This window comes from Barbus barbus, assembly GCF_936440315.1.
Source record: "Barbus barbus genome assembly, chromosome: 9".
NCBI classification, from domain to species: Eukaryota; Metazoa; Chordata; class Actinopteri; order Cypriniformes; family Cyprinidae; genus Barbus; species Barbus barbus.
This window is the reverse complement of record NC_136737.1, coordinates 25,906,283-25,978,371: the sequence shown is the minus strand read 5'-3', so window position 1 is coordinate 25,978,371 and position 72,089 is coordinate 25,906,283. Positions and strand designations below refer to the sequence as shown.

The 72,089-nt window shown below is 39.3% G+C and overlaps 2 protein-coding genes across 2 annotated transcripts in view; one reads left to right on the top strand and one right to left on the bottom strand.

The window, feature by feature from the left end:
- The first annotated feature begins 46,129 nt into the window (after positions 1-46,129).
- LOC306875552 (uncharacterized protein) lies at positions 46,130-56,423 on the top strand. The gene is made up of 12 exons (XM_079426206.1): positions 46,130-46,171; positions 46,722-46,757; positions 47,241-47,372; positions 47,556-47,723; positions 48,314-48,595; positions 49,933-50,175; positions 50,260-50,379; positions 50,666-50,767; positions 51,101-51,157; positions 51,326-51,412; positions 55,402-55,461; positions 55,618-56,423. Exons 1-12 carry the CDS (start codon positions 46,141-46,143, stop codon positions 55,656-55,658), a joined length of 1,359 nt encoding a protein of 452 aa, XP_079282332.1. The 5' UTR covers positions 46,130-46,140; the 3' UTR covers positions 55,659-56,423.
- Positions 56,424-68,991: 12,568 nt separating this feature from the next.
- The window catches only part of LOC306875279 (zona pellucida sperm-binding protein 4-like), a gene marked incomplete at both ends in the record, with an annotated part of 3,953 nt that continues 855 nt past the window's right edge, over positions 68,992-72,089 (bottom strand). Inside the window, 8 exons of the mRNA XM_079425750.1 lie at positions 68,992-69,068; positions 69,144-69,216; positions 69,294-69,441; positions 69,512-69,704; positions 69,768-69,925; positions 69,997-70,094; positions 70,165-70,352; positions 70,430-70,583. Coding sequence (XP_079281876.1) covers positions 68,992-69,068; positions 69,144-69,216; positions 69,294-69,441; positions 69,512-69,704; positions 69,768-69,925; positions 69,997-70,094; positions 70,165-70,352; positions 70,430-70,583 — 1,089 coding nt within the window. The remainder of the gene's footprint in view (positions 69,069-69,143; positions 69,217-69,293; positions 69,442-69,511; positions 69,705-69,767; positions 69,926-69,996; positions 70,095-70,164; positions 70,353-70,429; positions 70,584-72,089) is intronic.

The window sequence follows — 72,089 nt, the reverse complement described above, 5'->3', positions numbered from 1 at the left end:
AGGAACGGCCTGTGTCGAGGGAGAATCGAGACATGAAAGTAAGCGTCCTTCAGGTCGATCGCTGCAAACCAATCCGCGGACTGCACGCATTTGACGATGCGCTTCTGTGTCAACATCTTGAACGGGAGCTTGTGTAGGGCCCGATTCAAGACTCGCAGGTCCAGGATTGGCCGGAGGCCACCGCCTTTCTTGGGCACGATGAAGTAGGGGCTGTAAAACCCCTGCCTCATCTCGGCTGGAGGGACCGGCTCGATTGCACCCTTTGCCAGAAGGACAGCAATCTCCTAGCGCAGGACAGGTGCATCTCGGACTGCCACCGAAGTCTCGAGGATGCCACTGAACCTGGGAGGCCGCCTGGCGAACTGAATCGCATAGCCGAGTCGAACTGTGCGAATGAGCCAGCGAGACGGGCTGGGTAGCGCAAGCCACGCCCCCAGATACCGTGCAAGTGGCACCAAAGGCACAATCGACGTGCCCGCAGTGGTGCAGCGAGGGGGAGTAAGGTTGGATGGAACAGAAGGCGGTGCGTTCTGACTCATCCCCACAAAACTCCCTGAGTCCCCGGGGGGACTGGCTAGAGGTGCGCGGGGAGGCATCGCGTCCCCAGACCGCACTCTCTTGGCCACTGGCAATATGGGTCTCGGGTGAGAGTGAGGAGGCAGTGCGTCGCACACTGTCAGCCCGCAGACCTGGGAACCCGGAGGAAAGGGAAATTGCTCTTTCTTTGACAATGTGGGTACCACTGGCCCTTGAGCCAGTGGCGGAACAGAAAGAAAAGAAAACACAGGATTCTCCACCCGGCCCTCCTCCGGGGGAAGGAGCGACGCTAGCCTCGTCGTCTCCTGGGAAAGAGCAAATTCCTCCATCTCCGGGTTGTGCGCGTCAGGGCTGCTTTGTCGTCTTCCTGGAGGACTTGGCGGCCGGCTGAGGCGCAGGGGGCGCCGCACTCCTGCGAGAGGCTCGACGCACCGGCCTAGGTGACGACTCAGCACGGGGGCGGAGCAGCTCTGGAGGACGCAGGAGGGCGCCCACGGCGACCAGCAGACTGGGGCCTGGCCCTTGGGCCAGCGGTGGCAGCTGGAGCATCCCGCCGTTTAGGGAGGATGTGCTGGATTGCCTCCGTCTGCTTTTGTACTGCCGAGAATTGCTGGGAAAAACCCTCGACAGTGTCGCCAAATAGCCCCGTCTGGGAGATGGAGGCGTCGAGAAAGCGTACTTTGTCGACGTCCTTCATCTCGGCCAGATTGAGCCAGAGATGGCGCTCTTGGACCACTAACGTGGACATCGCCTTCCCGAGGGACCGCGCCGTGACTTTCGTCGCCCGGAGAGCGAAGTCAGTCGCCGTGCGCAGCTCCTGCATCAACCCCGGGTCGGGACTACCCTCGTGCATTTGTTTTAGTGCCTTGGCCTGGTGAACTTGCAGGATGGCCATGGCATGCAGGGCAGAGGCAGCCTGGCCCGCAGCGCTGTAGGCCTTGGCGGCGAGTGCGGCCATCAGCTTACAGGCTTTGGACGGGAGACGCGGACGATTCCTCCAGGTGGCGGCGTTTTGCGGGCACAGGTGCACCGCAACCGCTCTCTCCACCTGGGGAATATCCACGTACCCCCTGGCCGCCCCGCCATCGAGGGTAGTGAGGACGGAGGAGGGAGACGAGCGGCTTCTGGCCGAAAAAGGGGCCGTCCACGACTTCGTCAGCTCCTCATGCACCTCCGGGAAGAAAGGCACCGGGGCAAAGTGTGGCCGCTGGTCGCGTTTTGCGCCGATGAACCAATCATCCAGCCGCGAGGGCTCGGGACTGGGCGGTCTGTTGACCTCCAGCCCGATACTCACGGCTGCCCGGGCAAGCATGGCCGTCAGCTCTGGGTCCGGATCGGCAGTGGCGACAACACCCGAGGGGGGCAGCCCCGCCGATCGTTCATCCTCAGAGGACGAAAGCCCATCCCCCGATGCCGCGATCGACATCTGATCCTCGGGCGGCGCACCGAATGAAATGCTGGCGGCCCCGTGAGGCGAACCAGCGAAATCACTCGGGAACCGGACGGAACAAGCGCTGCGGGAGGAGTAAGAGGTCCGTGGGGGCGTGCCCGGTGGAGAAGCTCTTACCGTCACCCTCAGATCTCCCAGAGCGCCAGCCGGCGGTCCTCTGCTCGAGCCAGAGAGACCGGGACGGGTGGCGGCAGAGGGTGCCAATCCTTTCAGAAAGGAAAGGCGAGAACGCAGCGTTGCCATGTTCATACGCCCACAACAGGCGCATGACTCATCCACAAACGCATCTTCAGCGTGCTGGATGCCCAGACACTGAAGACAACGCTCGTGACCGTCATCCGAGGACAGGAAGCGACCGCAACCAAGAGAACACGGACGGAACGGCATCTTTAAAAAGACGCGAACCGCCCAGTGTTTTAGAAATTTGCTCTTTCAGGTGAAGTGCCCAGGGGAATCGCTGCTGCAGGGACACCGCTGTCTGCACCGTGACGCCACCCAGGAACAAACTCTTTTTTGAGGCAGAAGGCTTTGTGGAGATCGCAAGACTTCTCATCCACTCGGCTCCGAAGCAAAAATCTGATGAGTGGATGCACCTGTCGCCCTTTTATACCCGTATGCACGGGGAGTGGCTCAGGTATGCAAAATCCACTAGCCAAATTTCATTGGCGTTTTCTCTTATCAGAGGCAGTCGGGGCTCTCAAGTAAATCCCCTAATGTCGTCACGACATAACTCGTAGTGACCGACAGATAGGGAACCATGGTTCCCTGAAGGGAACGAGAGCTGCGTCCGAAGACGCTATGGGGAACGCCATCAGCGTGACCATCCTCTGAATCACCTGTGCAATCAGTCCGAAGGAGGGCGAGGCGTCACGGGCGGGGTGACGCCAAGACCAGGAAGTATATAAGCACGTGTGGCTATGGGGAACGATATACCAACGCCAGGACGATGTCAGGACGAAAGGACGGAGGAGCCTGGAGAGGCTCGGATGTCAAGGTTATAGAACCTGGCGAATGTCAGGGGTGTGGACCACCCAGCAGCGTTGCAGATGTCCTGAACCGGGACACCTGCCAAGAAGGCCTTGGAGGCCGCCACACCTCGGATCGAGTGTGCTCTGATTCCCGACAGCGGGGGAAGCTCAGAGACCTCGTATGCCAGATGGATGGCATCCACTATCCACCTACTAAGAGTGGGCTTCGTAGCAGGAATACCCCTCTTAGGCGGACCAAAGCACTCGAGCAGTTGGTCCGACTTTCTCCACAGGGATGTCCTGTGGATGCACATGCCCAGTGCTCGCACTAGACAGACACAGTTGTGCTTCTCCTGGTCTGGCTCCCCGAAGGGAGGAGGACAGAAGGCCTGGAGTACGACTGGCTGTGGTACGACCGATGGGACCTTAGGTACATACCCCACGCTGGGGTAGAGAAATACTTTCGCCATGCTGGGCGCAAAGTCAATAGAGGCCGTAGACAGGGCCTGAAGGTCACTCACCCTCCTCAGAGAGGTGACAGCCAGCAGAGCGTACCGGCGGCCTCAGCCTCAACGCACTGTGGAGGAAACGTGTAATCTAAAACGTGTATCTACCCACTGACTGGCCACCGATAAGGGCGTGGTATGACAAAATAGCTGCCACGTAGACCTTGATCGTGGAGCGGGTTAACCCTGCGGGGAAACGGGCCTGCAGGAACTCCAGAACTGCGCGAATCGGGCAGTTGACTGGGTCGAGCTGGCGGTCTCCGCACCAAGAAGTGAAGAGCCTCCACTTCAAGGAGTACAGTTTCTTCGTGGAGGGAGCTCTGGGTTGGAGAATGGTCTCAATAACCTCGGTTGACAGACCGGAAGCTATGAGTTGTGCCCCCTCAGAGGCCACACCCACAGTTTCCACAACTCCGGGCGAGGGTGCACAATGGTGCCCCCGGCCTGTGAGAACGAGCCGTATAACAAACTCTGCACTGCATATTATAATCCAAAATATAGTGAAAACACTATTTAATAGCACAGTAACTAAATCGGCAGATTAAGACATTAACTTGTGAGCAGAAAACACAAGATACTTCTCTTTTCAATATAAATAAGATTTTATTTATATAAACCTAAGACATAAACTAATCTAACACATGAACACAAGCATTCACATGTTGCAGAAAGAGAGAAAGTGAGGAAAGGATGAGTTTAAGAGAATGGAAATGTGACATCCCAAGTTTACAGCAATATGTTCAATTGCATAGACCTGAACAACCATCAATCACTTATTTAACCCTCGCTTTGAGTTTCTCAATGAGGCTAAAATTTATATTAACTGCACCTGATTCAGTTAGAACTTGGGGGCATTACTTGCTTGCATTGAAAGGGGTTTCCTTTGTGTCTTCGTCGTTGCAGATGGGGTTCCCCGAAGTTGCTGATTGGCTGGAAGTTCAATAGTCTTTGAAGTGAGGTCTTGGGCGTTGACTGAGGATGCGGAGTTGGTCTGGCCGAAGTTTGAAGCGAGTGCAGTCGGAGCTGGACTTTGTAGCAAACTTACATTAGAACACGAAACTCCACGGAAAGAAAATAAACTAAAGTAAAAGAATAAAGGCCAGAGCACGCTCAAAGAGCAGCATGCGGTGGCAAAAGAGAAGAAGAGGAGAGAGAGTGACTAAGAGAGCATTTTTACGAAGAAGAGTAAGAGTGACAAGAGGGAGTTTGATGGTGTCCTGAGTTTTTAAACTCGGCTTCTGGACACATCCCCTCTGGACGTCTTGACCAATTAGATACTGTCCTTGCTCGGGGTATTGCTTTGTTTCTCCACCCCACTAATAAATCGTTGTTATCTATTCAGTCAGAGGTCCGAACTTTACAGGCTCTTACAAAGTATACTTTTGAACATGATTTCTATTACAAGACTATGATGCCTTTGAAAATTCATGCTTTAAATGTTTCTTCCAATAAATTTTTTGTCAAACTCATACATACCACACATGCATATTACCCTTTAAGGCTTAAGCTATTCAATACTTATTAAAAGCAGACATACACAATGAGTGATTAAAACATGGATAGTCTATCATATGTGGGTACAAACTTAATATGGGGTTCTGCATAGAAATTATTAGTTTCATTAAAAATTTAAAATGAAAGTCTTTTATGTAGTTCTATGGAGAACGAAGGCATATTCTTTTAGACAAAGGAATTTTGGTTTGGTCTGTCTTCTATGTGTGGAGACCCACCCAAGAGAGTCTGTAGCTCGTGATTTTCTATCCCAGGTTTACATGTGACCATCAGTCTTGATTACTTGCAACAAATTTGACAGTCTCCTTCTTAAATTGGAATTATCAATAAGTGTTCTTTTGTCTCAAGGTTGTAAGCTATTCTGTGAAAGAGGCTTGCTGGTTAGTTTGCTTGTTAGGAGCCAGGAATCCGATTTATGACGTTGTCTTGTTACAGCTTTGAGGCCTCTCTGCATTCCCGCTCCTCAGGTTTCAATGTTCTGATGCGTCTTAAATTCGTCTGATTCGGTCTCTGATATCTTACACAGTCACTCTCAGATGTGACATATATGCTGAAGGAGTCACTAGCTGGCAGTACAGCTGGAATAAAGATGGTTTAGTTTTCAGTGAACTACAGGAACACACATTCAGTTCTGTTACTGAGTCTGACGCAGGTAAATACTCCTGTTCTGGAGCATGAGGATCACGAACATCACACCGCAGTGATGAAGTTATACTGACAGTATCAGGTGAGTTTGATCATCTCTTCACATTCACACACACGTTTAACATGTTATTAATGAGAGATTTCTCTATTTCAGATAAAGCTCAGGCAGTTTTAAGTGTTTCTCCACAGACGTGGTTGACTGAAGGAGATCCAGTGACTCTGATCTGTGAGGTTAACAGCTCCTCTACAGGCTGGACATTCAGCTGGTTCACTGAAACTGTCTCATCAGGTAAGATATAATGTGCTTCATGCAACAACATCTGAATGAACTGGATTCATAAAAGATATTATAGAGATTAAAAATATTTAGTCAATCTAAATATTGTGATTATACAAAGGACAATCATTATGAGCTGCTCTCAGACAGCAGCAGAGGAGCTGGAGGAAACTACACTGTCAGTTCTGCTGCTCTAAATCACACAGGAGTTTATGTGTGCAGAGCAAAGAGAGGAAAACCAGCCAATTACACAACCATCAGGAACAAACAGCCACTATGGGTCATTGGTGAGTTCAGACTGAACCACAGAGAAAAAAGTGTTGCAACTAGACGGATGCACTGTTACGTCCTCTAAAGTCAAAAATGTGGGTGTTATTTTAGACAGAAACTTGTCCTTTGAAAATCATATTTCCCATGTTACAAAAAAACAGCATTCTTCCATCTCAGGAACATTGCTAAGCTTCGAAGCATGCTACCTGTTTCTGATGCAGAAAAGCTAGTTCATGCATTCGTGACCTCTAGACTGGACTATTGTAATGCACTGCTAGCTGGTTGTCCTGCATCTTCAATAAACAAGCTACAGATAGTCCAAAATGCAGTGGCTAGAGTTCTAACCAGATCAAGAAAATATGATCATATTACTCCAATTTTACAGTCTCTGCACTGGCTACCTATTAAGTTCCGTATCATTTACAAATGATTATTACTTGCCTATAAGGCCCTAAATGGTTTAGCACCTGCGTATCTAACTTGTCTTCTACCATGCTATAATCCAACCCGCTCTCTAAGGTCGCAAAACTCTGGACTTTTGGTAGTACCTAGGATAGCAAAGTCCACTAAAGGAGGTAGAGCTTTTTCACATTTGGCTCCCAAACTCTGGAATAGCCTTCCTGATAACATTCGGGGTTCAGACACACTCTCTCTGTTTAAATCTAGATTAAAGACACATCTCTTTAGCCAAGCATTCACATAATGCATTTTATAATCTTGTACTGCAGTTATATCTGATCAGACGTACATTATTATTATTCTTTAGCTTGGGTTGAACAATTAATTTTTGCTTAGATGGAACAGCAGCTACGCTAATCATGTCTCTGCTTGTCTCTCCGTTTCTGCCGTGGTAGCCAGGAATTACAGAACTTCAGTCTGGATCTAACCATTACATGATCTGAGATGACCGAACACCTGAGATGGAGGATCAGCGCCGGGAGATGACGTATGTGTCCCTGATCGTAGGCAGAGGCCAGACACCTGGATGAACGCCAGAGACAGATCCCCATTGAGGACCCCGCCACTTAGACAGCCATCGGAAAAGACCACTGGAACCAGCTGAGCCCATTCAATCTGACTTACTGCAGTTTGGAACTGAACTGCTGGTTTGTTTGGCCAGAGGAGAATTGGCCCCCCGACTGAGCTTGGTTTCTCCCAAGGTTTTTTCTCCATTCTATCACCGATGGAGTTTTGGTTCCTTGCCGCTGTCGCCTCTGGCTTGCTTAGTTGGGGACGCTTCATTTCCAGCGATATCGTCGACCTGATTGCAAAGACACTATTTAAACTTATTGACACATTATTTTCCTTTTTTGATATTGTGCAGTGCTTTGATACAATTTGGATTGTAAAAAGCGCTATATAAATAAAAGTGACTTGACTTGACTTGACTTGAACAACAACTTCAACTTCTACTGGGCAGTCAGTGAACAGGCAATAGCCAGAGCATTTTAAAACAGGTGAGTTTCTGGTTGATCCTTGTTTTTTAACCCTGTGGCCTGTAAAAGCAAAACTACAATGTGGATGGATTGTGCGGATGCCTGAAGAGATAATGTTAGTCCACTGCAATCCCTTGAAGGATTCCTTTTTTTGTTTTTTCCTTAGTTTTTTCCAGGCATCACGAGGAATAAAAAAAAAGGAAGGTGGTGCAGGAACCTTTTCTGTGAAGAATTTATCTTCTTTGTCAAGACTGACTTCATCGTCAGTATCACTCCAACTGTCCATGTCTTCCCCCTTGAGATTTTTCTTCTGGACCTACAAGAGAATAAATATTAATAATAGAAAGCCAAATAATTTCTAATTTTAAATAATTCAGTTTGTGTTTCGACACCTGTGCTAGTTTATAAAACAGCATACTGGTGGTATAGATAGAAGTAAATGTGTAGAAGTTTAGATGTAAGTAATATCATCTCATCCCTTACATCTTTCTCCTGCTTGTCAATTTTCATTTCTTGTGCAGTGTCTACTGTTACAACTGTCTTCTGTTTTATTAAGTCCTTCGCCCTCATATGTTCTTTTCGTCATCCTTTTTAAATGATGTCAGGTCTTGTGTAACTTCTTCCTCCTTTGCACCTTCAATCTCTGGTGCATCTTCCTCTCCATCTTCCTCTTGAAACGCTGTCTTCACCTCCGTTGAGTCCTCTTTCTTTACATCCATCTGCCCAAACTCTTTCTGTTTTTCAGATTCTTTCTTTCCCTCTTCTGCTTTTAAATCATTCTCATCTTGTATGATTTTTTCTTAGTATGTTCTTTTTCGTTTTCATTTTGAAAATCATTCATGTCTTGTGTAACTTCTTTCACTTGTGCACCTTCACTCTCTGGTGCATCCTCCTTTCCATGTTGTTCGGTTTGGACCTTTTTCACATTTTCATCTTTGTATGCCCTTTTCAGTTGATATCTATTTGGAGATGTATTTGGTACACCCAAAACTGTCCAGAACTTGTGGTCTTGCAGAAGGCATTCCCCTGTTTTCTGCACAGATAATGAGTTCTGAAGCTCTTGGATGTGTTTGAAAATGTCATCAAAGGATACATATGTTTTTCTGGCCTGTAAAAGTAAAAATATATTTTTATTTATTTATTTATTTTTTGTTTGTTTTGTTTTTGTTTGAGAAGTGTGTTTTACATACATATGTTCTACTATACAAGAGTAATGGAAATACAAGCTTTCAATTTAATGTAATGTAAAATTAATACCAAAAAAAAAAAAAAAATGTATACTACAGTCCTTACCTTTCCAAATGTTTTGAAGGCAATTCTGTATATTAACAAAGGATAAAGTAAAACAACATGAAAATCATCACAGTGGTACTTGGGGAGATGCAGAACGAGAATCTGGTGGAGTTTGCAGAAAACAATTTGATTTTATATTTTTATGAATTTTTAAAATATGTCTATACAGCAATGTAAATAGCATTTGTCATGACTTTGGTATGCAATTATTAAAACATGATACGGCAAAACAACATGAAAATCATCACAGTGGTACTTGGAGAGATGCAGAACAAGAATCATGACTTTGCAAGAATCATGACTATGCAATTATTAAAAAAATATTTAAAAATGACCACTGTGGTACTGGGAGATGCATAACAAGAATTTGCAGAAACTATTTATTTTATTTTTTATTTATTAATTTTTTCAAAACAAAAACATTTTACAAACACATTTGAAATGTTTTATTGAAAATGTAATACATTACAGTGTTAATTTTGGCAGGCATTTTTGATTTAGTCTTAGTCTTTATCTTGAGACGAAAATGGTTAATAGTCTTAGTCACATTTTAGTCATTTGAGTCTTTCATAGTTTTAGTCTAGTTTTAGTCATTTGAGTCTTTCATAGTTTTAGTCTAGTTTTAGTCGACGAAAAGTCATTGCATTTTTGTCAACTTTTAGTCATTACTTTTAGTCAAACTGCAGTTACCAACATTTATTTTGGTAGCTATTTTATATGTAGTATTCAAACAAAAATAGTCATTAATTATTCTCTCTTTAGACCAAATCAATTAAGCTTAGTTATGAGAAATTTGAATCAAGTATTGAATTTGGAAAAACTGGAATAAATTTTCATTTTTTGGTAGAGATATAAATTAAACAAATTTTTCAGATACAGTAGGTTTACTTAACAAGTATACATTTATTTAACATCTTTTGTTGGTTAACATTTATGACAGATAATTAGGAATGCTGTCCATTTACGGAAGGTATGTAATAGCCTACTGACATACATTCAGTTTTCACCCACCTGTTTAAGCTCACTTAAACCATAACGGACTGTATTTCCGTGAGATACTCTACATGAGAGACATTTGGACTGCTGTGTGTGTATTTGAGCACTGAGGACTGATCGCGCGCTGTATGAGAACTGAAGAAGTGGAGCGCGCGCGAGAGAGAGCACTTCTATCAGCGCGTTTCCGCCTATAGCACCTTCACTGACTTTAAGTTAATCGACAATGAATTGTGACTCCCAGGAAAAATGGGACGTCTGGTCACCCACTCCCTAACCCTTCGGGTGCTGAGGCCATTGTTTCAGATCGCTAGTTCGCGTTTTGGTAGCCTATCCGTCCACTGCGGCTGCCATGCAAACGCCCCTTTTCCAATGACAGAGACGCACATTTTGAAAGACAAGACAGTTAACTTAGACTATAGGATGTATTTTGAATGTCCGGTAGTCCTCAAATAACATTTTAGTCCCGTCTCGTCTTGTTAACGAAGACGCGCATAAATTTCGTCATAGTTTTTATCATCAGATATTAGTTTTAGCACGTCTCGTCTTAAGCCCGGCTCACACTGTGCGATTTTGGCCACGATTTGGTCGTCTGAGACAAATTTTGAAAATCCTAAAATCTTAAAAGATTCCTATAATCCTAGGCTAAAATCGGTTGTCTAGATCGCTGGTTTGACATGTTCACCGACAGCCGATTAATGGCCGTTGCGATCAATTTTTTCCTCCGATTAAATTCTGGCAGTGTCAGAAGATTTCAGACACTTTCCTGCAGTGTGACATCTCCTACGATGACCGCCAAACCAAGAACCAATAGGAGCACTGAACTTGATGACGCAATTAGCGCGACAACTTCAAACTTCAACTTCGTTTATTTGTAAAAACAATATATGTACAAAGTAAAGTTTACTTAAAGTTTATTTATTAAGGGGCAGGATGTTTAAACTCGAATAACAAAATTACCTCAAGTTCGCTCTGTAGAACTGGAAGTCCATAAAGTCCTCTTTTGCCCAGCCATGACTTGCTCTACACACGTCGTCTTTTTCGTTTTTAATTTTTTTTTAACATCATGGCATGTAATTAATAAAACTAATGCTACACGTTGCTGTTGTTTGCTAGCTACCATTATAGCGAGAGAACGCGGGTCACGTATTGATGACGTAAAAGTCCAGACAAGTCTTCTTGAGTACGTCCGTTTTTGTCGCGTCTTGACTGTCATACAGTCTGACATTAAGACAACTGAGATCCTACAGTCTGACATGGGGATCATGTTCGTACAGTGTGACAAGCAACAATCGCAAAAGACTATTAAAAATCGCACAGTGTGAGCCCGGCTTTAGTCACAGAAAAAAGGTTCGTTGACGAATATTTTTCGTCGTCGTCTTCGTGACAAAATTAACACTGATTAGAGGTCCAATTATATACTTTATTATCAATTTTAATGTCTAGTTACTTTTCACACACCCTGTAAATATACTATCTAATTATATATAGGGTTCTTTATACATGCTTATAAGGCCCCGGGCATACATGATTATTGCGTACAAAAAAAATGCTTTTATAGCAAAAAAAAAAAAATAGGATTTAGTTTGGCCATCAAACAATTAAATTAAAACTAGAGCAATATTTTTCTCTGTAATTACTTTGCAAATATACACTTGTTCTGTGTTTAAGCCCAACTTGTTCCTCCTGTTACGTGTACTGAGCAGGACACAGAGGTAAGTATTAAACTATGAGTAGTTTATTGAACAGGGGAGCTCAGGAGTGAAGATGGGGAACTTCGGGTGAGTAATCCAACACAGAGTTGTCCTAGGAGATGAATACACACCTCAGCATGGAGGATGGAGCTGCAGATGGAATGCACAAGTGGAGGAAGAGAATTCAGGTAAGTACCACAGGTAAGTCACTTCGATTGTACAAGGTGATAGAACCAACGGTAGAGTCCACCATGTAAACGAGATCGGACAAAGACTGCTGCTGAGGTGTGTGCTTTTGTGGCGTGGCTGATGAGTGGAACTGATGACGTGCAGGTGTGCTCAATGATTGGTTAGGTGGAACCAGGTGCGTGAGTACTCCATACTTATACAGCTTATACAGTTAAACCAAATTCTTTTGAAAAGTTTAAGAACAAAATTAAGATTTTGTTGAATTTGTTCATGTTTTTCACCCACTGGTGAAGTAAAACTATTATGGCCAAACCATCACGTCAATAAACACACAGTAATAAACACTGAAAGTCTATATTAAACTATGTATTATAGTGAACTGACAGGATTTTACAGTCTTTGATTTTTACTGTTGTGATTCACGTCCTCAAGCACCATTTTGACTACTTCAGTTCCCGGCTTTACTGTTCAGTGTTGTGAGAACATACTCGGACAAAACTCTCCAGTTTTAAAAGAACACATTCCAGTCAGTTTCAAAAATCTCTCTCCTCTTCGCTTCGATTAGTTTTATTGTATTTTCGACACATATTCCTATCATGAGCACCGCAAACACGGATAGATCGTCTCAAGCACCATTCAAGCTGTTTCCTGTTCCCGATCAGCACATTCACTGCTCCAGTTTTAAACGAACACAGTTTCAAAGTTGTCCCTCGTCTGCATTTCTATTATTTTTTTCCTATTTTCCACACGTTTGCACCTTCAGCACTGCAGACACGGATTTCGTCGCACACAGAACCGTTCGCATTTGAAGCTCCACATTCCTAACCAGGATTGCCAGATTTTCAATTGCGTTTCGAGGGGAGTTCCCCGGTAAAAATTCCCAGAGAAAACCGCGGTCTTGGCAACACTGTTCCTAACCCAGGACCGTCGGGTTACTTTTATTACTGATAAACCCAAATTTGGTCAAATCAAGTCAGCTTCCTAATGCAAGTCTCAACCGAGCGTTTGGATTGAAACAATAACCTAACGTGTTAAAAAGTAGACCTACACAGTGTACGTTTTTGCTAAATCGCTTGCAAATATAAGATTGTTGTATAGCCTACATGCCACGTAATATTAGAACAGGTATCACTTAGTTTCAAAATACTTACAATAGAAATAATTAGTAATTTTACAGGTTTTATTCCCCAAACTTCACATATTATTCCCTTATACCTACACAGAGGTACTGAATAGGTACACTATAATTACAAAAAAGTTACACTGTAAATTCTGTTTACTTACCCAGTACATTGCGGGTTGTAATCTTAAGTGTTACCAATGCAACAAATGCCTGGTTTATAGTGGGTTTTATTGTTTTAGTCGCGCCGGGACCATAGACTGTAAAAAGGCCGGGACACAGCATCACAACATGGGAAGGGGCGTAACATTTCCATCACACGCTTGAGGTATTTTGACTCCTTTAATTATTCACCCTTCATGTCGTTCCAAACCTGTAAGACCTTCATCTTCGGTACACAAATTAAGATTTTTTTTGATGAAATCCAAGAGCTTTATGATCCTCAATAGAGAGCAACACAACAGACGTGTTCCCAGACCCAGAAACGTAGTAAGGACATCCGTAACATAGTCCATGTGACATTAGGGGTTCAACCGTAGTTTTATGATGCTACAAGAATACATTTTGTGTGCAAAGAAAACAAAAATAACAACTTAATTCAACAATTCTTCTCCCCCGAGTTACCTTCTGCCTATGAAGGAAATTAAAAATATCTTAATTTGTTTTTTGAAGATGAACGAAGGTCTTACGGGTTTGGAACGACATGAGGGTGAGTAATTACTGACAGAATTTTCATTTTTGGATGAACTAACCCTTTAATACCTTTAAGTACAACAACAACATCCTCTGGTTCATCTGAAGCATGTTGCTTGAGAACATAAATCCCAACAGTGGTATCTTCAGTGGCCTCATTGATGCAGGCTTCATTCATGCCCTGCATAAAAAAAACAAATGCAAGTAAATGTATCCTATTGACAAAGGCCTACTGAGAAAAATCTAACACACACACACACAAAAAAAAATCTAACAACTGTTTTGAATTATTTCTGATGTTGAAGATTTATTTGGAATGACAAAAAATATATAATGCAGATGTATATTTTTTAATTTTTATACATTATGTAAAACTTTGTCCTTCTGGGACGATGGCCATGCAAATCGACTTGTTGCAGTGTGTGGCGTATGGTCTGATCACTGACAAGTTGACTTTCCACTTCTGCAACCTCAAAAGCAATGCCGGCAGCACTCATGCGTCTGATTTTTGAAGCCAGCTTCTGCACCTGAAGCAAAGCTCAAGGACTCAACTTCTTTGATCGACCCTTGTGAGGCCTGTTCCGAGTGAAACCCGTCTTGGAAAACCTCTGTATGACCCTGGCCACTGTACTGTAACTCAGTTCCAGGCTGTTACCGAACTTCTTATAGCCTTGGACATCTTTGTAGAGAGCAACAACTCTAATTCTCAAATCCTCAGAGAGTTCTTTGCCATGAGGTGCCATGTTGAACATCCAGTGGTCAGTATGAGAGAATTGTAGTCAAAGCACCAAATTTGAACTGCTCTAAAACAAGATACACACATTTGTATAGTCCTGTCAAGCAGACAAAAACATGAACATGATGAATAGGACATGTGGCATTGCATGGTTAAACTACGTATAGCTGTTATCACTTAGGGTGTACTCTCTTTTGTTGCCAGCTTTTTTGACAATACTGGCTGTATGTCGAGTTATTTTCAGAGGACAGTAAATCTTTACTGCTATACAAATGTACATTGACTACTCTAAAATATATCCAAGTTTCATTTCTAGAGTATTGTCCCTTGAAAAGATATACTAAAATGATTCTTGAGGGGTGTGCTCACTTTTGTGAGATACTGTAGTTATTTCCCTTTGAGGTAGAGGTATTTTGGGGTTTTCTTTTGGTTCGGGCCCTCCTCCTGAGGTAATATTTTTCTTTGTTCATATTTTCAGTTTTCATATTATTGATATTATTCTCTTTTGAACTCTTGATTGATTTAAAATAAAAGGCACTTCAGCCATTTAAAAATGAAACCTGTGTTTGATTGTGATTTTCTGGGCCGGGGGAGCTGGAGATCCTCAAAGTCTCTCTGTTGTTTATTGTTCGTCGTTCCTGATTTACCCCCAGATTGAAAGGGGAGGACGTAACAATTGGGGGCTTGTCCATATGGCATAGTTGAAAGCCTTTCTAGTGAAAAGAAGAAAAAAGAGTCACAAAGTGGTGTCAAATATATATATATATATATATATATATATATATATATATATATATATATATATATCAGGAGGAATCCACACTGTAATTTATAAGCATGTATATTCCTCATTTCTTAATGTAAGTCTTCTGACTTGTATCACTGCTTTGTAGCAAATGCTTTGTAGGTTTTTATTATTTTGAACTGTTCATGTTTCCTTTTTTTAAATGAAGACAGTGCCTAATTCTGGAGCTGATGCTTTGTCTTGATGATGATTCTTGCCGTGTCACAGTAAAAGCAAATGAACCATGACCTCTTACTGCAGCCAATCAGGTTTGACGTCAATTATTTTGCACTTTGGAACAAAATGCTTTCTTTTTATTTTTTTACAATTAGTATGCAGTTAAAAATAAAACTATCAAATTTTAAACCATTTTTGAGCTTGCATTTTTGTATCCACAGCCAATGAATTCACACGTGATTATTTTTACACATCCTGTGGTTCTGACTGGAGGGTGAAAATGCTGCATACTAGTGTTCACATGGTGAGAACTGCTGCTTTTGGTGGCACTGATGGTTTGTGAACGCTACTGAACAGGAACACATGGAGTCAAATGATGAATAGAGCTGTGAAACACCAGAATAGTGTTAATAGTTCTGAGAAATATTAAAAAGTTATGTTAAATGTATGTGTTTTATGTATGCATTTAATTGTATTTTGTTTTTATTTTTGTGATATTTGGCTTTTATAATAATTTTAGTGTCGAGCAATCGAGAAAAATTGTAATAAGAATAGACATTTACAAAAAAACAAAAAACAATTTATATAAATATTGATGCTTCTCAACTGATTCAAATTCTTATGCGTTTAGTTTTACCAACATTTCTCATTCTGCAAGAAGCACTAACAAAACAAGATCTGATATGAGCTTCTCTTCACACTGAATGTGGTTTATTTGGCATCACAGCATTAATTAGAAATTCTTAGTAATGTGTCCAAATTAATGCAAGCTGTTTATTCTTTCTCTTGTACTTCCTCTTTCACATCATTCTCTCAGTTATATATTGATGCATGGCTGATGCAGGCTAAATTTCTAAACAAATTTATAAGAAAAAAAATCTAATTATGGTTTCTTCAGATTTGCTACAGTTTTTATCAGCGGTGTCACTACTCAGTAACAGTGTGAAACATACCAGTGTAGTCTGAATTGTTGTAACTGGAATCATAATCATTAAATGTTTCAATGTCCAGCCCTTGCCTTGGTGTATGAATATTAAACTGTGTTCACATGAATAAATATATGAGTGTCAGAGGCCTGATAGAATAGAAATAGATATGAGCTCATAGTTGTGGTTTGTTCTGTTTCAGCTGCACAACACGAACCAATGAAGGAGGAACAGCATTGGTCAATCTATTACCATATAAATACATCATTATAAATACAGATAATACCATAATTACAATAAAGAACCAAAATATTGCTCAATTTCCATTGTTCATTAAACACACCAGAATACAACTTTTCATAATAGTAAATAAATCCTGTTCAATTTAATACTGAATGGGTCACGACAACATTTCAGTAGAAAGCTTGCATGTTATTCAGTCTGACATTCTGTGAAAACATGTTACAAGATTATCAACATTATCAAAAGATCTTCTGTAACACATGAGGTACATTTGTATGTCTTTAATCTGTTAAAGATCTGACCGCAGGTTTCAGGAAGTCTTGAGTCTTTAACACAGTCTGTGTCTTTAACCGTCTGTCATCATTCAGTCAGTATGGAGCTCAGTCAGCTTCCTCTTGTGCTCTGTGAGTATTATTTTCTCTAAATGTATTTCAGTGGAATTATTATATTATGTAGATGATCAAGTGTTTTAGTGTTCCTAGATTTGTGTCTTTTCTTGCTGCTCTCAGAGTTTCAGATCCAGCTCTAGTCCATGATATATGAGTGAAGGATGAGTTTGAGAGAGGAAGTGTGCAGTTAGTGCTGTTTGTGAAAGAGAAATGCACTCTGTTGTGTTGTAGATCAGTGTTTGTTCAGTCAGTCAGTTTTGTGATGTGTAATGCTGTTGAATCAATTCTGTTGGTTTGTTTGTTCAGTTATTGTCGCTGTTATCGTAATATTCACTAGTACACAGTTAGTAAGAGTTTGTCTTTATTCTTCTGCTCGTGATCAGACTGTTTCCTTCAAGTTCTCTAAACAGTTCTCTGCTGTGACCAAATCTATAAAATACCAGTCAAATATTTCATGTTCATCTAGACACATATACAGTCCCCACACAATATCTTAATATTTGTTCATCTTTATAATTATCAGCTCTATTTTCACATTGTAATGAGTTTCTCTCTTTGTGTTTTAGTGCTGATTTCAAACATCTACTCTGGACATACTGAAGGTGAGTCTCAATTTAATTAATTTACTTTCATCACATATGAGTGATTCTACATTAACTGTTACAAACCAACTGAGAGTTGAGAAATTACTAACATTTTATCATGATTATAAATGCACCCTTTTAACAAGGGGAATGATTTGTGACAATTCTGAGGTGTGACAAGAAATACAGCATACAGTGGCGGCGCTAGAGCGGGGTTAGAGGGGGCTATAGCTCCATCAGAAACTTGCTTAGGCCCGGCTCAGCCCCCCCACTCCCCCCCCCCCCCACCCCAAGGATTTCCAAATCATTTTCCTGTTTTTTAACTCTCGGTGTCACTCTCATTAACGCTGAAAAATAAACTTTAAAAACCTTAAAAAAAAAGTGCCTAATATGTGGCCTATAAACAATTGATATTATGGGGAAGGGGTCAAGCAACTCAAATCCCAAAAAATCCCAACTTTCTCTTTTCTATATTCGTTCATATATTATATTACTTTAAGTGTCTTAATTGGCCGTTGGCATTAGTATATTACTAATATATGAATATGAGAAGTTTAATACCACAGAAAAAAAGTAAAATATGCCTTTTTTTCGAAGCTGCTCTATATATATATATATAAAACTGATAGCTAAAGTTTAGGTGTTCATTACTTTCTCTCAATTTAATTAGTTTTTTTAGCACCCCCTCGGAACTGTTAAGCACCCCCAACAAAAAAATCCTGGAGCCGCCACTGACAACATATTGTACATCAAAAACAGCAGATATATTTCTTACATTCTTTGTGAAATCAAAATCAGAACACTGACAGTATCAGGTGAGTTTGATCATCTCTTCACATTCACACACAAGTTTAACATGTTATTAATGAGTGATTTCTCTATTTCAGATAAAGCTCAGGCAGTTTTAAGTGTTTCTCCACAGACGTGGTTGACTGAAGGAGATCCAGTGACTCTGATCTGTGAGGTTAACAGCTCCTCTACAGGCTGGACATTCAGCTGGTTCACTCAAACTGTCTCATCAAGTAAGATATAATGTGCTTCATGTAGCAACATCTGAATGAACTGGATTCATAAAAATATTATAGAGATTAATAATATTTAATCAATTTGAATACTCTGATTATACCAACAAAGGTCATTTATAAGACTCATATATAAATGTCTGCTCATTTCTTGAGGTAACTGCACTTTTTCACTTTATACAGACAACAGCAATCGTTATGATCTGCTCTCAGACAGCAGCAGAGGAGCTGGAGGAAACTACACTGTCAGTTCTGCTGCTCTAAAACACACAGGAGTTTATATGTGCAGAGCAGAGAGAGGAGAACCAGCCTTTAACACATACAGCAACACACAGCCACTATGGGTCACTGGTGAGTTCAGACTGAATATCAGAATGAACGAGACACTCTGGAAATTTTCCTTGATCTTTTCAGAGCTTGATGTCTTGACATTTCATCCTGTCATAATATACAGCTACTTATTAATGGTGTGAATGGAGAAAGATGCTTCTGCTGTCATGTGTAGTTACTGCATCTACTAGCAGCTCCTAAATAAACCAAACTAACCAGAAACACCTTGATTCCTGAGTTAGCTGCAAAAATGTTCAATTCTAATGGATGAAAATTGTCATGAAAAACTAAAATCTAACTTAACATAAGTGGATTTCAGGGAGAATAATCAAATAGGTGTAATAAAAATGTATAATCTGACCTATTTAATAAATATGGAGTTTTTTGTTGGTTCTCACAGTTGTCTTTGGTTTGCTTGCTGATGTCATGATGACAAATATATTAAGGTATAATTTAGTTTATGAAGTTTTAAATAGAAATATTCAGTGATGACTTATAGATTTTCAGATATTAGAACTTGAATATTTTTTTCTGAAAAGCTGCTTTGAAACATTGTAAGTTGTGTAAAGTGTTTTATCAATAAAACTGTCTTGACTTGATTTCTAAACTGTAGCTGTAATTGTCTTCTCAGGTGTTTCTCCTCCAGTCTCTCTGATCGTCAGACCCAACAGAACTCAACACTTCACATCTGACTCTCTCTCTCTGAGCTGTGAGGAGAGTAACTCTACTGGATGGAGAGTGAGAAGATACAGAGACAAATATGGGCTGAAAGATTGTTTATCATCAGTGTGGGGATCACAAACAGGATCTACATGTACAATCAGATCCACCAGTATATCAGACACTGCAGTGTACTGGTGTGAGTCTGAATCTGGAGAGAAATATCATCCTGTTAATATCACTGTACACTGTGAGTCTGTGTTTCTGTATTTATTCATTTCACAAAGCCCTCATTTTATGTTTCAGATATAAATGTTCAGATTGTGATCTCAATTCAATCACCCACATAATATTATTCCTTATTCTGAATGACAATGAGTCCTGTAACGTCCCTTTTCTTCTATTTCTCTTTGTTATCTTTTGTTTGGGAGGTGTTTGTGTGTGTTTCTGTGGTTAAGGCGAAGGGATACGTACACTACTGGGCATGCGCACATCAATACAGCATAATTTTGGTCACACTGTACAACAATAGTTATTATTTTTTCATTCCTGTAAGGGGTAGGTGTAGATGTTAATAACACACAATATAATAGATATACAATTAATTTCATTGTTCATTTCCGGTCGGAGCTGTATCCCTTCTAGCCACAGGTTGTGTTGGATACTGCTGGATACAGGAGGAAGTCTGATTGGTTCCTGTAGTCCCATTGGTGCCACACCTTGCCTGGTCAGCTGACTCCTGGCTGCCTATAAGAGACTTTGTCATCACTTCCTGCTTCAGCTTTGTGCTCGCTCACTGTGTTTGCTCTGTTTTACTTTGCAGTTAGTTACATGTGTTAGTAAGCCTGAGAATATCTGTGTGTGTTTGCCCGTGAGAGAGATCGATTGTTGTTTGTTAGTTAGTTTGCTTTGCCCATTTGTTTGTATTACTGACCACCGCCTGTTCTCTGACCTAGATTCTGGATTGTCCCTGTTCGGACTTGTTTGCTAACAACTGAAAATAATTGTATATAATAACTTTTTGGGGCAGTAGGGAGACTGACGCCATTTTTGTTGGAATTTCTTTGTTGATTATTTTTGCATAGGGAGTCAGGGAAGTACTTTTATTTTATTTTGTGAATTAGGGAATTTAGAGGGATACAATTAGTTGGCTTTTGTTTGTTATTTTGGCCTTGTCGGCTTCTGAAGCTAAAATACCCAAATTGTACAGCTGAAATCATTATTCTCATTAAAATACTGTTCATTTTTCAAAACTTCTGTGTCCACGTACTCTTTCATGTTGCACCTTTACCCCTAGACGGGGCGTAACAGTCCACTAGACTAATAAACCTTTGACTATTAAGCCAATTCTTAACCTTCAACTTCTGTCATACAAAAAATAAATAAATAAATAAAAAATAATTGTGATTCTCAATTTATCCAGAATCGTGCCGCTCTAGTTGTTCATTAGAACAGAGTCCCCCCCCCCCCCTTAATATATGATGTTTGCTCTGTTTCTGTAGCTGGTGTGATTCTGGAGAGTCCTGTTCATCCTGTGACTGAAGGAGAAACTCTGACTCTACGCTGTTTATATAAATATTCAACCTCACCAAACCTCAGAGCTGATTTCTATAAAGATGGGTCACTCATCCAGAATCAAACTACAGAGATGATCATCTCTACTGTCTCAAAGTCACACGAGGGTTTCTACTCCTGCAAACACCCAGAGAGAGGAGAGTCACCCAAGAGCTGGATCTCAGTCACAGGTGAGAGTCAATGAAACTGAGCTGATTTATTTCTTCTTATGTTCTCGTTCAGATATGGTGCTTGATAAAGTGTTTGTGTGTCTCTTCTTCAGCGTCTCATTCAGGATCTCAGATCTCTGTCCTCCACACACTCAGTTCTGTTCTGGCAGTTTCTCCATATCTGCTAGTGACAGTCGTGCTGATTTTCAAATGCTGCAGGATGAGAGGTAAATGTCGGATTTATTACATTATATTCAGTTAAATTACAAATTTATCATCATTATCATTAATACTGTGTAGCTTGTCATGCTTTGGGTTTGTAAGGTGCTCACTAGCTGCTTTGAAACAGCATTTATTGTGAAAATTGTTGTAATCCAAATCAGTTAAACTGAATCTGTTTCACTCCTCCTGTTTATATTTTACTGTACAAATACACATCTTTCCTCTCTGATAAAAGACATGATTTTTTTTGTTTTGTCTTTTCTAGTCAAATTTGTTTAAATGTAGTTAAAAGATGATGGTAGCTAGTTCATAAAAAAAAACAATAAACCAAAGACAAAAAACACACAGCTGTTCAAGTAAATGCTTGATTGTTTTGTGTGTATTTAACAGCTGCATCTGTTGAAGAGCAAGAAACTGCAATCTGATCTTAATCTGTTGTGATGGTGAGAGAACTTCAGCTTCATCCTGGAATCTCTCAGTCTCTCAGTTCAGACTGAACATGATTATTTACTGTAAAAGTCATGTTTTGGGAGTGACTCCTTTTAGCATCTCAGTTGTTAAAATCATCATGAACCAGCATCACAACTCTTTTGACTTCTGAGTGAAACAGGATATTCAACGAGAAAACATTGATTTACATTGAGAGAAGAACCTGGTTTGATCCATCAGGAATTAATTGGAAGGTGTCGTATTGGACAAACTAGATTAACTCATGAACATTTATTGATTGGGGAAGAAGCACCAAAATGTCAATATTGCGGGACTCTCTTGACGGTGAAACATGTGCTTTTGGTCTGTGCACAATATTTAATGTCATGAGACGAAGGTTATTATCAGGACAAACTCTTAAAGGAACACTCCACTTTTTTGGAAATAGGCTCATTTTACAACTCCCCTAGAGTTAAACAGTTAAGTTTTACCGTTTTTGAATCCATTCAGCCGATCTCCGTGGCTGGCGGTAGCACTTTTAGCTTAGCTTAGCATAGATCATTGAATCAGATTAGACCATTAGCATCTCGCTCAAAAATGACAAAAGAGTTTTGATAATTTTCCTATTTAAAACTTGACTCTTCTGTAGTTACATCGTGCACTAAGACCGACGGAAAATAAAAAGTGAAGCCTCCAAACCTTTGCGAATCTTTTGTCTTTTTTTTTTTTTTTTTTTTTTTTTTAAAGAGTGGGTCGGATCACGTATTAAACTGAAGCCCAGTCTGGATAACAATAAGCTGATTAAAAAACACATTATACAAGCACTTCTTATTTAATGGTATTTTATTATTTAAGAATATTCATAATGTATTACATTTTCAATAAAACATTTCAAATGTGTTTGTAAAATGTTATTTTGAAAAAAATCATAAAGAAAAAATTAAATAAATAGTTTCTGCAAATTCTTGTTGTGCATCTCCCAAGTACTACAGTGGTAATTTTTTTAATTATTTTTTTAATAATTGCATACCAAAGTCATGGCAAATTATATGTACATTGCTGTATAGTCATTTCAAAAATTCATAAAATAAAATCTAATTGTTTTCTGCAAACTCCACCAGATTCTTGTTCTGCATCTCCCCAAATACCACTGTGATGATTTTCATGTTGTTTTACTTTATCATTTGTTAATAATTGCATACCAAAGTCATGACAAATGCTATTTATTACCTCACTGTATCACATTTTAAAAAAATCATAAAAATATAAAATCAAATAGTTTTCTGCAAACTCCACCAGGTTCTTTTTCTGCATCTCTCCAAGTACCACTGAGGTGATTTTCATGTTTTACTGTATACTTTTTAAATAATTGCATACCAAAATCATGACAAATGCTATTTATTACCTCACTGTATCATATTTTAAAAATTCACAAAAATATAAAAGCAAATAGTTTTTATATACTTTTGGCTGACTTTGGGATAAGCATTGGGTTTGTATATTGACTGTGTATTTGTCATTGGTAAGTTTGGCTTAGTGAAGACTTTGGTCATTCTCATCCTGCTTCTTCCTTGTGTGCGGTTTCTCTGTCTTGACACACAACATGAACATGACCGGAGAAAGAGACAAAAAATAGAGAGTCTGCAATTTATTCAAAGCTGCATTTAAACTCAAACAGTTTATCACACTGTCATGACTGTCATGTGGAAATATATATAAGAGCGTATAGAAGTACCAGTACAAAAAAATAAGCTTCATTTCAAGATCATATATATATATATATATATATATATATATATATATATATATACCTATTCATGTGTGTGTGTGTAAAGATTACAAGAATCTAAGGAACTCTGTTGACTTTGAATAGGTTAAACTGTGCACAACCACTACCAAAAAAAAAAAAAAAAACGTTTTAGTGCAGTTTTTACAGTTCCACTCTTCTGCGGTGGTGTCCAGCGCTTTATGTGGGACAGACACACAATTGGGGTGGTACCATTTGTTGCAGTTACTGCACCGTGACCTCTTGGTTGTGTGAGGTCCTGCAGATGCAGTGAACCTCCACCTGAAGTTTGGCCCTGTCGGGCTTTGCTTGCACATGTTTGTAAGTGAACACTGGCGCCTTTCTATTCTTTAAAGCTGTATAAAGTGTTCGCCTCATGGTTTTTTCCTGAAACTGGCACTCTTCCGGTTTTACTCCATCACACAAAACAGCTGCAAAGGCCAATGCAAATAATCCGCAACTGCTGGATGACTGCTGCATTTGTATGGAGGGCCTTCTGATTTCAAAATGAGGTGCTTGTGGACGAATCAGCCAGGATATGTTTTGCTCTGTTTGCTTGGTGATCTTTGCGTTCAGGCTGTCATAAATGCAGACCTCATTAGATCCACAGAAAACGTTGATCCAGTGGTTGTCATTTATGTTCATGACTTGCTCAAATGGTGTCTGTGGTGTGCCAACAACTCCCCCTTGGTGAACAGGCAGGACTGAAACCCTTCTATGTAAGGGAACTTCTGAGCTATGTAAAATGAAGCTGCATCCACTTCATCGCTGCTGAGCCAGGTTTGAGTGTGCAGGATACTTAACATTTCTTCTTGCTTGATTACTGCTTCTTTCACCAATTTAGTGGCTTGGATCACTTCCATTGTAGAGTGATGTCTCCAAAGTGGTCCATGGGACTTTTGCCTTTGGCCTCTTTGGGTTTTATTCCCTTTCTATGAGATAAACACCATAAAAAATATATATATATTTAAAAAATATATATATATTTTAATGTGAATTACTTGACCTGAATAGGCATATCCAACTCCCCCTCCCCTTTGAATATTCAGACCTCTGGCACAACATGATATCAGTTAAGTTATATTTGGATAAATCTGTGTTTAGAATATTATTAATAATTACAAAAAAGAGGACATCACAATATTTAATTTGACATGCTTAGGTAACACTTTACAATACGTTAACATCGTTAATGAATAACTACACAGGAACAAATGACTTATGCACTATTAACATTGTACTAACTACTATTAACTAACGACAAACTCTGATTAACAATTTAGTAAGTAACAGAGCTCCGCTGAATCTGATTCACTATTAGCTAATCGGTAAGTACTATTTTTTTCATATATCCCGACAACTACTAAGAAGTACTGTATACATCGTCATAATTAATATGAATTATGCGTAATGTATAATTAATTATAAAGGTCAAGGTACCCCACAAGTAATGACTGAAGTATTACCAAATCATTCTAGGAACTACTAACTGCTTGGATCAGTATTCTAAAGTTAAAATCTTGGGAACTCCTTAATGTTGACTGACGTCATTGTAAGCTTTTGAGATTTATGTAAGGTTTTGGATAGTAATGACTCAAGTGTTACTGCATCTTTCTAAAGAAATCCCTAATTATTTGGATCAATATTCTAAAGTGAAGATCATGGTAACCCACTAGATGATTTAAGTGTTACCAAAGTGTTACCAAAAGTGTTACTAACCAGAGTCTTACAAAAACCTCAAAAGTTTACAATGACTTCCGTAATTACTAGTGTGTTATCTTTATCTTCACTTTATAATACAGATTCAAATAATTAGTAATTCCTTTAGAAGGATGTAGCACTACCACCTGAATAATTTCCATCCAATACTTTACAAAACCCTCAAAGCTTACAATGATTTCAGTCATTACTACAGTATCCTCGTGTTATTCACTTCAGAATGTCCATCCAAATAAGTAGTAATCTCTTATGAAGAACTATTACTTACTAATTCATCAGAGTTTATTGTTAGTTACTATAGTTTTTAGGGTGCTAATATCGCATTATTCACGTGTTCTTGTGTAGTTACTCATTATTGCAATGGTAAGAGCACATAAAAAGACAGCAGAGTCAAGTTCACCTCTGAAGCATCTTTGTTTTGGCTGTCTGTCTTTGGGTCTTCTGCTGCTACTAATGGTATCTGTCTGTGAGTAGAAGGTGTGCTTGTTGACCGTGGGGCTGCAGACATCTGCTTTATTTCAGGAAAGACATTAGAATCTATAAATGTCTTAGAAAAATATGGTATTGGTAAAGCAATGTATTCAAATGTGCTTCATGTTACCGATGTTTTTTTAAAATGGAATGGCGTTTTGATGGAGGTAACATAGACTCCTCTCCTATTTTGCTTTCGCTGCCTCCACTTCTCCTTCAGGATACGGTGTTCCTATGAAATGAAATATATAGTAGGACTTCTTATTTAAATTTGTACAAGTTCATTTGTGTGGTAGAGACATTGTTTAACATTAGAACATTTTCACAATTTCAGTGTTTACTTTGATGTAATTTGACTAGCCAAATGTCATGGTAATGAGCTAATAAGATTGTTGTTGTTTTTATTTTTTGCATTACAGCAAGGTGGTGAACAGATAGTTGGACAGATGCAGGGACGGAAAATGCATCCTTAGGCCTGTCTTACCAGATGAGTCATTTCTTGTATGTCTGTACTTTGTGATATATTAACGTGTGTGTGAAGCATAACACTTACCAAGACACATTGAAATAATAATGTTGACTCTTTTACCTTTCTTTTAGTGATACGTTCCGCATCATTATATTCCCTTAGAAGTGCAGTGTGCGTGTCTCTTTAGGTCCTTATGAAGTCATCAAGTCTGGTCAGTCGTCTTCCTCTAAAACTAATTTTCTTCAAGTCCCACTGACTCTTTTCCATAATCGCTTGTGTCTCGTTGTCCTTTGTGAAATTCTAATAAGAAAAAAAAGGACTATAATATCTTATCTAAGGACATAGTACAGAATTAAATAATAGGTTCAAACCATTAGATTGCATATATTCATTAAAATTATTCAACACCTGGGTTTTTTCTTTGAAATCTTTGAAAATTTGATTTCAAAGATTTCAAAGATGGTTTAAGGACACATTTCTGCATCCATCATACATCATATCTGTACAATACTTAGAACAACACAAGCGCTGTACAAAGCTGAAAATTTGCCCTGATGGTGAAAGCAGAGGAAAGGTTATAAGACCAAAACTGACAAAATCAACGGCCCTTGAATAATTAATTTGCATAACAAATTTCATTTGTAACTGATTAATAGATTTTGATATTTGCTATGGAGCAAGCATTTTATGAGCTGACTGACCCACATGGACATTATTTGTCCATGCCTAGCAATGGTCCAAAAGTACTAAAGACATCTGACAAACATACTATTCGGTCAATTACAACTGTACACCTAAATTATTGTGAATAACAAAAGATGTGTTTAAGTTTTTATCTAAGTGACTCTTTCAATCACAAAAAGTGTAACTGACCCAGCATCATGCTTGTCCAAAGAGCTGCATGAGGCAAGAAGTAGGCAGCCACTGAGGAGATGAATGTCTCGCTGTAGTATACATTAGGATCCCCTTTTTGGTCGAGGGGGGCAGAGCATATGACCTCCATGAAATGTTTGTCAAAAGGCGTTTGACTGAAGGTGTCCTAAAATGTGAAATTTTACATGATGTTTGCATGAGTGATTCTAACCAATTTAGCAAAAGACATTACTTCAAGACCTATGTAAAGTTTTTACTGTGTACCTCAAGGTCCTCAGAAACAATGTTGCTGTCATCAACAGCTGATTCCCCAATGGAGGTTAATAAAGTCTGGATGTTGTTGAAGTGCTTCTCAACGTTTTCAGAGCTGCATCGGCTTGAGAAGACGACAGTGCAACTGGTGAGCATTTCATCAAACTCAACAAGGGAACTCGCTGTGGTCAAAAGTCCAAAAACATGCATGGCCAGCTTGTAGTTCTTGGGTGCACTGAGACAGAAATAACAATAAGAATATTGTCATAAAACCTTATGAATACGTTGTTGCCATTAATACAGTTATCTGCTTGATGGAAAAAAAAAATACTTTGAAAAAACTGCTTTTTGCACAGGGATTTAGCATTTTTCATTATATGGCTTAGACAACGGTGGAGAATAGGTCGACTGAAGTCTTCATCAGTGCCTTTCCCTGTCAGTATTCGATAACTTTGGAGCAAGGCATTGAGGTTGGTTTGGCAGAAGACGAGTGAGATGGCATTCATGAGGACCATCGATCCATCACATATAATCATGAGTGGGGTGATGTTTTTGTGTCCATATTGCTTGGCATGATCTGTCTGGAAAGCACTGAGAAAACACATAATAGATGAGGTAGTGTGGTCACAGGTCACATACGAAGCTGCTGGAAAAGGGAAAGAACCCTTATTTGTGTTTCTGACCACCAGTTCGTATATGTAAAATGGACCTGTGCTGTGTTTACTTTTCTTCACAATGCTTCCTGTTGCATTGAGATATGCTATGTCGTCTTTACATCTTTGGTGGAATATGTCAATGCTTTTCTTTGACCAAAGCATCACACCCTTTGGATGAAGAATCACTTTCTGGATAACCTCATTCGGTTCATCTTTTTTTTCTTCTACCATCATCTGGAGACTGAGAGTTTCATTCTTATGTTTCCTGTCTTTCATTCTTTGTCTCCAGGAAATGGATTTCAGAACACCTGTTGATGGTGCCTCATCTCGACAGCCAGACTCAAACACAGATTCCTTCAGGTTTTCCATTTCCGTAAGATAGAGTGCCCTTGGTAGTGTTGTTTGCAATTGCTGACTTATTTCCTTTTGGGCATCAGCTCTTACAGGTCGCCTTTGCAGCTCTATTTTACTGTGCACTACCATGTCCCCTCTGAAGGACACCTGTGCTTTAAGCGAGTTCTCACTGTGAACAACAACTTCTACTGGGTGTTACACCCCGTCTAGGGAAAAAGGGATAACATGAACGAGTCAACGATGTGCGAGGAATTAGAACACAAGTTATTTATTTCCTCAATTTGGGACATATGATTCAGGAGCTGACAAAGCCAAAATAACAAACAAAACAACCTTAATATTTAAACCTCTTTCCTAAACCTTAACCCAAAAGAAAAGAAAAATACAATCGATAAACCTATCTCCCTAACCAAAAACAGAGATTAAACAGTTTACAACAAAGAAAAGACTGGCGTCAAACTCCCTACTTTCCCAAAAATAAACCAGTATTTACAATACAACCAGGCAAACAAACTGTAAGGGCAGTCCAAATCAGTGTCAATAAAACAGGCAAAGGGGTCAAATGTGCCAACAGGGCCAATGAGATATTTAGGTACAAAACACCTTCAAATCAAACAAACAAACAAACAAACGGTACTCACAGTCTCAAAACTCTTAACCCTCAAAATACTCTTTTCACACACAAATACTCTTTACACTCGAACAACAAGCTCTCTCTTTCTCTCTGCTCAAACACAAAACCCACTCCTTGCTTCTCTCCCGAGGAAGTGATGACGTGTCTTTTTTTTTTATAAACACGCTGCACCAATCAGGATCGAGCAGCAATCATCGTGCAGGAACCAATCAGATGACGTTCCAATCATCCTGCAGGAATCCAACAGATGACGTTCCTAGACAGACGCAGTGAGAGACTGACAAAACAACAGAGAGATAGCAAAATACAAACCAAAGGGTCGTAACACTGGGCAGTCAGTGAACAGGCAATAGCCAGAGCATTTAAAAACAGGTGAGTTTCTGGTTGATCCTTGTTTTTTAACCCTGTGGCCTGTAAAAGCAAAACTACAATGTGGATGGATTGTGCGGATGCCTGAAGAGATAATGTTAGTCCACTGCAATCCCTTGAAGTGATCCTTTTTTAGTTTTTTCCTTAGTTTTTTCCAGGCATCACGAGGAATAAAAAAAAAGGAAGGTGGTGCAGGAACCTTTTCTGTGAAGAATTTATCTTCTTTGTCAAGACTGACTTCATCGTCAGTATCACTCCAACTGTCCATGTCTTCCCCCTTGAGATTTTTCTTCTGGACCTACAAGAGAATAAATATTAATAATAGAAAGCCAAATAATTTCTAATTTTAAATAATTCAGTTTGTGTTTCGACACCTGTGCTAGTTTCTAAAACAGCATACTGGTGGTATAGATAGAAGTAAATGTGTAGAAGTTTAGATGTAAGTAATATCATCTCATCCCTTACATCTTTCTCCTGCTTGTCAATTTTCATTTCTTGTGCAGTGTCTACTGTTACAACTGTCTTCTGTTTTATTAAGTCCTTCTCCCTCATATGTTCTTTTCGTCTTGTGTAAATGTAAATGATGTCAGGTCTTGTGTAACTTCTTCCTCATTTGCACCTTCACTCTCTGGTGCATCCTCCTTTCCATGTTGTTCGGTTTGGACCTTTTTCACATTTTCATCTTTGTATGCCCTTTTCCGTTGATATCTATTTGGAGATGTGTTTGGTACACCCAAAACTGTGCAGAGTTCTGTCCAGAGCTTGTGGTCTTGCAGAAGGCATTCCCCTGTTTTCTGCACAGATAATGAGTTCTGAAGCTCTTGGATGTGTTTGAAAATGTCATCAAAGGATATATATGTTTTTTTCTGGACTGTAAAAGTAAAAATATATTTTTATTTATTTATTGTTTGTTTTGTTTTGTTTTTGTTTGAGAAGTGTGTTTTACATACATATGTTCTACTATACAAGAGTAATGGAAATCCAAGCTTTCAATTTAATGTAATGTAAAATTAATAAAAAAACAAAAAACAAATTTATACTACAGTCCTTACCTTTCCAAATGCAATTGAAATAAAACATGCAATTAATGTTTTTCTTCACTTGAGTACTTATCTTGTGCTGAGTGCTGACTGTCCTGTTTAATATTGCTCTGTACATACTGTATACATAACAAACTGTACATATGTTGCTATACTCTGCAAAGTACACGTAGCATACTTTGCATAATGACAATACACTTGAATGTAATCTATTAGTCCATAATCTGTAGTTATCATATTCTCATGAAACAAATAATACTAATCATATTAATTATTAAAGAAGCATTAAACGTTACTCAAAAGCAAGCACAACACAGTCGCATATATTTGAAATAAGCAAAAACAAACTCACCGTTTTTGTCGTCCCTTAGACATTTTTAGTGTATGATCAAGCCAGTTTCATTCAATAACAATTAGGCCAAACTGGCCTTATGTTTTAACACTTATATTTTTTATCAAATTTAAATGTGAAAAGACACATTTCAAAATGAATAGTATTCGTATCTCCAAACACAAAGTGAAAAATTAGGCGGAGTTGTCGTGTAAATAACACTGTTTGTCAATTAAGCAAAGCTACAGTAAGATAGGCTAATTGCTCTGTGCAAGCGAAAATACACGTGCTTAAGTCATGTATTGCACAAGATGGCATGTGTCACGAATCTGGTCCATGCTCTCCCGGTTAACCACCACCAGAGGTCACCCGTTCACCACATTGACTTTCACTCACAACACACTAGACTCAATTTCCCACAATGCATTGCACAGATCACAGCTGTCACCATTCACACATCACACTCACCTGATCATCATTTCACAATCACCACCATTCACTATTTAAGCCTGGGACTTGCTCTTGCTCAGGGCCGAGTATTGACCTGTGTTTAGTGCTCACCTAGCGCTAGCTGCTTTACTGTGCCTTTCCGTGTTTCTGTTTTGTTCCTGTAATTGTTGCATTTATCACTCACCTAGCGATAGCACTTTACAGAGCCATTTTCTTAGCCTTAGTCTTGCCTTGTTTTCCTGCCGTGTCTGACCCTGCCCGTGTTTCCTGGATTTACCCTTAGCCTCTGCCGTTTGGACTCTGTTCGCTCCCCGTTTGGACTATTCCTCTCGTCTCTGGATTATCTCTCTGCCTTGCCCCTTTGGATACTGTTCACTGATCGTCGACCCACGCTTGCTCCACGGATTGCTGTGTCTTGCCCTTGCCACACCTGTTTGCCCCTGTCTGACCCTGCCTGTTTTCTGACCATGTTTAGTAATAAAGCTTTGCATATGGATCCGCACGTCTCACGTCTCGTCAGCCCCGTAACAGCATGAATGATCACTGTGTGTTTGTCAAAAACACCTTAATAAGTGAATGTTTTGTACATGCTATTGGATGGGTGATAATTATGTTTGCCTATAGTTTAATTCCACATTTATTTATTAATTAGTAAAATAGTCTAATAAACGCTTTAAGGTTTATGGATAGGCTTTATTCCAACATAAAACAAGGATATATATATATATATATATATATATATATATATATATATATATATATATATATATATGTACCTGATAAGACTGCTGCATTTTCTGAAATCTTGATATGGGAAATAAAAAAAAAAAATCAACAATTACTCATTAATCAATGTATTAATGAGTAATTGTTGAATTCTTTTTTTATTTCCCATATCAAGATTTCAGAAAATGCAGCAGTTAACCAACAATAAAGTAACGACAAGAATGCAAGGATGCCTGTTGTTGCTTTGGTAGTTGTCACATCCACTGATACTCTGAGCTCTGGATCAGCTGCTGTCCATGGTTCTGAAGCTCCACAGCTTCACATCATCATTCCAACTCAAAGAATGACATCAGACCTGCTGCTTCCTTGTAAGTTAGATTCCTTAACCTGATCACTCTCTGGTGATTTTCGATGTAGTTGAGATCCTGTTTTGCATAAATATGCACTGTTATCTCTGTGTTTTTGTGCAGCAAAGTCACAAGTCAAAAGTCAAGACTAAAGACACTAAACACTCTTAACAGGGACTAAAAAAAACAATCTTCTATTTTTTTTTTTTTTTTGCTCTTTATCTACATTGTTACAATAGAAACAGTAAGAATGTCGCACACCATGCATAGGCAATACATAAGATAAGAGTAAAGGAGAAATACCAAAGTGTTAAGCCAAACATAAAACATAAAAACAGTCACGATCTAAACTTGTTTGCCATCTCAAAGCCAGCCAAACATATAAAATCTGAGATCAGTAAAAATTAACAACAACAAAATGTATAAATTTCTGAGAGAGACAGGTACAGATACACAGATAATAATAACACATACTCAACAAACTGGGAAACAATGATTCATAACATATATCGTGGGTAGCTGGAAACAGAGAAACCTGAAGAATGGTATGTGCCTTTTTCCTTGAGAAACAGGCCTCTCCATATGTTGAACTTCTGTTTTCTCCTCTCTGGTTCAATGTGACTGTCTAGGTCACAGAGGTTATTGAGGCCTTTCGACTATGTGACCTACGTCTACTCAGAACATTTAGGTGGTTTTCTAGGGCTGTACATAAACAAAATAGCTGAATATGGTCTTAATTTCTCTCCGTTCTCTCTCTGAGAAACTCATTGTCTGTGTGTTTTGGGAAGAGTACCTGATAAGAGTAATGTAATGCCAAGCCAGCAGAGGGAGCCCTCACCCGAGTACTGACTGCACGCTCCCTCTGCTGCTTCTACAGTCACTTCCTGTTTGGGATTATTTAAGATGAAACCATGTGCTTCCTCTTCGCGAAGTATTGCCAGTTACCTGTCTTACTGAGCGTTATTCTGATTTTTCTGATTGTTTTCACGTGTATGATTCTGCCTCGTTTTCTGACCATCGATTTCACGGATTACCCTATTTGGATTGTTTGCTTGTGTGGACTGAATTCACGGTTTGACATTATTGCCTGGCTTCTCACTTTCTATTTACGGATTATCCCCTGGACTGTTGAACGATTGGACTGCTCTTTTGGTTTTGACCCACTGCCTGATTACACGTGTATGTTTGTTGCTGTTTGTAATAAACTTCCGCACATGGATTCTAACGCCGCCTCAGCGTCTATGTTACAGAATACTTCGCCTACCATGGATCCAGCGGAGGTTTCCAACTTGCAAGCAGCATTCGCTTACCAAAGTGAACTATTGAAGAGTTATCAAGAGCAGCTCACTAAACTACAATCAGTCAACGAACACCTGACGCACTACGTACGATCCCTTCCACCTCCCATGCCATCAGTGGTAAGCTTCGCTCTTCCTAATAAGTTTGATGGAACTGCTGAGCAATGCAAGGGTTTTGTTCGTCAAGTGAGACTGTATTTTGATCATCAAAGGGATCGATTCGAGTCAGAGGAAAAGAGATGTGCTTTTCTAATGACTTTGCTCATGGGAAGAGCCCTCGACTGGGCTTCAGCTGTATGGGATACCGATCCTCTATTCAAGACATCTGTCGATTGTTTTTTACAACAAATTCATGAGGTCTTCGAATATCCCGCAGGGGGCAGGGATATTTTGACTCAAATTATTCATGCTAAGCAAGGTAACCGAACTGCAGCTGATTATGCTATTGAGTTTTGTACTCTGGCAGCCCAGAGCGGGTGGAATGATGTGGCGCTCAAAGCCATCTTTTACAACAGTCTCAATGTCGATCTGCAAACAGAGCTCGCCTGTCGTCGAGAGAACTCATCGTTTTCAGAACTCGTTAATCTCACCATTAAGATAGACAATCTCATGAGGCAGACACCAAGGCAACGTATTAAATCAAGTGGTCATCGCAATTCCCCGATCTGCATTCCAACAATGGAACAATCATCTGTTGAACCCATGCAACTTAATGCTTCACGACTGTCTGAGGAAGAACGAACAAGACGTCGACAAAATCATCTGTGTTTTTACTGCGGTGAACCAGGCCATCGTAGTGTGGGATGTCCACTCAAGGTCAAACCTTCATCAGGGGTAAATATCCACAACTTCTCTGTTCTAAAAAATAATTGACTTACCTTACCTGTTACCATAAGAACTGATACTCTGTCTCTTGATCTGACAGCGATGATTGATTCTGGAGCCACATTGAATCTCATCAATAAGGACATCATCAAGAAATATAACAACCCAACCATGCATTCCACCCATCCAGATCAAAGCTATCAACGACTCTCTCATCGATCATGGTATCCACTGCCAGACAAAAACATTAAAACTGCAAGTTGGTCTGTTTCACCAAGAAAATATCACCTTGTATGTGGTAGACTCACCCAAATACGAAGTCATCCTAGGATTTCCCTGGCTCTCCATCCACGATCCGTCCATTTCCTGGTTTCAAGGGGAACTAATTCGCTGGTCACCATTCTGTGAGAAGAACTGTTTTTCCAGCCTGTTACAACCCTGTCTCACCACAAGCATTGAGAGCCCTGAGACACAGGTAAAAATAACCATCCCCAGTCATTATCAAGATTTATCTGAAGTTTTTAGCAAAACCAAAGCCACGCAACTCCCTCCACATCGTCCTTGGGACTGTGCGATTGATCTGCTTCCCAACGCCATGCCTAAGAAACTCTGTTGGACAGAAGAGGCAAGTCATGCTTTCGTCACTCTCAAGTCAAGCTTCACCTCAGCCCCTATCCTTAAACACCCTGACCCCGATTTACCATTTATTGTGGAAGTGGATGCCTCAGATTGCGGGATAGGAGCTATTCTCTCCCAACGGCATGGCCAACCAGGCAAGCTTCATCCATGTGCCTTCTACTCCAGGAAACTCACTAGTGCAGAGAGGAATTACGACGTGGGAAATAAGGAATTGTTATCCATGAAAGCCGCCATCGAGGAGTGGCAACACTGGCTGGAGGGTGCTCGCCATCCTTTCCAAGTTATCACTGATCAAAAGAACCTTGAATACATCAAAGGAGCCAAAAGACTTAACCCTCGTCTAGCTCGATGGGCCCTCTTTTTCACTCGTTTCAATTTCACAGTCACTTATAGACCAGGAAGCAAAAACAGTAAGGCAGACGCTCTCTCCCGCAAGCATGATCCTCCTATGGACAATCTCAAACCTGAACCCATCCTACCACCCACTGTCATTCTGGCTCCAGTCTCATGGGACATCATGGACGAAATTCATCGCCGGCACGAACAAGATCCACCACCACCACAATGTCCCCCAAACAAACATTATGTACCCCAAGAGATGCGTCGCCAAGTATTACAATGGGTTCATACCTCCCTCAGTGCTGGTCATCCAGGTATATCACGCACCCTACACCTGTTAAAAAATTCATTCTGGTGGCCATCTATGACCAAGGACACAACCGATTTCGTTAAATCATGCCAGGTCTGCGCCCAATCCAAGACCCCTAAGGAATTAGCCTCAGGCCTACTCCAACCATTACCTATTCCACAACGACCCTGGTCTCATCTTTCCATTGACTTTGTCACTGACCTGCCACCTTCCAATGAATTCACAACCATTCTAGTAATCATTGACCGTTTCTCCAAGTCATGTCGTTTAATCCCTTTAAAAGGATTACCCACAGCCATGGAAACGGCCTTAACTCTCTTTAATCACGTCTTCCGTATCTATGGTTTACCTTTAGACATTGTCAGTGACAGAGGAACTCAATTCACCTCTCAAGTCTGGAAAGCCTTCTGCAAACAGCTGGACATTAACGTCAGCCTCACCTCAGGATATCATCCTCAGAGCAATGGTCAGGTGGAGAGACTAAATCAGGAGATCGGCCGATACCTACGTACTTATTGTAGTCGCGAACAACATAGGTGGTCAGAGTTTCTCCCCTGGGCCGAATATGCCCAAAACTCACTCACTCATGCATCTACAGGCCTCACCCCCTTCCAGTGCGTCCTGGGGTTTCAGCCCCCCCATGTTCCCGTGGTCAGGTGAACCTTCCTCGGTTCCGGCTGTCGACGACTGGATTAAGCGTAGTGAGAGGGTGTGGGACAGTGCTCATGTGCGTCTCCAGCGGGCTGTACGGGATCAGGAGATCCAAGCCTACAGACGCCGCCGTCCACACCCTCCCTACCAACCTGGACAGCGGGTCTGGCTCTCTACGAGGGACATCAAGCTGTGGCTGCCCAGCAGGAAGCTCAGCCCAAGGTATGTAGGTCCTTTCAAGATTCTTAAAAGAATTAATGAAGTAACCTACCAGCTTGAGCTTCCTGCTAACTACCGTATCTCTCCCTCTTTCCATGTGTCCCTCCTCAAACCGGTCCACCCGGAGGCTGACCCTGGCCAGCTGGCCCCAGAACCACCGCCACCCCTGGATGTAGACGGCATGCCCGCCTATCAGGTAAAGGAGTTACTGGACTCTCGGCATAGAGGGGGTCAGCTCCAATATTTGGTGGACTGGGAGGGCTATGGACCTGAGGAGAGGTCATGGGTGGCCGCCAACGACATTCTGGATCCATCTCTCACCGAGGAGTTCCATCGAGCCAGACCCGACCGTCCAGCACCACGACCACGGGGACGTCCTCGCCGAGCTCCAGGAGTCGCTCCTAGAGGGAGAGGTTCTGTAATGCCAAGCCAGCAGAGGGAGCCCTCACCCGAGTACTGACTGCACGCTCCCTCTGCTGCTTCTACAGTCACTTCCTGTTTGGGATTATTTAAGATGAAACCATGTGCTTCCTCTTCGCGAAGTATTGCCAGTTACCTGTCTTACTGAGCGTTATTCTGATTTTTCTGATTGTTTTCACGTGTATGATTCTGCCTCGTTTTCTGACCATCGATTTCACGGATTACCCTATTTGGATTGTTTGCTTGTGTGGACTGAATTCACGGTTTGACATTATTGCCTGGCTTCTCACTTTCTATTTACGGATTATCCCCTGGACTGTTGAACGATTGGACTCTTTTGGTTTTGGTTTTGACCCACTGCCTGATTACACGTGTATGTTTGTTGCTGTTTGTAATAAACTTCCGCACATGGATTCTAACGCCGCCTCAGCGTCTATGTTACAAGTAATAGCATAGCTACCTGACCTTTAGGGAAATAAGTGTTTCTGTATTTATGTGTTTTGCTATCTGTCGGTGCAGGATCAGAAAATGGCGTATGGAGGTTTTTCCACCACCCTGGTGTCTGGGTGGCAGATATAAGTCTAGGGAGAGACATGTTGAATGTGAAAAATTATTTTCTTCAGTGAATTTTTCTTCAATTAATTTTTATCTATGACTCCTGGACTTTATTCATCATACCCGTTCCTTGCGTATAAGTCTAAATCTAAAAAGTCTACAACAAAGACAACTAGTGATTGAAAAGCAAAAATGGATGGAATGGGGACAAAGGGCGACAGATATCTATTGAAATGTTGGAACAAAAATCTGTTTTATTATGTTTAATCGATTTTTAAAATATGTGATACAGTGAGGTAATAGCATTTGTCATGATTTTGGTATGCAATTATTAACAAAGGATACAGTAAAACAACATGAGAATCATCACAGTGGTACTTGGGGAGATGCAGAACAAGAATCATGACTTTGCAAGAATCATGACTATGCAATTATTAAAAAATGATTAAACATTTACCACTGTGGTACTGGGAGATGCATAACAAGAATTTGCAGAAACTATTTATTTTATTTTTTCTTTATGAATTTTTTCAAAACAAAAACATTTTACAAACACATTTGAAATGTTTTATTGAAAATGTAATACATTACAGTGTTAATTTTGGCAGGCATTTTTGATTTAGTCTTAGTCTTTATCTTGAGACGAAAATGGTTAATAGTCTTAGTCACATTTTAGTCATTTGAGTCTTTCATAGTTTTAGTCTAGTTTTAGTCGACGAAAAGTCATTGCACTTTTGTCAACTTTTAATCATTACTTTTAGTCAAACTGCAGTTACCAACATTTATTTTGGTAGCTATTTTATATGTAGTATTCAAACAAAAATAGTCATTAATTATTCTCTCTTTAGACCAAATCAATTAAGCTTAGTTATGAGAAATTTGAATCAAGGATTGAATTTGGAAAAACTGGAATAAATTTTCATTTTTTGGTAGAGATATAAATTAAACTAATTTTTCAGATACAGTAGGTTTGCTTAACAAGTATACATTTATTTAACATCTTTTGTTGGTTAACATTTATGACAGATAATTAGGAATGCTGTCCATTTACGGAAGGTATGTAATAGACTACTGACATTCAGTTTTCACCCACCTGTTTAAGCTCACTTAAACCATAACCGACTGTATTGACGTGAGATACTCTACATGAGAGACATTTGGACTGCTGCGTGTGTATTTGAGCACTGAGGACTGATCGCGCGCTGTATGAGAACTGAAGAAGTGGAGCGTGCGCATGAGAGAGCACTTCTATCAGCGCGTTTCCGCCTATAGCACCTTCACCAACTTTAAGTTAATCGACAATGAATTGTGACTCCCGGGAAAAACGGGACGTCCAGTCACCCACTCCCTAACCCTTCGGGTGCTGAGGCCATTGTTTCAGATCGCTAGTTCACGTTTTGGTAGCCTATATCCGTCCACCGCGGCTGCCATGCAAACGCACCTTATCCAATGACAGAGACGCACATTTTGAAAGACAAGACAGTTAACTTAGCCTATAGGATGTATTTTGAATGTCTGGTAGTCCTCAAATAACATTTTAGTCCCGTCTCGTCTTGTTAATGAAGACGCTCATAAATTTCGTCATAGTTTTTATCATCAGATATTAGTTTTAGCTCGTCAACCCCAGACAGCAAGCAGTGCCAGCCCAGATCCGGCCCACACCTGGCCCGCATGGATTTCACACGGGCCAGATGTGGGCCGGATCTGAGCCAACACTATGTTGCTGTCTGGGACGTCTCGTCTTAAGCCCGGCTCACACTGTGCGATTTTGGCCACGATTTGGTCGTCTGAGACAAATTTTGAAAATCCTAAAATCCTAAAAGATTCCTATAATCCTAGGCTAAAATCGGTTGTATAGATCGCTCGTTTGACATGTTCACCGACAGCCGATTAATGGCCGTTGCGATAAATTTTTTCCTCCGATTAAATTCTGGCAGTGTCAGAAGATTTCAGACACTTTCCTGCAGTGTGACATCTCCTACGATGACCGCCAAACCAAGAACCAATAGGAGCACTGAACTTGATGACGCAATTAGCGCAACAACTTCAAACTTCAACTTCGTTTATTTGTAAAAACAATATATGTACAAAGTAAAGTTTACTTAAAGTTTATTTATTAAGGGGCAGGATGTTTAAACTCGAATAACAAAATTACCTCAAGTTCGCTCTGTAGAACTGGAAGTCCATAAAGTCCTCTTTTGCCCAGCCATGACTTGCTCCACACACGTCGTCTTTTTCGTTTTTTTTTTTTTTTTTAACATCATGGCATGTAATTAATAAAACTAACGCTACACGTTGCTGTTGTTTGCTAGCTACCATTATAGCGAGAGAACGCGGGTCACGTATTGATGACGTAAAACTCCGGACAAGTCTTCTTGAGTACGTCCGTTTTTGTCGCGTCTTGACTGTCGTACAGTCTGACATTAAGACAACTGAGATCCTACAGTCTGACATGGGGATCATGTTCGTACAGTGTGACAAGCAACAATCGCAAAAGACTATTAAAAACCGCACAGTGTGAGCCCGGCTTCAGTCACAGAAAAAAGGTTCGTTGACGAATATTTTTCGTCGTCGTCTTCATGACGAAATTAACACTGATTAGAGGTCCAATTATATACTTTATTATCAATTTTAATGTCTAGTTACTTTTCACACACCCTGTAAATAACATATCTAATTATATGTAGGGTTCTTTATACATGCTTATAAGGCCCCGGGCATACATGATTATTGCGTACAAAAAAAATGCTTTCATAGCAAAAAAAAAAAAGGATTTAGTTTGGCCATCAAACAATTAAATTAAAACTAGAGCAATATTTTTTCTCTGTAATTACTTTGCAAATATACACTTGTTCTGTGTTTAAGCCCAACTTGTTCCTCCTGTTACGTGTACTGAACAGGACACAGAGGTAAGTATTAAACTATGAGTAGTTTATTGAACAGGGGAGCTCAGGAGTGAAGATGGGGAACTTCGGGTGAGTAATCCAACACAGAGTTGTCCTAGGAGATGAATACACACCTCAGCATGGAGGTTGGAGCAGCAGATGGAATGCACAACTGGAGGAAGAGAATTCAGGTAAGTACCACAGGTAAGTCACTTCGATTGTACAAGGTGATAGAACCAACGGTAGAGTCCACCGCGTAAACGAGATCGGACAAAGACTGCAGCTGAGGTGTGTGCTTTTGTGGCGTGGATGATGAGTGGAACTGATGACGTGCAGGTTTGCTCAATGATTGGTTAGGTGGAACCAGGTGCGTGAGTGCATCGTGACAGACAGATCCGTGACACCTCCCTCATTCCATGTAGTTACAGGGTAAATACAACATTTGCAGGCTGTAAATTAAAGTGGTGTTTGTCCCCCCCTTATTCCATGTAGTTACAGAGTAAGTAGCAGAACAACAAATTGCTCTAAAACGATTGTTTATACAGTAGTTCATACATTATATATCAGGTAATATAACAAACATGGTGACTGTTTTATTTAATGAAATTTGGGTTTTTAAATTAAAATCACACACAATATGACAACAGTAACAACACAGGCAACAGATAATAAAAGATAAACATTTATTACACCAGTTCAAAAAAGCAAGCAACTCCATACTTATACAGCTTATACAATTAAACCAAATTCTTTTGAAAAGTTTAAGAACAAAATTAAGATTTTGTTGAATTTGTTCATGTTTATCACCCACTGGTGAAGTAAAACTCTTATGGCCAAACCATCACGTCAATAAACGCACAGTAATAAACACTGAAAGTCAATATTAAACTATGTATTATAGCGAACTTACAGGATTTTACAGTCTTTGATTTTTACTGTTGTGATCCACGTCCTCAAGCACCATTTTGACTACTTCAGTTCCCGGCTTTACTGTTCAGTGTTGTGAGAACATACTCGGACAAAACTCTCCAGTTTTAAAAGAACACATTCCAGTCAGTTTCAAAAATCTCTCTCCTCTTTGCTTCGATTAGTTTTATTGTATTTTCGACACATATTCCTATCATGAGCACCGCAAACACGGATAGATCGTCTCAAGCACCATTCAAGCTGTTTCCAGTTCCCGATCAGCACATTCACTGCTCCAGTTTTAAACGAACACAGTTTCAAAGTTGTCCCTCGTCTGCACCTCTATAATTTTTTTCCTATTTTCCACACGTTTGCACCTTCAGCACTGCAGACACGGATTTCGTCGCACACAGAACCGTTCGCATTTGAAGCTCCACATTCCTAACCAGGGTTGCCAGGTCTAAAACCGCGGACTTGGCAACACTGTTCCTAACCCAGGACTTACTTTTATTACTGATAAACCCAAATTTGGTCAAATCGAGTCAGCTTCCTAACGCAATAGTCTCAACCGAGCGTTTGGATTGAAACATTAACCTAGCGTGTTTAAAAAGTAGGCCTGCACATTATATGTTTTTGCTAAATCGCTTGCAAATATAAGATTGTTGTATAGCCTACATGCCACTTAATATTAGAATAGGTACCACTTAGTTTCAAAATACTTACAGTAGAAATCATTAGTAATTTTACATGTTTTATTCCCCAAACTTCACATATTATTCACTTATACCTACACGGAGGTACTGAATAGGTACACTATAATTACAAAAAAGTTACACTGTAAATTCTGTTTACTTACGCAGTACATTGTGGGTTGTAATCCAAAGCATTACCAATGCAACAAATGCCTTGTTTATATTGGGTTTTATTGTTTTAGTCTCATCGCGCCGGGACCATAGACGGGACACAGCATCACAACATGGAAAGGGACGTAACATTTGCGTCACACGCTTGAGGTATTCGGCTAATCACAACACACTGGATAGCTGGCCAATCAGAGCACTCAGAACGATGAGCTTTGTAAAAATCGGCGCGTTTCAGAAAGGCGGGGAATAGAGGAGCAACAATAATGTACAGTATGTGGAAAATAATGTGTTTTTTGAACTTTGAACCTTTTTTTTTAAATTGTATTACACCAAATAAACCAAATAAAGCTCTATTTAGCAACATCATTTGACCCCTTTAATTATTCATGTCGTTCCAAACCTGTAAAACATTCGTTCATCTTCGGTACACAAATTAAGATTTTTGTTTTTGATGAAATCCAAGAGCTTTATGTTCCTCCATAGAGAGCAACACAACAGACGTGTTCCCAGACCCAGAAACGTAGTAAGGACATCCGTAACATAGTCCATGTGACATTAGGGGTTCAACCGTAGTTTTATGAAGCTACAAGAATACTTTTTGTGTGCAAAGAAAACAAAAATAACAACTTAATTCAACAATTCTTCTCCCCCGAGTTACATTCTGCCTATGAAGGAAATTAAAAATATCTTAATTTGTTTTTTTTGAAGATGAATGAAGGTCTTACGGGTTTGGAACGACATGAGGGTGAGTAATTAATGACAGAATTTTCATTTTTGAATGAACTAACCCTTTAATGCTTTTAAGGACAACACCAACATCCTCTGGTTCATCCGAAGCATGTTGCTTGAGAACAAATCCCAACAGTGGTATCTTCAGTGGCCTCATTGATGCAGGCTTCATTCATGCCCTGCACAAAACAAACAAATGCAAGTAAATGTATGAAAATAAGTCCTATTGACAAAGGCCTACTGAGAAAAATCATAAAACACACACACAAAAAAAACTAACAACTGTTTTTAATTATTTCTGATGTTGAAGATTTATTTGGAAGGACCAAAAAATATATAATACAGGTGTATATTTTTTCATTTTTACACATTATGTAAAACTTTGTCCTTCTGGGACGATGGCCATGCAAATCGCCTTGTTGCAGTGTGTGGCGTATGGTCTGAGCACTGACAAGTTGACTTTCCACTTCTGCAAACTCTAAAGCAATGCCGGCAGCACTCATGCGTCTGATTTTTGCTCAAGGACTCAACTTCTTTGATCGACCCTTGCGAGGCCTGTTCCGAGTGAAACCCGTCTTGGAAAACCTCTGTATGACCCTGGCCACTGCACTGTAACTGTAACTGTATGAGAGAATTGTAGTCAAAGCACCAAATTTGAACTGCTCTAAAACAAGATACACAAATTTGTATAGTCCTGTCAAGCAGACAAAAACATGAACATGATGAATAGGACATGTGGCATTGCATGGTTTAATGACGTATAGCTGTTATCACTTAGGGTGTACTCACATTTGTTGCCAGCTTTTTTGACAATAATGGCTGTATGTCGAGTTATTTTCAGAGGACAGTACATCTTTACTGCTATACAATTTGCACATTGACTACTGTACTCTAGAAATGCAACTTTGATATATTTTATTGTCCTTAAAAGATATACTAAAATGATTGCTGAAATATGAGGGGTGTACTCACTTTTGTGAGATACTGTAATTATTTCCATTTGAGGTAGAGGCATTTTTGGGTTTTCTTTTGGTTCAGGCCCTCCTCCCGAGGTAATATTTTTCTTTGTTCATATTTTCTGTTCTCATATTATTGATATTATTCCCTTTTGAACTCTTGATTGAGTTAAAATGAAAGGCACTTCAGCCTTAAAAATGAAACCTGTGGTTGATTGTGATTTTCTGGTCGTTAATTCAAATTAATGTTCCTGATTTACCCCTAGATTGAAAGGGGAGGACGTAACAATTGGGGGCTTGTCCATATGGCATAGTTGAAAGGCTTTCTAGTGGGGAAAAAAAAAAGTCACAGTGGTGAGTCAAATTTTTTATTTTTTTTTCTCAGGAGGAATCCACACTGTGATTTATAATCATGTATATCCCTCATTTCTTAATGTAAGTCTTCTGACTTGTATCACTGCTTTGTAGCAAATGCTTTATAGTTTTTCTTATTTTGAACTGTTCATGTTTCCTTTTTTTAAATGAAGACAGTGCCTAATTCTGGAGCTGATGCTTTGTCTTGATGATGATTCTTGCCGTGTCACAGTAAAAGCAAATGAACCATGACCTCTTACTGCAGCCAATCAGGTTTGACGTCAATTATTTTGCACTTTGGAACAAAATGCTTTTTTTTCTTTTTTTTTTTCAATTAGTATGCAGTTAAAAAGAAAACTATCAAATATTAAACAGTTTTTGAGCTTGCATTTTTGTATCCACAGGCCAAGAATTCACACGTGATTTTTTTTACACATCCTGTGGTTCTGACTGGAGGGTGAAAATGCTGCATACTAGTGTTCACATGGTGAGATCTGCTGCTTTTGGTGGCACTGATGGTTTGTGAACGCTACTGAACAGGAGCACATGGAGTCAAATGATGAACAGAGCTGTGAAACACCAGAATAGTTCTGAGAAATATTAAAAAGTTATATTAAATGTATGTGTTTTATGTATATACTAATTTTTGTTTTTATGTTTGTGATATTTGGCTTTTATAATGAATTTTAGTGTCAAGCAATCGAGAAAAATTGTAATAAGAATAGACATTTACAAAAAAAATGTTTATATCAATATTGATGCATCTCAACTGATAAAAATTCTTGTTTAGTTTTACCAACATTTCTCATTCTGCAAGAAGCACTAACAAAACAAGATCTGATATGAGCTTCTCTTCACACTGCATGTGGTTTATTTGGCATCACAGCATTAATTAGAAATTCTTAGTAATGTGTCGAAGTTAATGCAAGCTGTTTATTCTTTCTCCTGTACTTCCTCTTTCACATCATTCTCTCAGTTATATATTGATGCATGGCTGATGTAGCTTATATTTATACACATATTTATAACTTTACACTTTACACTATGTGCACTATGGACACTTACACACACTGCTGCGTGTGCACAATCCCACAAAAGACTCAGCAATATATGTATGTTTACATGCTCATGCACTACAAATCATCCTGCACTGTTCCCCAACCAGCTGCTTGACTCAGAATGTCTCTCTTTGCACATGTACAGTATTTGTGAAGCATTCGTATAGTTTGTATTTTTTATCTTCTATTTTTTAGTTTGTATAGGGTAATATTTATGTGAAGCATTCGTATAGTTTGTATTTTTTATCCTTTATTCTTTTAGTTTGTATAGGGTCATTAGTTTGTATAGGCCTATACACAACTAACCTACTGAAATCTGTCAGTAGGTTAGTTGTGTATAGGTTTATAGTGTTTTTTACTTCATTGTTGTATGTCTGTATTTATGTAGCACTGTGGTCCTGCGAGGCACAACATTTCGTTCCACTGTATGTCCCCACATGTATCGGAATGACAGTAAAGCTCAACTTGAACTTGAACTATAAGAAAAAAAATAATAATAATAATGGTTGCTTCAGATTTGCATCCGTTTTTAACAACCGTGTCAGTAACAGTGTGAAAAATACCAGAATACAACTTTTCATAATAGTAAATAAATCCTGTTCAATTTAATACTGAATGGGTCACAACATCATTTCAGTAGAAAGCTTGCATGTTATTCAGTCTGACATTCTGTGAAAACATGTTACAAGATTATCAACATTATCAAAAGATCTTCTGTAACACATGAGGTACATTTGTATGTCTTTAATCTGTCAGGATGTTTCTGAAGATCTGACCGCATGTTTCAGGAAGTCTTGAGTTTTTAACACAGTCTGTGTCTTTAACCGTCCGTCATCATTCAGTCAGTATGGAGCTCAGTCAGCTTCCTCTTGTGCTCTGTGAGTATTATTTTCTCTAAATGTATTTCAGTGGAATTATCATATTATGTAGATGATCAAGTGTTTTAGTGTTCCTAGATTTGTGTCTTTTCTTGCTGCTCTCAGAGTTTCAGATCCAGCTCTAGTCCATGATATATGAGTGAAGGATGAGTTTGAGAGAGGAAGTGTGCAGTTAGTGCTGTTTGTGAAAGAGAAATGCACTCTGTTGTGTTGTAGATCAGTGTTTGTTCAGTCAGTCAGTTTTGTGATGTGTAATGGTGTTGAATCAGTTCTGTTGGTTTGTTTGTTCAGTTATTGTCGCTGTTATCGTAATATTCACTAGTACACAGTTAGTAAGAGTTTGTCTTTATTCTTCTGCTCGTGATCAGACTGTTTCCTTTAAGTTCTCTAAACAGTTCTCTGCTGTGACCAAATCTATAAAATACCAGTCAAATATTTCATGTTCATCTAGACACATATACAGTCCCACACAATATCTTAATATTTGTTCATCTTTATAATTATCAGCTCTATGTTCACATTGTAATGAGTTTCTATCTTTGTGTTTTAGTGCTGATTTCAAACATCTACTCTGGACATACTGAAGGTGAGTCTCAATTTAATTCATATATTTTCATCACATATGAGTGATTCTACATTAACTGTTACAAACCAACTAAGAGTTGAGAAATTACTAACATTTTATCATGATTATAAATGCACCCTTTTAACAAGGGGAATGACTTGTGACAATTCTGAGGTGTGACAAGAAATACAGCATACAGTGGCGGCGCTAGAGCGGGGTTAGAGGGGGCTATAGCTCCATCAGAAACTTGCTTAGGCCCGGCACAGCCCCTGACCCCCCCCCAAAAAAAAAAAATCAGAACAACGAGAGACCAGATCTTCTGTTGGAAAATTTGTTGAAAAATTCACGTTTCTAAATTCCCAATGATTGTATATTGAGAGATCTTTTATAAATTACTATAACAGCTATAGAGAACAACACTTCAGTCTCATCTGATTTAGCATCATCTCTTCACATTCACACACAAGTTTAACATGTTATTAATGAGTGATTTCTCCCCTTCAGTTCCCAGAGCAGTTTTAAGTGTTTCTCCACAGACGTGGTTGACTGAAGGAGATCCAGTGACTCTGATCTGTGAGGTTAACAGCTCCTCTACAGGCTGGACATTCAGCTGGTTCACTCAAACTGTCTCATCAGGTAAGATATAATGTGCTTCATGCAGCAACATCTGAATGAACTGGATTCATAAAAATATTATAGAGATTAATAATATTTAATCAATCAGAATACTCTGATTATACCAACAAAGGTCATTTATAAGACTCATATATAAATGACTGCTCATGTCTTGAGGTAACTGCACTTTTTCTCTTTATACAGACAGCAGCAATCGTTATGATCTGATCTCAGACAGCAGCAGAGGAGCTGGAGGAAACTACACTGTCAGTTCTGCTGCTCTAAAACACACAGGACTTTATGTGTGCAGAGCAGAGAGAGGAGAACCAGCCTTTAACACATTCAGCAACAAACAGCCACTATGGGTCACTGGTGAGTTCAGACTGAATATCAGAATGAACGAGACCTTCTGAAATTTTCCTTGATCTTTTCAGAGCTTGATGTGTCTTGAAATCTCATCCTGTCATAATATACAGCTACTTATTAATGGTGTGAATGGAGAAAGATGCTTCTGCTGTCAGGTGTAGTTACTGCATCTACTAGCAGCTCCTAAATAAACCAAACTAACCAGAAACACCTTCATTCCTGGGTTAGCTGCAAAAATGTTCAATTCTAATGGATGAAAATTGTCATGAAAAACTAAAATATAACTTAACATAAGAGGATTTCAGGGAGAATAATCAAATAGGTGTAATAAAAATGTATAATCTGACCTATTTAATAAATATGGAGGGTTTTTTTGGTTGCCACAGCTGTCTTTGGTTTGCTTGCTGATTGCATAATGACAAATATTTTAAGGTATAATTTTGTTTATGAAGTTTCAGTGATGACAGTTCAGTTACTAGAACTTGAATATTTTTTTCTGAAAAGCTGCTTTGAAACAATGTAAGTTGTGTAAAGTGTTTTATCAATAAAACTGTCTTGACTTGATTTCTAAACTGTAGCTGTAATTGTCTTCTCAGGTGTTTCTCCTCCAGTCTCTCTGATCGTCAGACCCAACCGAACTCAACACTTCACATCTGTCTCTCTCTCTCTGAGCTGTGAGGACCAGAGTAACTCTACTGGATGGAGAGTGAGAAGATACAGAGACAAATATGGGCTGAAAGATTGTTCATCATCAGTGTGGGGATCACAAACAGGATCTACATGTACAATCAGATCCACCAGTATATCAGACACTGCAGTGTACTGGTGTGAGTCTGAATCTGGAGAGAAATATCATCCTGTTAATATCACTGTACACTGTGAGTCTGTGTTTCTGTATTTATTCATTTCACAAAGCCCTCATTTTATGTTTCAGATATAAATATTCAGATTGTGATCTCAATTCAATCACCCACATAATATTATTCCTTATTCTGAATGACAATGAGTCCTGTTACGTCCTTTTTGTTCTATTTCTCTTTGTTATCTTTTTTTTTGGGAGGTGTTTGTGTGTGTTTCTGTGGTTAAGGCGAAGGGATACGTACGCTACTGGGCATGTGCACATCAATACAGCATAATTTTGGTCACACTGTACAACAATAGTTACTATTTTTTCATTCCTGTAAGGGATAGGTATAGATGTTAATAAAACGCAATATAATAGGTATTCAATTAATTTCCATTTCCGGTCAGAGTTGTATCCCTTCTAGCCACAACCTGAGGCTAGAAGGGATACAGGAGGAAGTCTGATTGGTTCCTGCAGTCCAAATTGGTGCCACACCTTGCCTGGTCAGCTGACTCCTGGCTGCCTTTCAGAGACTTTATCATCACTTCCTGCTTCAGCTTTGTGCTCGCTCGCTGTGTTTTGACTTTGCAGTTAGTTACATGTGTTAGTAAGCCTGAGAATATCTGTGTGTGTTTGCCCGTGAGAGAGATCGATTGTTGTTTGTTAGTTAGTTTGCTTTGCCCATTTGTTTGTATTACTGACCACCACCTGTTCTCTGACCTAGATTCTGGATTGTCCCTGTTTGGACTTGTTTGCTAACAACTGAAAATAATTGTATATAATAACTTTTTGGGGCGGTAGGGAGACGGACGCCATTTTTGTTCGAATTTGTTTGTTGATTGTTTTTGGATAGGGAGTTAGGGAAGTATCTCTATCTGTATTTTTATTTTATTTTGTGAATTAGGGAATTTAGAGGGATAAAATTAGTTGGCATTTGTTTGTTATTTTGTCCTTGTTGGCTCCTGAAGCTAAAATAGCCCAATTGTACAGCTGAAATCATTGTTCTCATTAAAATACTGTTCATTCGTTTTTCAAAACTTCTCTGTGTCCACGTACTCTTTCATGTTGCGCCTTTACCCCTAGACGGGGCGTAACAGTCCACTAGACTAATAAACCTTTGACTATGAAGCCATTGCTTAACCTTCGACTTCTGTCATACAGAAAAAAAAAAAAATACATTTAAAAAAATCAAAAATCATTGTGATTCTCAATTTATCCAGAATCGTGCCGCTCTAGTTGGTCATTTACCCACATGACGACCCCCCCCCCCCCACCTCAGGATATGTATTATTATTACTGTTGTTGTTGTCATCACCACATTGTTGATATATTCTTACTATTTGTCAGTTGATGTTTGCTCTGTTTCTGTAGCTGGTGTGATTCTTGGGAGTCCTGTTCATCCTGTGACTGAAGGAGAAACTCTGACTCTACGCTGTTTATATCAAAATACAACCCCACCAAACCTCAGAGCTGATTTCTATAAAGATGGGTCACTCATCCAGAATCAAACTACAGAGATGATCATCTCTAATGTCTCAAAGTCACACGAGGGTTTCTACTCCTGCAAACACCCAGAGAGCAGAGAGTCACCCAAGAGCTGGATCTCAGTCTCAGGTGAGAGTAGGAAATATAAACACTATTAAAATGCTTCTGTATAATATACAGCACTAATATGACAGTAAAATGCATTCATCTTAGGATCAGGACCTGATGATCTTGGTCTCGATCCAGTGATAGTTGGAGTGATTGCTGGACTGACCGTCATATTTTTGATCATTGTCTTCTTGGTCCTGCTGTGGCGCTACAGAAACAACAAAGGTTTATCTTCTGCTATATTACAATTCAGACACTTTTGCAGACTCTGTTTTTAAACCTGACCTGTCGTCCTCTAACAACCTAAACTGGTTGTCTGATCTTAGCCGATCTAAAACTTGTATGTAGACTGATTTTTTGGGGTAGTTTTCTGCTGGGCAGGTACTACTCCAAATAACAAATCCCTGCAAATGACCCATTTATGTATGCATAAAGGAGATTAAAGTCAGTTTTTTTTTTTGACCCCTTTATTCCCTCAAAATACTTTCATGCACATCTTATGTTTGTCTAGGTGGAGGATCTCAGTCTCTCTCTAGTGTCAGTCAACAGCAGAAGAGCAGTCAGACATCAGAGCAGAACCAGAGTGAAGCAGGAAATAAATCACTCATGTCTGGTCAGTCTTTACCCATTAACCATAAATAAATAACCATAAATCTTTACAAGCTGAGATTGAAGATACTTAGAAATAACTTTCAACTAACAAGACAGATCTCACCCTAAATAATTTCCCCCTCTTCTAAAGTGTAATATGATATTTGTGTTACTGACATTTATATTTCAGTTTGATGTAGTTCAGTTGTATTTCATTATCTAAATATTTCATACGTAATTTATAATGTTAATGACATATTACATATTTTGCTGAGTTTAGCTTTAAGTCCGTGTCAACATGAAAACAATATTTTTCTGTGGGCTTAAATTCATTTGAGGCATTACTTTATTACAGGAACTGCTCATATTTATGACTCTGTTGATGCAACAATTAATAAAGACATAAGCACAGGTAACTAATGATGTTACAGAAGGTAATTATATCATGTTGATCATTTAATAAGGCAGCAGTTATTTTCTAAATAATCAAAACCATCTTTGTTTTATATTTCACTGTGATATTTGCAGATAAATTCAGTTAAAACAAATGTCTTATTCTTTTCTCTGTTATTCATTGTAGACATTGTAAGTGAACCTACAGAAGTCACCTATGCTGATATTGAATTTAAATCTACAGAGAAACAGAAGAAAAAGAATGAACACGAAGGTAAACTCAAACAAAAGTTGATGCTCATATAATTTTATGATCATGCCACTAGTATTCAGCAGAGCTAAAGACCCCTGGGAGGAAAAGCCCCTTTGATTTTAATTTCTGCCACAACAATAAATAACAACAAACACCACCAGCATTTTCCTAAACACTTGTTGTGAAATCAGTCTGATCAATAACGGTCATTGCATGCAAATTACATTGTTGATTTTGTGGTAATTTGGTCATATAGTTTTAAAATAAATATTTTTTTTCTCTCTGTAGAAGCTGTAGAGATTGTATAAATGTAAAATGAATATTAGGCACACAGTAAACAATAGTGATATTAACCAAGTACTCCAGAGTGCAATCTGGACGATTGGGGCGGGGCGACACACCCCCATTTCCATTGGTTTATAACACTGCCAACCTTATTGGTGTAGACTCGAGCATGAGCATTCCTTTCTGTACAATTTTGTAATTGATTTGGCCATATTACAGAAATATTATGTGCTAACTCTAGAATCATAGGCCTATCTTGATTTATTATCTGTTTAGAAACCATGGTCATTTTAGTCAGATGAAGTCATTGTTTACAACTCTTGATGACGGCACCTCCGGGTTCTTCAGGTTATAGCGCTTCATTCATATTTCCTTGAAGATCGGCAGGCCGCGGATCAGCACTAAATTGGGATTTTATACGCAAATGATGATAATTTACTGTATTTTAGAGATGGACAAACATGAACAAAAGCACAACCGTTTTTTGTTGTTGTTTAAAGAGATGAGTTATAGCCTACGTTACTCAATGCATCACAAACTTGTACAGTCAGGTCCATAAATATTGGGAAATTGACACAATTCTAACATTTTTGGCTCTATACACCACCACAATGGATTTCAAATGAAACGGACAAGATGTGCTTTAACTGCAGACTGTCAGCTTTAATTTGAGGGTATTTACATCCAAATCAGGTGAACGGTGTAGGAATTACAACAGTTTGCATATGTGCCTCCCACTTGTTAAGGGACCAAAAGTAATGGGACAATTGGCTTCTCAGCTGTTCCATGGCCAGGTGTGTGATATTCCCTCATTATCCCAATTACAGTGAGCAGATAAAATGTCCAGAGTTCATTTCAAGTGTGCTATTTGCATTTGGAATCTGTTGCTGTCAACTGTCAAGATGAGATCCAAAGAGCTGTCACTATCAGTGAAGCAAGCCATCATTAGGCTGAAAAAACAAAACAAACCCATCAGAGAGATAGCAAAAACATTAGGCGTGGCCAAAACAACTGTTTGGAACATTCTTAAAAAGAAGGAACGCACCGGTGAGCTCAGCAACACCAAAAGACCCGGAAGACCACGGAAAACAACTGTGGTGGATGACCGAATAATTCTTTCCCTGGTGAAGAAAACACCCTTCACAACAGTTGGCCAGATCAAGAACACTCTCCAGGAGGTAGGTGTATGTGTGTCAAAGTCAACAATCAAGAGAAGACTTCACCAGAGTGAATACAGAGGGTTCACCACAAGATGTAAACCATTGGTGAGCCTCAAAAACAGGAAGGCCAGATTAGAGTTTGCCAAACGACATCTAAAAAAGCCTTCACAGTTCTGGAACAACATCCTATGGACAGATGAGACCAAGATCAACTTGTACCAGAGTGATGGGAAGAGAAGAGTATGGAGAAGGAAAGGAACTTCTTATGATCCTAAGCATACCACCTCATCAGTGAAGCATGGTGGTGGTAGTGTCATGGCGTGGGCATGTATGGCTGCCAGTGGAACTGGTTCTCTTGTATTTATTGATGATGTGACTGCTGACAAAAGCAGCAGGATGAATTCTGAAGTGTTTAGGGCAATATTATCTGCTCATATTCAGCCAAATGCTTCAGAACTCACTGGACGGCGCTTCACAGTGCAGATGGACAATGACACAAAGCATACTGCAAAAGCAACCAAAGAGTTTTTGAAGGGAAAGAAGTGGACTGTTATGCAATGGCCAAGTCAATCACCTGACCTGAATCCGATTGAGCATGCATTTCACTTGCTGAAGACAAAACTGAAGGGAAAATGCCCCAAGAACAAGCAGGAACTGAAGACGGTTGCAGTAGAGGCCTGGCAGAGCATCACCAGGGATGAAACCCAGCGTCTGGTGATGTCTATGCGCTCCAGACTTCAGGCTGTAATTGACTGCAAAGGATTTGCAACCAAGTATTAAAAAGTGAAAGTTTGATTTATGATTATTATTCTGTCCCATTACATTTGGTCCCTTAACAAGTGGGAGGCACATATGCAAACTGTTGTAATTCCTACACCGTTCACTTGATTTGGATGTAAATACCCTCAAATTAAAGCTGACAGTCTGCAGTTAAAGCACATCTTGTTCGTTTCATTTGAAATCCATTGTGGTGGTGTATAGAGCCACAAATGTTAGAATTGTGTCGATGTCCCAATATTTATGGACCTGACTGTATATATATATATAAAAATAAAAATGTTGCAGAGAAAATATATGACCATTTATTGCTTAAATGCACACTAATTAATAACAGATTTAATAACAGCTGTTTTAGTAAATAAAAACATTTAAAATAGGCCTATAGACAGTTTCAACGGCAACAACATAAACAAACGTTACTGCGCATGCGCGCTTTTGTGGCCCTAACTTAACTTCAAATAGAATCAGTAACAACAGCCAAGTCCCTCTAGAGTAGATTATTTTGTTTTATATAATAATTAAATACTTGGACGGACTTATTAAAATGCAAATTCATCTGCCAGCTGGAGGCGCTTTAAAAGGTTTCCCCGGTAATATATATAGACAAAGTAAACACTGCTTTATCAGGCATATAACATGCAAGATGAAATGAAAATGACATTAAACATTTTCTAAAGACAGTCATATAAAAACACCTGCGCCTCGTTTTGATTTTTAAACGTGTTCATGTTTATTCAACGAAGCCTTCTGGAAAATCGGTCAGTTTTGATATCGTGGCGGGTCACCACAAATAAATAAATGTATGGGAAACACATCCCACAGCACAACAACCTGAGCCCAACTTCATTACTCATCACTTTAAATTTAAATGCGTTTGTAGCCGGCGCCACTAACCAGACCGATAAACAAACACAGACTGGAAGTTAACTTCGGCCCAGGCGCGTTCGCCCGATGAAACTGTCTATATGCAAAAAAAAAAAAATTATTTATTAAAAAATATTGTTTCAGCAAGGTTTTTATTTCTATTATCCACACATAAACCCCAGTTCACGCTGATGGGCTATTTGGTATTGTCTTATTTGTCACCGCTGTCGTTCTTTAAAATAAAACCATTTGCGGGTTTGTCCTATGTCTTACTGAACTACAGTGAATTGTCATCATATATAAATTTTTGCTAATCCACCGCTCCTAAAATAAAGAATATGGCTACATATAAATATACATTATACAAAACAGCTAAATCTCAAATAGTGGATCATTTTTATCAACATCGCTAAAACTGCTAAAACTGCCCATTGTTAAAGTATGTCTGCTTCGTGTAATGTGAAAAGTGCAATAATGTCTGACTTCATTTAACGTGCTATAGCATAGGTAGGACTATATCATGGCCACGAATTAAGAATTTGTTCCCCAGACTTAATTCGTGAGCCGCACATATTAGCTCTGTTCTGTCCGAAGTACTCGGAGATGCCGCCACCAAGCGTTTGATAGGAACTTAATCTTAACTAATTAGTCATAAGTAAAAAAAACACACATTTGTTAATTGATTCTAACTAAAATCCGCTGTTAGCACTTAATATTTCTGTAGTACAGCCAAACAGCGTAGATCATTCATAAAAACCTATATAAAGGAATGCTCTACACCAATAAGTTCTGCTGTATTATAAACCAATGAAATTGGGGATGGGCGGAGCGACACGTGTCGCCCCACCTTAATGTGTCGCCCCGCCCCATCATCCAGGGTGCACTCTGGGGCTACTCATATTAACTCTCAGCATCTTTTAGGGAAAAGCAGTGAAAGTTCTGACACTGTTTACTCTAAACTGAACCTGGTGACCCATCAAGGTGAGTATCAAAGTAAAAACATCCATCACACTTCCCACAAAAAACAACAAAAAACACTTCATCTACAATCATAATTGAGCATCTAAGAATAAAATTAAATATTTAGAAATCGAAGTGTGCAATTTATAATTTTTTTACTCATTTACATATTTTCAGCTGCTGGATCTAGTGATGTGACGTATGCTCAGGTTAAATAAATGGCTGGAGGAGAAACTTTCAATCCCAGGATGCTGATGAGTTTAGGCTGAGACGTGCTGGAGAGTGACCAGGATCATCGAACACTTGATGGCAATAGATTTAGCAGTATTTAATGTCTGTGATTGTCTTTTCAGCTCCGTTTTGTTTTCTTAAAGATATGACATATCATTACGTGGGAGAGAAAGTTTGCTGACTGTAAAGCCTCTTTTTTTTCTGTTGTGAAAGTTTTGGTTCCTCTTTTGTTCTTCTTGATCTTAAATGTATTTGTAGCAGGCGTTTTAGGGAAACATCAGTGAATTTTAAAATCCATGTCTGGAAAAATCATGGAAATGTTCTAGGTTGGAAAAAGTCATGTTATAAATGGATATAGTGAATGTTGAATTTTCTAGCTATTTTCTGCTCTGAAATATTTAATTGCTATAAATACCTCCATGTGAGTCTAATCTTTAGATTTGAAAACTGCTTAAAAATACTGGTCAAAGGTTTCTGACTTCTGTTGTAGCTTGCTTGTTCTTCTTAGAAATTAGAATAATTGTTCACAATTAAAATGATAAACTATAGTTTTGCTGTAATATACCTTTTGTTTATATCTTTATTACAATAAATAATTTAATTACTACAGTGCTAGTATGTGGCATGAGCGTGAGAGATAAATGTGATGCTAAGTGACATTCATGTTTATGGTTGAGCAAATATGTATAAATGTCTCTGAACAGATTGAACAGAACTGAATTTTATGCACTTCTAAACACATAAATGTCTCCAATAATTTGTATTGTTTCTAAGAGTATTAACTTGTCAATATCCTTATGCAGTTTTTATTTTATTTTGAAAACTAGGAGTAGGTCTTGGTGAAATTGGTGATGAAGGCAGTAGTTAGCTTAAAAAGTTTAACTCCAGTCCATTCCTATGAGCAGCTCTTCTGTTTAATTAAGAAAAAAAAGATAACCACATGTAAATTGGTGACAACTGATATGGACGGAGGTTCAAAAGATGTATGACCTTCCTGTGGGGCGTTCATCACTAACATTTATATCACAGATGATATTTTACCCTTGAGAACAGACTCTGGCTTCAGAAAATGGGCTTTGAAAAAATGTACAATACATCCATCAAATATTGTATGAAGAAACACTTGAAACCTTCAAACAACTTGTCATTGAATTTGCAGCTAAGACGGAGTAAGACTCTCCAGATATGTACCTTCCTCTAAAGATGTTTATCTAAATTGGAAAAAAATAGCTTATTTTGTTTATTGTGCAGAGTAGACTGGTAAAAAAAAAATCTTACACTGATTAACAGCATATAGAGCTTTAGATGGTATGACGTTGAAGAGACAAAATATACATCATATCAAGTCAAAAAGGGAGAAATAAGTCAAGTTACTCAAGTTTATTCCCTCTGACACCCCAAACTGTTGCTTAATTTAATGCCGAGTTCACACTGCATCCCACATAGCAGTTGTCTTCTGGTCCAGCTCTGGGCGAAAACAAGCAGTTACACTCGGCCCACATCCGGCAAAGAATTACAGCCCTTGTGTGGCCCAGATCTGGACTGCAGACATGAGCCATAACTGGCCAAAAACACAGCCAAATAGTAATTTCTAGCCAGCTATGAACTAGGCTAAAACAAGTTTTAATAGTGCTATCCGATCTCAGCCTTCAATAAACCACATAGAGACCAGTCTTTAACCAGAAACCCCAAAACTGAGTTTTAAAAAATAAAACGTTACGTATTTAGATGGGAGAGCATGAGAAGAGAGAATAATTAAGTTCACTTGTCACTGAGATGTTAAATTAGTTATTTTACCCAGTAAACAACCTGTTGCTCGCCATGATACAATCTCGCTCGCTCTTCTGTCAGACTGCGGTGGGGATTCAGAGGAAACGTAGTGGATGTGGTCGACCTGTGACTTCAATCGAGAGTGACCAATAGAAAAAGGCCTTTCATCCTGGTGAGTAGAGACCACCCACTGAGAGACAGCTTCACTCGCAAGCAAAACCTTTCAACTCGCAAACAAAAGTTTTAGACCCGCAAAAATAGATGGCAGAAAAGAGAGCAACATTTGTGGCTTCACGATGAAAAGTGTTTGAAAAAGAAAAATAAAGATTTTCAAAGATTTACACGCACTGCAAATTTTGTTTTCTTTTTATTTTTTGGAGCCTTAAGAAGACTTTTTTTTTTGCAATCTTTTATTATTTTAATTACAAAACAATTAGTTTTACTCTCAAACGCAGAATGTCTTATTGAATAATAAAGACAAAAATAATGCCATACAATATGTGTGTCTTTTCAAGTAAGCCATTTATCAACAAGAGCTTTTGAGTGGAGTATTTGAGAATTCAGAGAACCCGGGTCTCTCACACCAAAGGCATGTGTCTTATCCACTGCGCCATCACCACACCCACATTTTTAGGAAGGCTTTGATTTCTCTCAAATTCAAGAATCTTCAATATAATGTAAGTCTGAGAACTTCTGAGCATAGATTCGCTTTAGTTATGCTTCGTCCCTACATCACCTCTCTTCCAGGGACACCTCTTCCTTCTTACGTGACCTTTTGTCATTTCAGTCATTTCAATTTCAGCTTTATATTGTTTATTTAATGTTAAGATATTATTTACTTTGAATTCTGAGTCAAAAACTGTACATGGATGCAGATGGATTGAGACTGCTTAGATGTTTGTTTGGTTATTTGTTTAACATTCAGCCACATATTTTAGTCGAGAAGCTCATTAATGAATTTGGGTTGGATTTTAGTCTCGTAGGATGGATTTTAGATTTCTTTGTGCAGAGAACACAGAGAGTTAAAGTAAATGACTGTTTTTCTGTTTTTAAAGTAAATGGCTGGTGTCATCTGGTGGGTCACCTCAAGGATGTGTCCTCTTTCCTTTATTATTTATCTTGTACACAGATGACTGTAAGACTAGTTATAGAAATAGGCAGATTATAAAATTTGCTGATAATTCTGTAATCATTAGCTTAATGACTGAGCAGGACTCATGTATGGTCCAGTGGTTGATGATTTTATTATTTGGTGTCAGAATGCTTTCTTAAAACGTAATGTTTCTAAAACTAAGGAGATGACTATTGATTTGAACTCTAGGAAGAAATATATTCAGGATAAGCAAACAAGCATCAATGGAGTAGGTATTGAGAGTGTTGAACGGTACAAGTATTTGGGTACTGTTTTGGATAACAAATTGTCCTTTTCTCCCAATACTGAGGTTTTGTGTAAGAGGGGGCAGCAAAGATTGTATTGCTTGCGGAAACTACGGTCATTTAATGTGGTCAAAACATTGATGTGCATGTTATTCAGTCTGACATTCTGTGAAAACATGTTACAAGATTATCAACATTATCAAAAGATCTTCTGTAACACATGAGGTACATTTGTATGTCTTTAATCTGTCAGGATGTTTCTGAAGATCTGACTGCACCAGCAGGTGAACGAGTCCCAAAAACAGAAGTAATCGATCGTCCATACCAATCTTGGCAGGAAATATTAATCGTTATCCACAAAGATCAAACTTAGTTAGTACACAACATAGGTCACACATTAATGACATTTAGTCTTTTTTTATATGAGAACTAAAATACTGTATATTGAGGAAGAAAATTTTTTTTTTTTTCTTTTCTCTTTCTTATTTGTAACCACTACACTGACAGGCAGGTAGGAAAGCCAATTAAAACGCTTGGACCGAGTGTTTTGATTCGATGAACAGTTCTTGGTCCTACACCTTCCACAGAACATATAAATACAGATAAATACATTTAGACCACTTAACTCAATGATTGCTATCAGGATGTGAAGAGACTTTCAACCAGAATAACAAAAAATGTTTCTGAAGACAATTACTTATTGCACCTTTAAGAAAAGATACCATAATCACAGAGGTATAAATATTAACAAAGGTACTTAAAGTAGACTGTGGGTAATGTTACATAACTAATCTGATGCCGTTGTTATACTTTGTTTGGTATAACCGACGAAAAACGGAGAGAAATGTGGACAGACGTTGACGAGTCTGCTTACAGACAGGAGGTTAATGAGCTGGCTGTCTGGTGCAGTCTTAACAAGCTGGAGATCAACATGCTCAAAACTGTGGAGATGATCGTGGACTTCAGGAGAAACCCCCCTGCACTCCCCCCACTCACCATCATGAACAGCACTGTAACAACCAGTGTTGGGTGAACATACTGAATTGTCTATTTTGTATATTGTCCATTTTGTATATTTGTACATTATTTTTTTATTATCTGTGTCCTGTCCTGTCACTGTCATTCTGTCGCACTGTGGAGCTACTGTCACTAAAACAAATTCCTCATATGTGCAAACATACCTGGCAATGAAGCTAATTCTGATTCTGAACAGTTAGAAAGACAGAAACAAGAAAAAAAATACAAATCTTGACAAATGCTTTGTGAATGTGAAGGATGCTTATGTGTCTAGGTGTAGACCACTGATACTGAACTCTGATCATAATGCAGTCCATATGATTCCAGTGTATAAGACTAAACTTAAAAGAGGTAAACTGGAAAAGAAAGTGATTAGGCTGTGGTCGAATTAAACTACACTCAGATTTGAGAGCTTGCTTTGAATAGACAGATTGGGAAATTTTTCAAGAAGGTTTGCTAGATGAAAGGTCTGAAGTAATAATAATACAACCCGGATTCTGGAAATGTTGGGATGTTTTTTCAAATTTGAATAAAACTAAAAGACTTTCAAATCACATGAGCAAATATTTTATTCACAATAGAACATAGATAACATAACAAATGTTTAAACTGGGAAATTTTACAATTGGATGCACAAAATTAGCTCATTTCAAATTTGATGCCTGCTACAGGTCTCAAAATAGTTGGGACAGGAGCACATTTACCATGGTGTAGCCTCTCTTCTTTTCAAAACAGTTTGAAGACGTCTGGGCATCGAGGTTATGGTTTTGGTGTTTCCAGCTGCTAAAGGCAGTTCAGCACCCGAACAATTCTACTATGAAGTCATGCTGTGGTAATAGCTGCAGTATGTGGTTTTGCAGTATTGTCCTGCTGAAATAAACAAGGCCTTCCCTGTAAGAGACATTGTCTGGAGGGGAGCATATGTTGTTCTAAAACTTTTATATAACTTTCAGCATTCATAGTGCCTTCCAAAACATGCAAGCTGCCCATACTGTATGCACTTATGCACCCCCATAGCATCAGAGATGATGGCTTTTGAACTAAACACCGATAACACAATGGAAGGTCTCCCTCCACTTTAGCCCACTGGGCAGGGTGTCCGTGATTTCCAACAAGAATGTTAAATTTGAACTCGTCTGACCATAGAGCTTTTCCACTTTTCCACTTTGAAACAGTCCATTTTAAATGAGCCTTGGCCCACAGGACACGACGGCGCTTCTGGACCATGTTCACATATGGCTTCCTTTTAGTATGATAGAGCTTTATTTGACATCTGCAGATGGCACGGCAGATTGTTTACCGACAGTGGTTTCTGGAAGTATGCCTGGGCCCATTTAGTAATTTCAATGACAGAATCATGCTGATGAGTGATGCAGTGTCGTCTGAGGGCCCGAAGACCATGGGCATCCAGCAAAGGTCTTCGGCCTTGTCCCTTAGGCACAGAGATTTCTCCAGTTTCTCTGAATCTTTTGATGATGTTATGCACTGCAGATGATGAGATTTGCAAAGCCTTTGCAATTTGACATCGAAGAACGTTGTTTTTAAAGTATTCCACAATCTTTTTGCGCACTCTTTCACAGATTGGAGAGCCTCTGCCCATCTTTACTTCTGAGAGACTCCTCCTCTCTAAGACATCCCTTTTTTAGCTAATCATGTTACAGACCTGTTGTCAATTAACTTAATTAGTTGCTAGATGTTCTCCCAGCTGAATCTTTTCAAAATGTCTTGCTTTTTCAGACTTTGTTGCCCCCGTGCCAACTTTTTTGAGACCTGTAGCAGGCATCAAATTTGAAATGAGCTCATTCAGTGGATAAAAGTGTAAAATGTATCCATTTAAACATTTGTTATGTTCTTCAAGTTCTATTGTGAATAAAATATTGGCTCATGTGATTTGAGAGTCTTTTAGTTTTAATTTTATTCAAATAAAAAAACGAAAAAAAAAAAAAAAACGTCCCAACAGGACTGAACACAACTATACAATGGGGTAAAAAAAATATTTGATCCCCAGCTGATTTTGTACATTTGCCCACTGGCAAAGAAATGATCAGTCTATAATTTTAATGGTAGGTTTATTTGAACAGTGAGAGACAGAATAACAACAAAACGCATTTCAACAAAGTTATACATTGATTTGCATTTTAATGAGTCAAATAAGTATCGCAAAACATGACTTAGCTCTTGGTGACAAAACCCTTGTTGGCAATCAGAGTTCAGATTACCTAACCTCCACAGATTTTCTATGGGATTAAGGTCTGGTGACTGGCTAGGCCACTCCAGGACCTTAATGTGCTTCTTCTTGAGCCAATCTTTTGTTGCCTTGGCCATGTGTTTTAGGTCATTGTCATGCTGGAATACACATCCACGACCCATTTTCAATGCCCTGGCCCTGACCGTACATGACCCCCTCCATCGTCCATTTGCTGCGGTGCAGTTGTCCTGTCCCCTTAGCAGAAAAACACCCCCAAAGCATAATGTTTCCACCTCCATGTTTGACGCTGTTCTTGGGGTCATAGGCAGCATTCTTCCTCCTCCAAACACTGCGAGTTGAGTTGATGCCAAAGAGCTGGATTTTTGTCTCATCTGACAACAACACTTTCACTTAGTTCTCCTCTGAATCATTGACAAACATCAGACGGGCCTGTACATGTGCTTTCTTAAGCAGGGGGACCTTGCGGGCACTGCATGATTTAAATCCTTCACGGCTTAGTATGTTACCAATTGTTTTCTTGGTGACTATGGTCCCAGCTGCCTTGAGATCATTGACAATATCCTCCTGTGTAGTTTTGGGCTGATTCCTCACCATTCTTTGAAACACCACGAGGTGAGATCTTGCATGGAGCCCCAGTCCGAGGGAGATTGACATTTATTTTGTGTTTCTTCCATTTGCAAATAATTGCACCAACTTTTGTCACATTCTCATCAAGCTGCTTGGCGATGGTCTTGTAGCCCATTCCAGCCTTGTGTTGGTTTACAATCATGTCCCTGACATCCTTGGACAGCACGGAAATGTAATATATGACATAAATGTCCCTATATCAGTAGTGATGTTGTCATATATGTTACATATAAGGCAATATGTTATCATCACATATATTCATCTTCTGGATATATGTGTGTATATGTTTATAACATACATGAAATTGCCATAGTAAAATTGTTATATAAACATATATTTAATGGTATTGCATTTTATGACCATATATGTTAACAATATATATTAAAATGGTATATTGTGTTATAAGATATGACCATATATGTTAAAAATATTTATCAAAATTTTATATGGTAGTATACGTTTTGACCATTTGTTAACAATATATATTGAATTTATATATGCAAGTTTATTAGCCATATATGCCTAAAATATACTGCTCATTGCAAATCATATAACAAATTACTTTTTGCTTAACTTAAGCCTACAAGCTAATAAGCCAGTAAGTCTCTGCAGCCATATAGTGGTAATTTAATGTCCTTTTTATTTTTAAATAAGTTTTTGCTTTTGTACACTATGAAACTTTTAGTTTTATAAATGGAGGCAACCTATGAAGGATGAACAAATAACGTCAATTAAAACTTAAAATAATTAAAAATAACTTTCAAATTTGGTTATACTCAAAGCTTTTAAGTGCTGGTAAAAGGTGTGTGAAGCATTTAAAAACACTCGAATACATTGGACCATTTCTGCCACAAGTTTTTCCTGTAGTTAAGTTAAATCTATGGTGAATGATGGAGATTTTGGTTTATTGAACAATGTTTTTCCAGTTTCCACATTAGTGGCGTTTGTTCTGATATTTGGAAACAAAGATGAAGTTCTCAAGATGAATGCATACATTGACTCTAGGGGTCAAACAACTAAAAATCAAGTCAAAAATCTTGGGGTGATTCTGGATTTTTTGGGGTCAAAAATCTTGGGGTGATACAGACCTTAGTTTTAGTAGTCATGTCAAAGCAGCAACTAAATAAGCATACTATCATCTCAAAAACATTGCAAGAATTAGATGTCTTGTTTCCAGTCAAAACTTGGAGAAACTTATTCATGCCTTTATCACCAGCAGAGTGGATTATTGTAATGGTCTCCTCCTTGTTTTTGGTGGCCTGTTTTAATTTTAGTTTTAGTCTAGTCTTTGTGTGAAGCTGTCATTTTAGTTTTTATTAGTTTTAGTCACGTTCATACACTTTTTAATCTAGTAAAGTTTCAGTCAACTAAAAGTCTGAGCATTTTAGTCTTATTTTAGTCAGAATTATCCATGACTATTTTCGTCTAGTTTTAGTCGACGAAAACTGATGACATTTTAGTCTAGTTTTAGTCTAGTTTTAGTCGACGAAAACTGATGACATTTAGTCTAGTTTTAGTCAATGAGAATTGCATTTTAGTCTCTTTTGTAGGATATCAGAGACTGAATCAGACAATTTTAAGATGCATCAGAACATTGAAACCTGATGAGCTGGAATGCAGAGACCTCAAAGCTGTAACAGGACAACACCATAAATCAGATTCCTGGCTCCTAACTAGCAAGCCTCTTTCACCAAACAGCTTGCAACACTGAGACAAAAGAACACTTATTGATAATTCCAATTCAAGAAGGAGACTGTCAAATTTGTTGCAAGTAATCAAGACTGATGTTCACATGTAAGCCTGTGATAGAAGATAAGTCTCTCTTGGGTGGGTCTCCACACATAGAAGACAGACCAAACCAAAATTCCTTTGTCTAAAGAACATGTTTTCGTTCTCCTTAGAACTACACAAAGACTTTCTTTTCCATATGCACATAAAATCATCCTAAAAGGACATTTTTATGCAGAACCCCATTATGTTTGTAAACCACATATCATGTATTAATCAAATAATATGTATGTCTTTTAATCATTATTTAATAGCTGAAGGATTCAAATGCATGTTTAGTATGTATGAGTTTGAAAATTCATGCTTTAAATGTTTCTTCCAATCAATTCTTTGTCAAATGCATCATAGTCTTGTTATTAGAAATCATGGACAAGAGTATACTTTGCAAGGGCCTGTAAAATTCGGACCATGTGACTGATAACAAGCTGATTTATGATGTAAAGAACACCCCTAGCTAAGATAATAGCCTATCTAATTGGTCAAAACATCCAGATGGGACGGTCTGAAAGCCGAGTTTAAAACTCTTGTCCTGCTGTCTCCTCCCTCTCTCTTGCCACGCTCTCTTTACGCTCTCTTGCTGCGCTCTCTTAACCTCGCCTTACACACTCTCTCTCTCTCTCTCTCTCTCTTCTTCTCTTCTGGCCCACGTGCCATAATGAGAAGGAAACAACTTAGTCTCGTTACATCCTTTTAATTTTATTCTTTTACTTTAGTTTCTTTTCTTTCCGTGGAGTTTCGTGTTCTAATGTAAGTTTGCTACAAAGTCCAGCTCCGACTGCACTCAAACTTCAACCAGACCAACTCCGCATCCTCAGCCAACGCCCAAGACCTCACTTCAAAGACTATTGAACTTCCAGCCAATCAGAAACTTCGGGGAAACACCCTGTCTGCAACGACGACACAAAGGAAACCCCGTTACACAGGCAAAGCAAGCAAGTAACCTCCAGATTCTAACTGAATCAGGTGCAGTTAATATAAATTTTAGCCTCATTGAGAAACTCAAAGCGAGGGTTAAATAAGTGATTGATGGTTGTTCTGTTCTATGCAATTGAACATATTGCTGTAAACTTGGGATTTCACATTTTCATTCTCTTAAACTCATCCTTTCCTCACTTGCTCTCTTTCTGCAACGTGTGAATGTGTTCATGTGTTAGATTAGTTTATGTCTCAGGTTTATATAAATAAAATCTGATTTATATTGAAAAGAGAAGTATCTTGTGTTTTCTGCTCAAGTTAATGTCTTAATCTGCCGATCTAATAATATCCAGTACAGGGTTTGTTATACGGGTCGTTCAGTGAATCGCCGTAACACTGATTCTGTTCAAATCCCTATAAAATCATAAATGATTCCTTTTGAGCTAAATTAAACTATTTCTTTAAATTACATATTAATATTATATGTATTACGCTTACACTTTTTAGTAATGCAATTCTATTTAACCCAGTCAATATAGTATAAGTACCTAGTAGCAGTGGCATACCGTGGGGCCTTCTGTAAGCAACTGTAAACTACATGTACACATCTTACACATCTCTGTTACAGCTAACGCAGCTATATGCATATAACGCACACAGGGCCTCAACAAACAATGACGGCTGATCAACTATTTTAATAGGAGGCTAGATTGGGGTGGGTTAAATGCAGAGTAAATTTCCCTACATGGTCAGTAAAAGTAATCCGCCAATACACAGGTCACTATGCATATTCACGCCACTCTAAAATGACGACGCGCCCAAAGCAGCAAAACTGTTCAAATGCTGGACATCACCACACCACAGTATTATCAACGCACCACGTACACCTCCATAACAATGTGCATGAGACAATACTCATCAAATAATAAAGCACTCACCTGTCACTTGTAAATAAAGTCCATGGGTCTGTCATTCCATGCCCCTTTACTCGGATTTAAAAGTAAACACAGCCAACAAAATAACTTGTGCTCGGTGCTAGCTGTTAGCCACTCATAGTAGCAATCTTTGAAATGGCGCATAAAACCTTTGCTGGCCTTTGTTAGCAAATTAGGTTTGGGTGTAGGTCTTCCTTTCTCAGTTATTCTCTTTTGTCTGCAAAAGAGCACCTTGAAAAAGGTGATTTTAGTAGATCGGCAACAAGATCTGGTGTAGGCGCCGATGACTGCAGCTGTCATTTTCTTTTCGTTTACTTTCATGTTTGTACCTTGGAAATCCCTGATTAAAGGGGCGGTCTAATGCTGGGGGTAGCACTGGGCACGTAGCTGGACCCAGAGGGTGCGCTATCATTGAAAGTCAAAATTTGATTGGCTGATGATTCTGTCACTAATGCTCGTAACAAATCACATGTGACGTCTTTCAACAAAAGGGTAGCACTATCTGTAGTGCTGGCCTCAAGACTTTTTTTTTTATGTAGGATATTCCAGTTCAACCTCAACTAAACTAATCATAGGCAATTTAGTGAACATTACACAAATGAAAATGATACCTAAATAATCAAAAACATTTTTCACACAATTTAATTTTTTATTGGGCCAGCAGAGAAGGCCCTGTTTCCCCTGACGACCCACCACTGCGCAGCTAGTAGTATAGACGAAACCAAAATTTTCTTTTAACCAAACCCATCTCAAACAAGGTTATCTTATTATAACGTTATAGACTTAAGAATACATCCATTCCAGACAAGGAAGACACTCTGATTTGAATTTACAACATTTATTGTACCAACCAAACATGTTAGTTGTCGTCTTCTAAATAATGCCGCGAGTGAGGCTTGAGGAAGTGACGTCACCTGCGTCTGCAACCTGATGCAGCCCCAGAAGTGAGACACAGGAAACAGAAATACTGCAAAATAACGCGACTAAACGAGACAAAATAACTTTATAACATTTCGTTTAGTCTCGTTTTGGTCAACGGAAATTAAGAGACATTTTAGCATAGTTTTCATTTTGTAAACCACATTTAGTCTCGTTTTTATTAGTCAACAATATTGCATTATATATTTAATTATAGTCATCGTCACATGGCTAGTATTTACGCTGAGTCTCGTCTTCGTCACGTGATAAATTTCATTGACGACAATCATCAATTTTCGTTGACGAAAGCAACACTGCTCACCGGCCTTCCCAAGACGACAATTAGGCGCTGCAGCTCATCCAGAACGCTGCTGCCAGGATTCTGATCAGAGCATATCACACCAGTCCTCAGGTCCTTACACTGGCTTCCAGTTACATTTAGGATTGATTTTAAAGTACTTTTACTCGTTTATAAGTCACTCAATGGACTAGGACCTAAATACATTGCTGATATAACAGACCACTCCGATCATTAGGATAGAAACAGAAATACCAAGGGTTCACACAAAACAAGGGGAGTCCGCTTTTAGCCATTATGCCACACACAGTTGGAACCAGCTTCCAGAAGAGATCAGATGTGCTAAAACATTAGCCACATTTAAATCCAGACTCAAGTCATCGGTTCATCTGTGTATTTGTTGAATGAGCACTGTGCTACGTCCAAATTGACTACACTGCATTTTATGTATAATAAAGTTTTAAATTTAACATTTCTATATCACTTTAAAATTCCTCGTTATTGCTGCAATTATTTTTAAATGACCATTTCACTTTCATGTAAAGCACTTTGAATTACCACGGTGTATGAAACGTTCCATATAAATAAACTTGCCCTTATATCCAAAGCTTTTACAGAATTATGTGCCAAATTTGAATGCTTCTCAAAAGATTGGAGCATTGTTATCGATTCTGCGGCAATTTAGACTACTTTCTTCACTGAAACTCCCAGCACCATGTATAACGGTGTCACGTGATCGAGAGCAGCCCGTGGCTCCGGCCCAAGCAGATAAACCATCTGCGGCACATAGCGTGGACTCGTTCCACTTTTCGGTTCGTTTGTCCAATGTAGCTCTTGTAAATCGGCATGAGAACGTAAGGCCATTCATTCCATTTTTCAAACTGAGAAACAACCTCTTTGAATGCATGTTGCGATGACGTCACAGGACGCGTCTAAGCCCAAAATCTGTGGCAATTACGAAAATTTGTGAGCTCTTGCAAAATTCAGCCAAATCACAAAATCCTGGAGGGACTGACTAGTACCCCAAAAGGTCAAGGGTTCAAGTCTTCGTACCAGCAGGAATTATACGAGAGTGAATGTATAACACTACCTTCTATACCCACAGATGAGGTGCCCCGGAATAAGACCCCGAACACCCAATTGCTCCCCAGCAAAATGTGTATGCACACTTGGATGGGATAAACATCCGGTCAACCAAAAGTTAATGATTAACCCTTAATTTGGTACCTTATGCAGTGGCCCAGATTAACAACTGGAGGTTGGAAAAGGGTCATGGCTTGTACAGAAGCCTCGACTCAGAATGCATGACTTTACAAAAGGTCATGAAACCTTAGTTTAATAGAAAAAGAGTTAAATTAAATTCAACCCCACAAACAGGGAAGAGGCATGGAATACCAGATTCTGCAAACCAAAACAAATGGACAAAAAGATCTTGTGTTCTGCAAGGTTTATTAAAAACACTAGATTTACAGGACCAGAGTAATTTCTCCACTAGAAACCACAGTCTGCTCACTAGAGACGGGCTTGATAGGAATGTCTCTTCCTGAAAGAGAACCGTTTTAAAATAAGTGAACGCACTTATAAATTCAGTTCTGCTAGTCAAGTTATAAGAACTCACGTTTCCTCCTACAGCTTTGCTCACAAGAGCCAGAAGATGGGTGGCACACCTCCGTGCTGCAGTGTATGAAGATCTAACAGGGAAGAGAGAGGAGAAAGTCATCGAATCCACAAGTAGTAAAAACGAAACCGTTCAATAATGGGGGCATACAGTTTCCTGCAGAGGAGCCAGTGAGGCTGGATCTACAAATGTGAACATTTTCACAACAAAGCGCTTGTAGTGGGTTGGGAACTGAAGATCAGATGATCCAGTCACTGGAACCAGTGTGGTCAGATAACGGTCGTCCTGGTAAGGGCATCTGAAGAGGAAAGAAGGTTAGAAAGTGCCTCCCAGTAGACAAACTGGATAAAGATTGGCTGTACACTCACCCATCAACCAGAAGGTCCCACTGGGGGAGACTGAGTGGACTGGGGGTTGAAGTCGCCCAACAGCGTCCCAGCATCAGGACAATGTTGGGATCAGTCCTCTCCATAATGCGCACCTCAACATACACAGGCTCCCGCAGGACTTTTGTGACAGGATAATCTGCATCACTGTAGTAGGACGTGTAGGCCTCATCCCCTGAGGAACATAGGGGTTTAACCAGACTCAAATTTGAAAGGCTTTAGGAAGACAGGACCTTACCCTCTGCGCACCCTTTGGTGACACACTGGCCATTGGCCAGTCTGAGCTCCACCCTGAGAGGTCCAGGAGCAGCTACTGGTGGAGGTGGAGGAACAGCGTTGACCTCCACAACAAGAGCTTCAACAGAAGTTCCAGAGTACCTACACTGAAAGAGAAACCTGGACAACAGATGGTGAGCTTGTAGCATTTATCAAAGATTAAAATTCATACCAAGTCATAGATCACCTACTCAAAATGACTGTCCCTTGTGATGGAACCAAATGGTCCAATGCCAACTTCATACGAGGAGGTCATTCTGTTCTCATACACCACATATCCACTGTCCTCCTGTGAATAGCAACACTGTTGGCATCCCGTCCACAAGTAAAGCAGAATTACACCAGAAGCAGCTGCTCACCATCATGCTCGTGCCACACGCGGTCACAGGGAACTGGTATATAGCAAAAGAAGGTGTGGATTCCACAGGACCGCAAGGTGGGTCGTTTCCACCCCGTAGACTAACCGAATCCAGACTCAGTCGAGGCAGAGTAACATCTCTAGACACTACTACCACAAACTGACCATCTCTAATACACTGGACAGTCACTGGAACAAAAGGTACAAGAGCAGGTTAATGCTGAGAATCTGTTTAACAGGAACAGAATAAGATTGAGAAAGCTTACCTGCCCTCCCATAGTAACACTGCTGTCCGTTAAAGCAGCAGTTGATAGCTTCACACTCAGCACCACTGATCCCAGGTTGTCCACATTGGATCTGCTCATAATCTGCTAGAGCACACTTATCAAGGGGCTCTGCCTGGGCCACTGGCTTCTGAAGCTGAAACCGCTGGTCAGTTTGTTGTTGAACAGGCTGCCGAAACCGCTGGTCAGTTTGTTGTTGAACAGGCTGCCGAAACCGCTGGTCAGTTTGTTGTTGAACTGGCTGCCGAAACCGCTGGTCAGTTTGTTGTTGAACTGGCTGCCGAAACCGCTGGTCAGTTTGCTGTTGAACTGGCTGCCGAAACCGCTGGTCAGTTTGCTGTTGAACTGGCTGCCGAAACCGCTGGTCAGTTTGCTGTTGAACTGGCTGCCGAAACCGCTGGTCAGTTTGTTGTTGAACAGGCTGCCGAAACCGCTGGTCAGTTTGTTGTTGAACTGGCTGCCGAAACCGCTGGTCAGTTTGTTGTTGAACTGGCTGCCGAAACCGCTGGTCAGTTTGCTGTTGAACTGGCTGCCGAAACCGCTGGTCAGTTTGCTGTTGAACTGGCTGCTGAAACCGCTGGTCAGTTTGCTGGAACATCAGAGCTTGAGGGTTCTGAGGCAAATTACTCCACTGTGGAACAGCATGACAGAAAGCACAAACTGCCAAAATCTGAAACAAACACCAACTTCCAGCCATTGTTTAACAGCTAATCAGAAAGTAGAAATGAAGCCTTTTGGTCTTTTTGTACTCTACAGATTTCAGCTTAATTAATGATAGCTCCTCCCTCTTCATTAATCCTCACGATTCTCCAGACTTGCATGAGTTGGAGCTTATGCAACTGTGGCTGCATCCGAAACCGCCTACTTCTCTACTATATAGTAGGGGAAATGCAGTAGGCGAGTGAATAAGTATGTCCGAATCCTTCGGATTCATAAAAGAGTAGGCAGGAATTACCTGGGTGACATACTAATTCTCGCGAGATTCGGACGTGCGTCTACTTAAAGTGCGTCCGAATATGCCTACTTCTCTACTATATAGTAGGGAAAAGCAGTAAGTGAAGGAATAAGTATGTCAGAAACCTCAGTATTCATAGACGAGTAGTCGAGAAGTTCCCGGATGTCCTACTGCTTCAGCCCAGATTCTTGAGTGTTCATCCGATGCACACTTTTCTATCCCAGAAGCCCCGCGCGAGAGGATAAGTCATCATCACATGACAGAGATCAGAGACGCGGGTGTTTACAAATGTGAGTATTATTGATCAAAAACACGGTTACATGTGTTGCGCATTTCTTGAGCTACTGTATAGTAAATTGTTGATTTGCTGAAAGTGTAGATGCTAGACAGTAACATTACAGTATATTTGTATAGTGAACAGCTCCAGTAAGCACTCGCGTCTCCAAAGTGCATCTACATAAACCTTATACATCTTAAAGACCATTAAATGTATATTTAATAAGAGACAGGAAAATATTCTACAAGAATATTCAAAGGCTCACAGTGAGCTGAAAACCTTTCAGTTACTGAAATTAATAACAAATGATTTTAAATCTTAAGGTTTCATTTATTTTAATGATTGTAATTTCAAACGATGCTGTTACAGCGCTTTTCTGATTCTTGATTTCTGTGCATTTGATGCAGAGC

Excerpts from the sequence above, each read along its gene's own strand:
- LOC306875552 (XM_079426206.1), top strand. The coding sequence starts at position 46,141 with ATGGAGCTCAGTCAGCTTCCTCTTGTGCTCT. Across the intron at positions 46,172-46,721 it reads TCAGCTTCCTCTTGTGCTCT|TGCTGATTTCAAACATCTAC; the intron begins GTGAGTATTATT and ends TTTGTGTTTTAG. Across the intron at positions 55,462-55,617 it reads GAACCTGGTGACCCATCAAG|CTGCTGGATCTAGTGATGTG; the intron begins GTGAGTATCAAA and ends ACATATTTTCAG.